This window comes from Lygodium microphyllum, chromosome 29 (genome assembly GCF_053477565.2).
Source record: "Lygodium microphyllum isolate KBCC chromosome 29, Lygodium_microphyllum_v1.1.10, whole genome shotgun sequence".
Classification (NCBI taxonomy): domain Eukaryota; kingdom Viridiplantae; phylum Streptophyta; class Polypodiopsida; order Schizaeales; family Lygodiaceae; genus Lygodium; species Lygodium microphyllum.
The window spans coordinates 50,499,715-50,571,803 of record NC_141163.1 but is presented as its reverse complement, the minus strand read 5'-3'; the positions used below and the strand labels follow the sequence as shown (position 1 = coordinate 50,571,803).

Here is a 72,089-nt window from a genome sequence, read left to right as displayed (position 1 = left end):
AGGAATAGAAGAAGAAAGAGTTGGTTGATTAGTCAAAGGAATAGGGGATTTTGAAGGTGGAACAAGCTCCATCAATGGAGTTGTTGAAGTTGAAGTAGAGCCCAATCTTAGTCGCATCCCCTCTCTTTGAGCAATCATGTTAATTACATCAGCAACATCTATCCATGCAGTCTTGACTCCTGATCCAGAGGTAGCATCTTCTAGGCAATCAGCAAGCTTCTCTTGCAGAATGGGATCTGCAGTCTTAAGGAATAATTCAATCTTCTGACCTTCCATACTTAGTTGTTCTTTAGCATCAAGCTGTCCAATTTTACTTTCAAACTCATGGTATAAAGCTGTTGCAGCTAAATCTTTGTTGGGTTTCTCAACCCAATCAGTGAAACTTTTCTTCCTCATTAGGCCAGAGTCTTCTAAGAAGAATTCTTTGTATAGGGCTTTTTTGAATGCAACCCAATCTGCATCTCACTGAAAAAGACCATGGATTCTTTCTTGAATATCATGCTTGGCTAGTCTGGCAAAATAGTGACTCCATGCATGTTGTGATACACCAAAGAATAGCATTTTCCCAACATACAAGCGAATGAAAACAGAGATATTTTAACCATTAAATTGTTTTAATTCCCGCCCAACTTCCTCTACATCCTTGATAGCTATGGAATCAATCTTTTCTTGGACTTGCCTTTGTTGTTGTTGTTGTTGTCGTAACGTTTGGATTTGTTGTTGTTGAGTCTGCTATAGTATGCACACCAACTGTTGCAGAGTATCTCCTGAAGAATCCCCTATCTTGGAGTTCTCTTACACCGACCTTCACGTCGGGTTCACCAATGTCGCAGCACGTACGGTTGAAGATCACCACAAGGGTTTGTCAAGAAAATTGGACAAGATAGATGGAGATGTGTCTTCAAGAGATAAGTAGATTATAGTGAATGTTTAAAGGTTCAAGAGATATTTCATGGTCAATCACAAGGGTTTGAGAGAGTAGAATGTATGGGGTTTCAAGAGCTTAGACTCCAAAGATGGTAGAGATAAGAGAAGGGTTGAAGGTTTCAAGCTAAGTTCTTGAAGATATTGATAGAGCTTCCAACTGCATGCTCTTAGCAAAGATCACGAGAGTATTATCTCATAAGTTCTAACTCAAATCAAGCTTGTTTTCTTGACTGTAAGAGAAATCACAAATTATAAAATCAAGTATAATATGATGTCATGTATCATAAACAACTCTGCATCCCATCATTCATACATGATGCCATATCATGAATCAACTTTGCATGATTACATTCAATGTGGACTGTTAGGGACAAAAGCTTATGAGTCAATTACAAGGCTTGTAGGGCAAAGAGACTTGCTTCAAGAGAGCTTCAAATTGAGTTTGTGATAAGAATAAGATACCACAGCCAAGAAATAAGAGAAAAAAATCCTCTTAATTCAACTCAAAGAATCTATGAATGATCTACAAACATTGCCCTACCATAGGGGCGCATAATGTTGAGATGGCAAGCTCAACACGTGCGGACATTGATGATGGACCGCCTGGCTAGATGAGTCCACATGTCTACACTTAGCACGTTGGTGGTCATTATGACACTCACATGGCCACTGACTTATCACTTATTATATTTAGGTTGTTACACCTACCTACAGCTAGCAAAGATATAGCATTAGTCGATTAGTGTAGTTGGTTATGCATTGTTTGACTTAGAAGGCTACTTTCCTTTATGTTGTATCTATCTATACTTTGTGTACATTATATAGTGTATGGAAGAAGAAGAAAAATCAGCAAGAAAACTTTTTGGCCTCCATCTCTCTTCTTGTGTTCTTGACTGAGCTTCCTCTTGTGTATACAGTGTGTGTTTGGCACAGCAGCTCAAGCACATCCCCCTATCATGCTATTCTTGACATGGTATCAAAGCCGCGCCACTGAGAGAGGCTGATTTTGAAGGTTGAAGTGAAGGAGAAGAAACAAGGTTCAAGCAAGCAAGCAATGGGTAAGAAGCTCTCCCATTCTTCCACTCTCTCTCTTGGATAGTGCTTGTGGAGGCACCGGAAGCAGGGTCGAGCAAAAATCTCAGATTGCTATGAGATTTAGTGTGCAAGCAGATCAGTGTATATCCTGCACATAGTCCCTTTAGGACTTTCCCGCAATTATTTTGGGCGTTTCAAGCTGTTTTAGGCCCTGTTTTAGAGCCACAAGGTTGCGGACAGCAGTTTCAGGGTGTACATTGTGATTTCGGCTGTATTGATCGAAAGTGGGTGCACATGTTACAAATTGCGAATCTATAATTTTTGAGGTGTTTTCAGGAAGCAAACATAAGGTTTATCTACAAACAGGTTGCAGATTACATGTACTATTGAGCAATAAATGAAAAAGGTTGCTTGGTGTATTGTTGTGCACGTGTTGTGAAAGATTGCAAAAGACTAGATTGCTGTGTTGTTTGTGATAATGGCAGGGAACAGTAGAAATCCCATTATTGAGAAGCTCGATAAGAACAACTACCCTTTATGGAAGTTTCATGTGACGAACTTCCTCATTGGAAAGGGCCTTTATGAGTTTGTTTCAGGTGAAGAAAAGGAGCCAGAGCTTGGTATCCCTTTGACTACAAATGAATTAAAAGCATGGAAAGAATGGAATGCAAAAGACAAAAAGATGATGTACTGGTTATCTGCAGTCATTGATAATACGATGTTGGGACATATCAAGAATGCAGAAACTTCACATGCAGCTTGGACAATATTTGAAAACATGTTTTCAGTAAATACAAAGGTACGAAAGATTCAACTCAAGCAAGAGTTGAATGCCTTGAAGAAAGAGAAAATGTATGTCAATGAGTATGTGTTGAAGGTGAGGAGCATTGCAGATGCTTTAGTAGCGATTGATGCAATACTTGATGATGATGATTTGGTTTCATCCACTTTGAGTGGACTTAACAATGAGAAGGCATGGAAATCATTTATTACTTCAATATATGTACGGAAGCCATTTCTATATTTTGATGAGTTGATCTCTCTCATGATTACTGAAGAGATCAATATGCAGGGTGACTCATCTGAAAAAAATGGTGAACAGGTTATTTACTCAAGTTCAGGAAGGGGACATGGTAGATCCTCTTTGAGAGGCCATGGTATGGGACGTACTGATGATAACCAGCAAAATAGGTTCAATCAGCAATTTGGTGAAATGTAGGTTTCAGAAGGCCGAGAAAACTTTAGAGATAGGGGGAGCTCTAAAGGAAGAGGTGGATGGCAGAATAGAGGTTCTGGAAAATTTTCTATTGTTTGCCATTATTGTGGCAAAATAGGACATATTATAGCCAATTGTTATGCTAAGAAGGATGATATTCGTAGTGGTAAATTACAGCAAGGAAACTATGCATCGTCTTCACGATAGAATGAAGACAAAAATGAGTGTCTGTTTTTTATGCAGCATATGATGAATGCAGTTACAGGAAAGGGGACACATGATGATGTATGGTATGTCGATTCAGGTGCATCTAATCATATGACCAGTCATGTTGAATGGTTTGGAGAGATGCATGACTTACAAAACCCAGGTCATGTGTAGACGGGTGATGATTCATGCCACCCAATTTCACACATTGAAAAGGTTTCCTTGTTCTTGTATGATGGATAGACAAAGAGTCTAACAGATGTATTACATGTGCCATCAATTACAAAGAATCTAGTGTCTGTTGGCCAAATGGTAGAGCAGGGATTGCAGGTTCGATTCAATGCAAAAGGTTGTTTTGTAGAAGACTTTAATGATAAGTGCAGGTTGGTTGCAAAAGGAAGTAGAGTTGGTCGAATGTTCACTTTAGAGTTGGTCAGATACCCTATTAAAAGATTTAGTTTTGAAGGTTATGCAGCTCACCATTATGCTTATATGGTGAAACTAGTTGAGGATGTTGAACCTACTTCTTTTGAGGATGTTGTTGGTCATGCTCATTGGGATGCAACAATGGATGAGGAGATGGCTGCATTAGAAGCCAATAAGACTTGGGATTTGGTACCCTTACCTAAGGGTAAGAAATATATTGGCTATAAGTGGGTTTACAAAGTCAAGCATAATGCAAATGGTTCAGTTAACAGGTATAAGGCTAGGCTAGTTGCAAAAGGCTATGCTCAAACATATGGCATAGATTATGAAGAGACATTCAGTCCAGTTGCTAGGATGGCAACTATTAGGTGTGTGATTGCCTTGGCAGTAGCCAAAGGTTGGAGTTTGCAGCAAATGGATGTTAAGAATGCCTTCTTGCATGGTGAATTACAAGAAGAAGTGTATATGGAGCAGCCAGCAGGTTATGAGGATTTAGAGCATCCCACGTATGTGTGCAGGTTAAAGAAGGCACTCTATGAGCTGAAGCAAGCACTTAGAGCATGGTCTGACAAGATTGGAGAGTATCTTGTCAGTATTGGATTTTGTATTTATGATGTCGATCACTCACTTTATGTGAGAAAGGGAGATGTAGGTTTGGTCATCATAGTCATCTATGTGGATGACTTGATTATTACAGGTGACAGTGACAATGGGATTGCTGAAGTTAAGGGCTTCTTGAAGAAGAAGTTTGAGATAAAAGATTTGGGTGAGTTGAGATACTTTCTTGGTATTGAGATGATCAGATGTGATGATGGTATATGGCTGTCCCAAAGGCAGTATGGCTTGGATATGTTATCCGAATATGGTATGACAACATGTAAGCCTCTTTCAGTACCATTGGAGCAAAATGTGAAGTTGAGTGCTGATGTTGGGGATGAGATAGAAGACCCTCCTATGTTCAGGAGGATAGTAGGGAGTTTGATTTACATGACTATCACAAGGCCAGACTTGAGCTATGCTGTTGGCCTTGTCAGTCAGTTTATGTAGATGCCCAGAAATCCCCATTTGGATGCAATCAGACGTATATTGAGGTATGTGAAGTCCACTTTACATTATGGAATTTTTTATGAGGCAGGTAAGGATGTACATATCTTTGGATACACATATGCAGGGGCTGGTAGCATGTCAGATAGAAGATCTACAAGTGGATTCGTGTTTTCCCTTGGTAGTGCAATAGTTACATGGAGTAGCAAAAAGAAACCTACAGTTGCTTTATCAAGTACAGATACTGAGGATAGAGGTGCTGCTATGGCAGCATGTGAGGTGGTATGGCTGCAAAAGTTATTAGGTGATTTGGACGTGAAGGGAGATGATCCAGTTGTCATTCATTGTGACAACATGAGTAGTATACAACTAGCTAGGAATCCAGTGTTCCATGCTAGGACAAAACAAATTGAGGTGCACTATCACTTTGTGAGAGAGAAGGTACTTGCAAGAGAGATTGACTTGGTATATGTCAGCACACAGGATCAAATAGCTGACATTTTCATAAAGCCATTGGGTGCCGAGAAGCTTCAAAAGTTTCAAAGCTTACTTGGAGTTGCAGAGATAGAATTGAGATTGAGGGGGAGTGTTGAGATGGCAAGCTCAACAAGTGCAAACATTGATGATGGACCGCCTAGCTAGATGAGTCCGCACGTCTACACTTAGCATGTTGGTGGTCATTATGACATTCACATGGCCACTGACTTATTACTTATTATATTTAGGTTGTTACACCTACCTACAGCTAGCAAAGATATAGCACCAGTCGATTAGTGTAGTCGATTATGCATTGTTTGACTTAGAAGGCCACTTTCCCTCATGTTGTATCTATCTATACTTTGTGTACATTATATAGTGTGTGGAAGAAGAAGAAAAATCAGTAAGAAAACGTTTTGGCCTCCATCTCTCTTCTTGTGTTCTTGAGTGAGCTTCCTCTTGTGTATACAGTGTGTGTTTGGCGCAACAGCTCAAACACATCCCCCCATCACACGATTCTTGACACATAATACTTGCATATTTTGACAATATGTCTTCTGTAGAGTAAGCCCAAACATTTAGTATATGCATTGCGAAGGCGACCATTTGCCTTCTGATGAGTATTCTAGACCTCTATGTGCTTGCACAAACTATGGGCATTTTGCACATGATTTAACTTACTGTTATTGAGCACCTAGGTGCCTACCCTATGCATAGCCTTTTAGTAACAACCCATATCATCAACAAAATAGGGCACTATACTATCCTAGGCCCTAGTAGTTACCATTGCTAGCACCCAGTGAGACCAGAAACCAATAGCACAAATGATGGAGATTAATCCCTATGGAATACCTTGATCTCTAGCCGCAATAGTCAATCATCCTCCAAGTGACACTCTCACACATAACATTAAGGAGTTGACTAAGGAAGATGAATTTTTGAATCCTTATGTGAGTTACAACAAGGAGGGTAACATAGTCCTTATGGACTATTGACCTATCCCAGTCATGTTGTTAGGGTGAGGAAGAGGTAGAGAACTAATCTAGTATAAGGATCTTATCAAATGCTAGAATTGTGGGTAGCTAGGAAACATATCCTTGAGCTATCCTTAGAAAGCCAAACCTCCCAAGGATAATCAACATGTCTAGTGATGTTCCGAATCTGAAATAAGTTACATGTACCCTAATTTCCCTAGGAGGAAAGCAAATACAAGTAAAGCCATATTCCCATCCATACCTCACACACTCTCTTTGGAGTAGAGATGATTCATGACAGGGGCATGACCTCGGTGTTGTGCTGCTACCCACACATAGTGTAAAAAAATATAGAGTGTGGCTTTCTTATTGATTTAGAGAGACAATGCCATTTTAGACATTAGTGTTAGTGTCCATAGTTCAAAATATTAGATTTCTGGACAAGTTTAGCCAATTTATGATATTTTAGATATTATCTCTTGTAAAAATCCATAAAATTGTAGACAACTTCTAGATTATGATAACATGTAAAAGATTTGTCATTGTTGAGGAGAAGTACACTTGAAGACTGCTTGAGACATCATTTGTGATTTTGACAACACGATATAGCATAACTGAGCTCATTGATGCCAAGATTAGATTGCGGAGGCCGAGATTAGATTTGATCAGGTAGTGGGGGCCTTCAATGTTGATGGTTGATTGCCATTGTTGAGTATACCTAAAAAAGAAAAAGGAAGTGCACTACCTGGGGGTGTGTCTACCTCACGGTGTAGTATTGCATGGTGTTCATGCTAGTGAAACTGGGAGTTGGGTCGAACCTCAAGGAAGCCTGTGGTGTTGTCCCACAGTTGAGGACCGAGTTTGTATACATGGGAGGTGATGTGGGTGTCACTTAGGGAGACAGATCTAGCCATAGGTAAGCACAAACTCCTTAGGTGTGTCCTGCACTTGATGTGCCCTAAGTGTGAAGTGGGGGGACAGGAAGGGCTAAGGGGTTAGGCACAGAATTGGCTGACCAAGGCCACTAGACATGCCTAACCTAAGGACCCCTAAGTACAGTGTTTGTGGCACTGTGATATACATGGAAAAGCTCATTGTTTCTTTCCTTTTTCTTTGTGGGAGTCTTTGTTTGTTTGCACTTTCTCTTTTTTTTATCTTTTTTCTTCTTCTTTTTTAGATGCATTGGTAGGGGGCACGCTAAACATCATCCTAATGCTCTGTAGTAGTTACATTCAGAGGGGGCCTAAGAGATTTACCCAAGGAATGCATGGCTTGGCATGGTGCCCTTTTCTCTTTTGACTGTACTTGTTATGGCCATAGAGGGGGATTGGTTCCTATACTCATTCTTTCTTTCATTTATCTGATTTAGAATTACACCCTTCTTCATGGACCAGCTCCAGTGGCTCTTGTTGAGGTAGCTGCATTTGTTGTTTTGGCTCCCCAAACCACTAGCAAGAAGAGTTCCTATGAGGTTCATCTAGTTAAGATTATGGAAGCACATTGCTCCTCTACTCCTAATCCAATGTTAGGCTTAGGTGTCATGGCATGAAGTCCACGTTGCAATGATGTGCTAGCTTGTAGGCTAAATCTTTGATCCCATCTTCATTAGAGTAATCTCCCCCTCCCTTTTGCCTTAGTTGTTCTTCCTTCTCTTTTGGTGTTTGCTTGCACTCTTCTTCTAATCTCTTCGATTCCTCCTCCACCCTTTGTAGCTCTCTATTTTCTTTGGAGGTGAATCGAGTTCTTCTTATGGGGATTTTGAGAGTGTGATCTTTCATTTCCACTTGACTTCACAATTTTTTAGCCTTGCTGCTCTCGTCCTCTTGCTCTCTTGCTGTTGAGATGGTTGGTCATTCTCCTTTTTATTAGTAACTCTCTCCATGTTGTCCTATTGTTCCTTGTGGACTTTTTCTCCCTCTTGTTCTTGGATTGGTGACGGCTCACCCCCAACACATCCCTCCTTGGGCGTTTCTTAGTCTTGCTACTTGCTAAACCCAGGGCCTTCTCCACCATCACAGGGCTCCACTCCACCTCTACTTGACGAGCTTCTTCTCCTCTTCTTACTATCACCATGCCACAGTTTCTTTTAGCATCAAAGCTCCTCAAAAATTCTATGTTGCTATAATTGATAGCTTGCCTGATTGTTGACTCGAGGCTTGGATTTTCATTTAGATTTCCTCCTACGCTTCTTTGCTTTTGATACAATCTGGCCATCAGCTAAAAAATGTGGTTTAGCAGGGGGTTTTGGTACCCAAATCCATCATTTACCTACATAATACCCTTGAGCACGTAGCAACACTTTGGATATCCATTGTGGCGTTGTGCTAGCTCTCCATTGATACCTTCGTCTATAAGGCTTGGGCTTCTTTTGTGGTCTTCTACGATATTTGTATGTCCAAAGCCTATCCTTGGCATTGACTCTTGACCTTCTTATTTCAAGAATGGCCTCCCTCACTGGTTCTCTCTGTTCAGCATGCGCTTGTATCAACTTTTTCAACAAGTCCTTGCTCTTGTTACTAGGCTTGCTTGGTATGTTAGAATGTTCATTGTCCTTCCCTCGAGGTTTGATTAGGTCACCCTTGCTAAAGGTTGTGATTATCCTCACATCTGGTAGTGTCAAATATATCCTTTGTGCTACATAATCGGCCTCACACTTCATCGCCCTTTTGAAGGGTCTTCCTAGGAGGGTTTCCTTTCCACAATTAGCACTATTTGGAGGAACATGGAATAGGATAGGCAAGCTTTCAATTTCAATAGTTACAAGGATTTTTCACTTCCCTATAAGTGCTTGTGGGTGTCCCCCGTAAGAATTAAGAGTTGCATTAGTTGGTATGAGCTCTGGCTGGCCTAGTAGGGTCCATACTTCATAGGTCAAGATATTAAAATCTGCTTCTTCGTCAATGAGAGCATCAACACTATGCTCTCTTTTTGCAGTGAGTTTGACCCTAAGATAAGCAGGCGGTAGTATGTCTTCCTCTTTTGGGTCTTGGCTTATAAATTCAAGCCTTCTATACATGCCTTTGAGTCCTCAACTACACAACCAGATGTGGATTCTCCACTGAAGTCTTGGCTCATCTGTGCAGTGCCGTTCAAGGTGCATCTATCGTCAGGATTGTCATGTCTAGTCATCCTCGCAGTTGTAGCTTGATGTTGTTGCATTCCACATTGACTAGATGTAGTCCAAATGCAACTTATACATGTTTTTGTGGGGTGGCCTTTTTGCCCTTGTTGGCTAGATTGGTCCATTGAGGTTCTAGGGTCTCTGTTGCCTTTATTCAGGTATGGGCTTTTGGTTGCTATTTTGCAAGTGAGAGTGTATGCTTGTGCAGAGCCATTACTACACTAGGATCTAATTTGGAGGACCGTTCATAGCCAAGTTTTGAACTACTCACTCTAGATTTTAGCCCAGTGATAGATCTATGATGTGCTTTTGGCTCTCTACGGTCTCTGGGTTGGTTTCAAGGGTTAGATGTGTCAAATTTGTATTCTGTTCACATGTCCGATTTTTGATAGTTTTCTATTTGATTCTCAAGAGTCCAATTATCAAAATTGGACATTCGATTCTAGTTGGTCTAATCGACCGATTGGACCAAGTGGTCCGGTTCAGGTGGTCTGTCCAATTTTCGTATGTCCAATTTTTGTGCATCCAATTTGACAAGTGTCTGATTTTGGTGTCTGATTCTAGATGGTTTGATTTCTGTGTCCGATTTTTGTGTATCTGATTTTTGTGCATCCTCGATTCTGGGAGTCCAATTCTAGGAATTGAACGTCTGATTATGGGATGTCCGATTTTCGCGCTTCGATTTTTGTGCGTCCAATTCTGGCAATCGGACATCCGATTTGATAGGTGCCCAATTTGATAAGTGTCCGATTTGAAGTGTCTGATTCTAGATGGTCCAATTTTTATGTCCGATTCTGGGACGTCCAATTTTCAAAATCGGACAGGATATGTCCGATTAGATAGGAGGGGTTGATCCGAGTTAGAAAATCGGACCGTCCAATTCTGGGAATCGAACCCAAGTTTGATTCTAGGAATCAAACTCTGGTAACAGTGTCCGATTCCTACGGATGAGTTTTCAGCGATGATGAAAATCACTCGTTTCTAATGATTTTGGTTATGAGGGGTTGCAAAAACTTCCAGAATGTAAGAATAGACCCTAATGAAGGATTGGGTATACCTGGAATAGCAAATAAACTCCAAAACACAAATTGACAAACAAATCAAACCCTCTTGCCTTGTTATGACAATAGAAACCCTAATGCATGTTTTTCTTTTTTTTTCCTTTTTTTTCCTACACTAATACCTCCAAATCACAAAGCAAACATCTACACTACTCCAACTTACCTTTCCAAGTCCAAAAAACCAAAAACTTAACTTGCTAAGAAGATTGAATACCTCTTCAAACTCCCTCACTTCCTACATATCTACCTCAAGCACCAATTCAGGGAAAACCCTACTTCTATGCTCGATTCCAAGTGCACAAGCACTCAAGGCTTAAATCCATTGGTCTCGGCAATGGAACCAAAATGTAGAAGCGAGCTCAAGCTCAACCTCCAAGACCCACAGATGGCTTATTGTTCAAGCATTTCAAGCCGAGCACTAATGGCTACCTCTCACATAGCCGATGCACTCTCTCTCTCTACGAGTGTAGTGAGCTTACCTCCATGCTCGATCAAGTTGCCTCCGCACTTCGGTAGCTCCACAATCCAACTGCAAGCTTCAAGCAAGCTTGATCCTCAAGCTCCATGCTTCAAGCTCCATTGCCGCGAGCAAGACAAGAGAAGAGAAGAGAATATAACAATAGAGGAGAAGATGGAGAGATTCTCCACCACAGTCCCTCACCCTCACACACTCACTCTCTCACACTCTCACACTCTCACAATCCCTCTCTCAAGCACAACCTCAAGCAAGCAAGAAGAAGAAGAAGAAGAGAGCTACTTTTGGCCATATACAAGAATGAGCTTCTCATTCACTTTTCAACTTTATATACAAAACCCTAAATCCCTTTTGGGCGGTCATCCCCTTATCACCTTTTTTACATGTCTGGCCCTTTTTCCTATTGTCCTCTGATCTTCCTAGCTTCCTTCCTACCGCCCATCTACCTTTACAATTTGCACCCAACACTCTTAAAATAAATCACGATGCACCTTACGCTCTTTTACAAAAGTATTGACTTGCACTTTTCGTGTGCGCCTTTCTCCTTGATTTAGGACTTTTCTGCACTTATTATGTTTCGTTATTTTTCTTGGTGTGCCTCTGTCTTCCATTTCACTTTTTCCTTGGCCTTGTCTTCCACTTTAGATTTTCCACCTTGTTTGTCTTAGGGTTAACACCCTAGGAACTCCCTCTTGAAGAGCAAAGTCACCGGTAGAGTGTAGGCATCACAAGAAGCGAGAGGACATGGCTGCCCTGCTTCAGAAAACCTATGGATTGAAGTGAAATACCAAAATAGAGCTCCAATACCTCTGAAGGAATGCCCTAATGGTATCTAAATGGGCCGAGTAGGTGCTCAAGAATTCGAGGAGTGATCAGAGCTCGAAGGAGTCGAATATGGCTGCCAAGAGTGAGAACCAATGGTGTAGGGATTCGAATGAATGCTGAAGGAGTCACGGGACCAAGCTCAAATGCTCAAGCAACCATGCTCTGATACCTATTGAAAGGTGAGAAGGATTGAAGCTTGCACGGGAGAGCTATGGCGGGAGAGCGAGAGCAAGAGAGAGAGAGACTCACAATGTGGGAACTCCAATAGTCACAATGTGTGACCAACCTTCCTTTATTCATCTATCACTAACAGAATAAAGAATAAAGTGTTTGTGACGAGCGCCCACCGTGTGCAGTTTGTAGGCGTGGATAGTGTTAGTGTAATAATACACTGGCAGCTAGGCAGAGGCACTTTTACCCCCAACAAGTCCTCGTTGATAAGTTTGCATTAACAACCCTTATTAACAAGTTTTATGTCAATGAATTTCTAACATCTAGTTAATTTCTAGCATTCTTGAGTTTCTCGCCATTGACAAGTTGTTCATGTTGACAAGTTTCTCACTATATGTCGAGAAGTCTACACCATTGATGAGCTTTTCACAATCGATGAGTTCTATTCATTTGCAAGTTTCTCACCACTTTGACAAGTTTGACCAAGTGGTTTCGACATTGATGAATTTTTAGTTACAAGTCTTGGTTTTGTGTCAATTTTGATGAATTTTGTGTTGATGAATTTTGTGTTGATAAGTTTCCCATTGTTGATGGGTTTCCCTTCATCAACAAGTTGATGATGATACTTTGATGTTGATGTTGAAAATTTTAGGGTGTTGACAAGTTTCACCCCTTGTTGACAAGTTTTTTGTGTCGATGACTTTGTTCTCATTGACAAATTTCTAATTTTCCAATAATTTTGTTGATGTTGATTAATTTTCCTCCCATCGAATTTCTAATAGTTGATGAGTTTCTTGTTTATCAATGAGTTTTGTGTTGATGAGTATCCATTGATGAGTTTCTAACAATTGATGAGATTGATTTCATTTGGCACATTTCTAGTGTTGACAAGTTTTCTTCCCTATTGATGACTTTCCCTTCATTGACAAGTTTGGTTTGGTGTTGATGGGTTTCTCACTTATTTGGTGTTGATGGGTTTAGTGTTCATGTGTTTCCCTTTGTGGACAAGTTTGGTTTGGTGTTTATAAGTTTTGAGTTTACAGGTTTCTCACTTATCTACAAGTTTCTACCTATTGATGAGTTTTGTGGTGTTGATAAGTTTCCCCATGTTGATAAGTTTCTAACCCATTAACAAGTTTCTTGTTGTCAACATGTTTCTAACTAACAACAAGTTCCAAGGTTGATAAGTTCCCCCTTGTTGATGAGTTGGCACGTTGACAAGTCAAGTTTTGTGTTGACAATTTCTTCATTGATAGGTTTTGGTGGTAAGTCTTTTGTCCACGTCTTGATGTTGATGAGTTTCTTGGTGTTGGTGAGTTAGCATTGATGAGTTCAATTTGATGAATTTTGTGTTGATGGTTTTTGCATGTTGATAAATTTTATCTTATTAACAAGTTTTGTGCTTGTTGACAAGCTTCCCACCCATTGATTATTTTCTATCTCATTGACAAGTTTCTACCTATTGATAAGTGTCTCACTCGTCGATGAATGGATCACCAATGCCCACAATTTCCTCTTCACACATATGTAATATCCTTACTAGCCAAATTGTGCAAGCCTTAGATTTGGTTATCAAAGAATTCTCTAAAATTTTACATAAAAACTAATCCACTTTCTTCAAAGTCTAGGCAAACTCCTATTGCATTATATAAAACTAGTATGACTTCCTCATTAATTTACCAAGTCAAATCTACTCGTCCATACCTTTGACATTACATCATGCTATGAGGCAATACCACACTAAGGACCTTTTGGCCTAATAGAATCAATCGTTGGCATGGTTGGATTTGCCTAAAAACATGGATATATGGATTTAAAAACTCTTAGAATGGTATGAAAATGGTTTTAAAAGCCAAAGATGTTCAAATCCCATTAGAAAGCTTATTGAACTCAATAGAGATGTCCTAATTTATTGCTTTGTTAAAGTTGGAAAAACAATTTAGCAACAAAACAAGGATATTCCCATGGGATATGCATGTTCTTATTTATGGCGTAATGTTCACACATACATAAACACACACATATATTCACTTGGCATTAATAAATGCATGTGAGTGCTAGCCATTGATCCTTAAATTTGGACAAATTGATGCACATAGTTAGTAAGATAGATTAATAATGGGCATCCTATGATTAATTTTAGTTCTCTAAGATTCATATACTTATTGTTTTTTTGCAATATGTGTAGGAATGGAAGATGTGGGATGTTCTAGTGTTGAAGATAGATGAGCTTTTGTGCTCCAAACAAGTGTCTAAGAATGCAGCAAGATTTTGAAAGTCCACATGCAAGGAACTATTGAAAACCAGTAGCATCGGGTTTTCTGTGTTTCACATCATGATGATAAGTATCTAAATTGTTTAAGGGGCTTGAAATCACTTGAAAATTTATAAGTCTTTAGCAAAGGACTATGGAACCTTGAACACTTATGTGGAGACCATATTTAATATGTGGTATTTTGAACTACAGTGAGTAAAGGTCTTGTGGACTACTACTACAAAAACTGATTGTTTGCATATATCATCTTCATTTATATATGGAAGGCCGTTTGTGGAGAGGACCCTCCTCCAAGTCCCCCATGTATAGGAGTGGTTGCACCCTTCCCTTCAGCCCATTGTGAGAGGATGTGACCACATCTTGGGTGAGGAGGTGACATCTTTGAAATATGTATGCAACACTTCAAGGGTTTGCAATCCTTGATGAGCCACATAGATTGTCTCAAGTGTACTTATCTTAATACTTATTATGTAGCATGGAGTGTTATGGAAATGAGAGTTAATTTTTGTTTGTTTTTGGACTATTATTTGTCAATATCAAATGTTTTGTTTGAAGTTCTTTTTTTAAATTGTTGATTTGAAATGATGATTATGATGGTTAATAGTAGCATCCTAACAATGGACTTCACAAATCTCTTTCCGAACATAGTGTTGAGCACACACATTAGCAAACATGGATGTGCAAAACTGCCACAACTGAATTGTGTGTAGAGCAGTGAAGCATGCCTTGCATGCGCACATGGGTGGTTCTTTGAAGAGAAGCAAATATTCAAAAGCTCTACTTCAAATGTGTAGCATTGAACAAAGTGGTCACACTTTGGGGAAAAGTTAATTTGACTATTATGGGGTATTAGAAGACTCTCCAATCGAGAGATGTTAATATTATGTTCCTCATGGCTTGTGGCATGAGAGATAAAGTTTATGCCTTCTATAATGATGTAGAGAATGCAATTCAAGGAAAGAACATTAAGAAGTCATCTCTACAATGCACAAGTGGATGTTATGCATCATTTCTTAAATTAACAAATCATATGTCAATGTTGTGAATGGATATTGGAGAATTTAAGCTATCCTTGGGACAGTTCATAAGCTTGCTAACATCCTGAATAGAAAGTTGGCTCCATACCATTAGAAAATATGTTATCTCGTGTGTTATTTATTGCAACTTCTATGATGTAATATCATTGTCAGTATTTATGGGATTCATTTGTTTAGTATCATTTTCTCTCTAGCATATGCATACACACACACACTCTCTCTCTCTCTCTCTCTCTCTCTCTCTCTCTCTCTCTCTCTCTCTCTCTCTCTCTCTCTCTCTCTCTCTCTCTCTCTCTCTCTCTCTCTCTCTCTCTCTCTCTCTCTCTCTCTCTCTCTCTCTCTCTCTCTCTCTCTCTCTCTCTCTCTCTCTCTCTCTCTCTCTCTCTCTCTCTCTCTCTCTCTCTCTCTCTCTCTCTCTCTCTCTCTCTCTCATTTGAATATGATTATTTTTGTATTGTGTATCATTTTTGGAAGCACGCATTCTTTGTTCTTCATCGTAGAGGCCAATCTTTTGGGTTTTATTTTTCAAACTATGGCTCGAACATTGAGGAGTGTGCTAAGAAATAACCACTTGGGAGGTCAAGAAGAGATTTAGAAACTGTAATAAAAAGGTGCAAACTCAAAGCTAGAGTTTGAAAATATTTGCAATATATGCATAGGGGAGTTTCGAATCATGGGCTTTTCAAAACATTTCTCCCTTTTGTAGTTCTCAATATAATGATCCATTTCCCATCCTTTTCACAATCTACACATATCTTTGGTTGGTTTAGTCAAGTTCCATGCTATGCATGTGAATTTGCATGCATTGCAAATGGGGCAACAACGGCTACAATTTACATTGAAAAATGTACATGTAGCAAATGATGGAATTGACATTGTGCATAATAATCTATTGTGAAATATAGAAAAGTGCACTCGCATGCTTAGTGGAGTTCCATCAAATCAAATTCTTTAGAGATATACCTCCACTACATTTTGGAAGAAAATGTTTGCATATCATAGAGAGAGAACTGCAATTAGATGGTCCAAAGCCTTTGTTGCTTAGTGCCATAATTCAAGAAGGAAAAGTGATTTGGAAGAAAATGTTTCCATATCATAGAGAGAGGTGCAATTAGATGGTCCAAAGCCTTCGTTGCTTTTGCCAATATAATTCAAGAAGGTATAATAGTGCTCTTTTGTTTGTTTCAATGGGGGCACATGTATATGAGATTTTAGGATCTACTAGAAATAGGTATACTTTTTGAGTGCATGTTTTAGTGTATCATCATATTGGTCCAATGCTTCCCTTCAATGAGCAACAATCAAGACCCCAATTTTCTCAATTGCATGTGTATGATACTAAATATAAACTAGAAAATTGATTGCAATTGATGGCTAGCTTGGTACCTAAATTTTTACAAGAGTTTTAATCAATGATGCACAACTACGATATCTATGCTCAAGCTTTTCCTTTTATTGGGGATCTTCATTAGCAAAGTAATGTAGTGGAGTTGGCAATGATAGTTGTGGAGAGTCTTATTACCTTGATACAATACCGAATGCCCATCGAAGATGAGATCACTTTAGTTATGCATAAGAATGATGATGAGAATAAGCTTTGTGATATCCATGTATTCACCTAAGAAGGTCGATGTGTAAGAATATTCAATTTCCATTGGAAGTACATGTCTTTGTTGTATATCTTTCTTTTTCCAAATGGAGAAGATGGGTGGCATACAACAATTCCATATAGTGGTATTTGGAGATGCAGTTCTATGCATATTGTCTTCAGGTGTGTAATTATTCAAATTTGTGTCTACTAACAGGAGTTAGATTATTGCAACAAGTTATAATGGATATGTATTGTAGCATTGAAAATTGTAGGCTTGCATGATTCCATCAAAATCAATGAACATTGAGTGCAAAACTATATCAAGGATTAGTAAACATGGTGTCTCAAGTGGACAATATTGATATTTGTGTGATGGGACCATGTGTCAATAGCTAGATTGTTTTGCTTTTCTCTTTCACAAGAGATCTGAGATTCATGCATCAATTGTATCAAGTTTCTACGGGAATTATGTGTGCAAAGGAAAAGCCTAATTTTTAATAACATTTATCTGCAATCCCAATTGGCTAGAGATTCAACACATGCTCTTGCAAGGGTAGACAGCTCATGACCGCCATCCTTTGTTGCTCAATTTTTTTATGCCAAGCATGTGAATTTGGTGGATACACTTTTTTGAAAAAATATTTTTGGGAGGATTGTTGGATATGTTAGTGTCATAGAGATACAAAAGATATGTTTACCTCTCTCCCATACTTTGTTGATTCTAGAATAGCCATTTAAACCTTTGACACTAGAGCACTATGATACAATGGCTTGGCAAAGAGGCCAAATAAAGAAAAAGTCTCACATTGCATGATACAATAATTAGAGGTAACATACATGGACCATGTGGACCATTTTTAATTCATGCAATCCATGCATGAGTGATGGTACAAAGGGATATCCAAAGAGGTTTTTTCATGAACCAATGTTAATGATACCAAATATCCTATCTATAGGACACATGACAATGACAAATTTGTGAATATTAGTGGTAATGTCATTGTTAATTGTTGGGTTGTTCCATACAATCCATACCTTTCAAAGAAATACAATGCACATATCAATGTTCAAATATGTTCCAACGTTGCACAATTGTATCTACAAGTATATTTATAAAGGGTATGACAAAGCCATAGTAGGACTTGCATTTGTGAGACCAAAAGGTAACAACATAAACAATCTAAAGGAATAGAATAATGAGATTGTAAAATACATTGATGTTGGCTATGTCTCTATCTCCAATGCCTATTGGTGTATTGTCTATTACCATTTGCACACAAAAAACCCTTCTATTCAAAGGTTACAAGTCCATTTATCAAAAGAAAACATTGTAGTTAATGAAGATGGTGATCATGTTCAATATGTGATTACAAATAATAATGCTCAAAAATCCACTTTTATAGAGTGTTTTTTGCACAACAACAATCTCTAAAAGTGAGGATGTTGTTATACTAGGCAAAAATCCTACTCAATGGGTTTGGAATCCAAGCAAAAGCGTTTGAACGAAAAGGAAAAAGGGTAACACCATTGGCTAGATGTTCTTTGTTGCTCCAACATGATGACTGATACAATTTATGGATGCTCTCAATAGTTTATAGAGGGAGCAATCTTTTGAGAACTTGTAAGCTATTGGATTTGTGTTGTATTTGACATTCAAGGAGGCTTGCATAGCCATGGGCATGTTGGAGAGTGATGGCAAATGGTTTCAATGTTTGTAGGAGGCTTCATACATGCAACTTGGTGTGCAATTAAGGACTTTATTTGTGATAATACTAGTGTTTTGTAAACCACCATCGCTAGGGCAGTTATGAGAGAATTTGAAGTTCCTCTTACGAAAGATATCATTCAAAAGTTCAAAATGTCTAGTTTGTAGGGAGATCAATAAACAAAGGTAAGAAATGAGGCCTTGAAACACATATAGTCACTCTTGAGACAACATGGCCGAACATTCATGGCTTGTCAAAAATTTAGTTGCAAAGCAGAGTACTATAGGAAAATCCTCTAGTTATTGAGGAGTTTGAATATGACCAACTTGAGGAGGCACAAACTATTGAAGGGAAGAGATTACAACTCAATGAGTAACAAAATATTGCATTTCACATTGTTCTTGAAGTTGTTTGTATTAGTGAAGGCTAAGTGTTCTTTTTGGATGGTTCAAGGGGTTAAGCAGGATTTACAAATGGTAGCACTACATGCACATGGTCGTATTACCACTCTTAAGCAGGATATTTCTTTACAAATGTATATTGTTTTAGTGCTATACGCATAGGTTTGTTTGGCTTTGGCAACTACGTCTTCTAGCATTGTTGCATTACTATTGCCAAATCACTGCAATTGGAGGGGTATTCTACATATGACACATCTATGCAGAGTTATGTTGCATCAATATTGAGAAAGGCCTGCCTCATTTTGTGGGGTGAAGCTCCAATAATACATGTTAATGCTTTTGAAGCCCTATATAAGATTTTGAGAGATATCATGTCTTACAATTGACTTTTTGGTGACAAGATCATGTTTCTAGAGGTGATTTCAAACAAATGTTACCTATTGTGATAAAGGGAGACTGTGAGGACATTGTGAATGCATCCCTTTGTTGCTCTAATTTGTGGCAACGTGTCAAATTTTTAAGATTATTGCATAACATGCAAGTGTGTCCTAATTATTACTCTATGGGTGGAATCATCATTATGTGCCTTCAAGATATTGGAGATCCAAAGGTAGAAATCTCTCTTAGTCTCTTTTGGGTCTAATCTACATGGTGATAAAACATTGGGGTATCCATTTCCCCACAAAATTGTTTGGAAAAAAGTAAACAAATAAATATAAAATGAATGTAAAAAATAGCAACAAGTTTTATAACAATTGAGCTCACAACATATTGCAAGAAAGAGGATGTGATTACACTCTTTGTCACACTTCTTTGTACACAATATTCATGGTGAAAACCACATAATTATCATTATCTTACAAAGAGACATTCAGCGCATTGGAGGATTTCACTCAAGAAAAAGAAAGATATAGTTGACAATGCATGAAGACTAGGCTTTTAAGATAGAGCCCCATCGAAGTCAATATTTTCCCTTGAGCATTGGTAATAGTCATCACAAATGACAATTTGACTAGAAACTATCACTGCCTCATAGAAAGAAAGTAAAAGGTTGGGGGAATGATTGTGATTCTTGGAATGAAAACTCTAGCTCCAAGGTTTGTGCGTGTAATTATCTCAACCTCTAAGTCCATATTAAAAGCCTTACATATGAACCTTGTTCCATTATATAGCCCTCTTGCAGGGTTCAAATTTCATAGTAGAGTAATAGGTGCAATGACATTTAATAGAAACAAATGCAAAGGAAATCTAACTCCAATGACAAGAGAGTTCAAGTATTCTACAGAGTAAAAGAATGTACTTTCGTTCGTATATCAAGTATACTATCAGTGCTATAAGATTGCCTCACATCTCCTACCATCAAATGTAATGCCTCAAAATTCACATATTCCGCCTATGCATTGTGAGGAGCAAGAATCACTCTTTCAACACAAAGAAGGTTGCATGATCATGCACATTGAAGAGCGTTGCATGATCATGTGCATTGGCAAAGTCACTATATACACATACAATGAGATATCCAATGGATCCCCCTTGTATAACCATGTTTGCAAGAAATGGAAGTCTATTATCATTATCAGTCAAACCAACACCTCAGACCTCTATATTGTTTTTTAGGGCAAAAACCTTTGGGTAGGGATGAATTGTAAAGAAGTGAAATAAGTCATGTATTTTTAACAAGTATTTGATAATACTTGATGCTACACTAACAAGTATATAAGAATTAAGAGACCATTTTGGCACATTCAACAATAATACAATTGAGTCTCTTCATCTTAGTTTCTTGCTACTTTCATGGCTTCTCTCTCTCTCTCTCTCTCTCTCTCTCTCTCTCTCTCTCTCTCTCTCTCTCTCTCTCTCTCTCTCTCTCTCTCTCTCTCTCTCTCTCTCTCTCTCTCTCTCTCTCTCTCTCTCTCTCTCTCTCTCTCTCTCTCTCTCTCTCTCTCTCTCTCTCTCTCTCTCTCTCTCTCTCTTATTTTTCTCTTTATAGTCTATTTTCTCTCTTTTCCATGCATGTTCTTACATACTATCTTATATCTCATGAAATATGTGCTAGTAAACTTCCTTAGCACTTAGTATCCAATAGGTCATAAAGGTCTTAAAGTAAAGTACTTAGGTTTTAGGGTTTTAAACTAGAGGGAAATATTGCTTGTGTGAGGTACATATGATAAACAAGCGACCCTAGAAATCCAAGGTAGTATCAAAGCCACAAAAGACCACTAAACTAGGAGCAAACAATTGAGGCATCTTCTGTCTCATAAACCCATGTACTAAGTGCAAGTGGAATTAAGGTTACTAGAAAATATATACAATTACTTTTTTTTAACTCCATGTATAGGGCAATGCACTGAACACTAGGAGGTTAATATAAGATTGCCATCTTGTGTCTATATTACTAAAGGTTCATGGTCAGGCAATTAGATACTAGTAGCCTAGATTCAGATAAGTTTTGATTTTCAATATGGTATTTTGAAAGAAAAAATTGCTCATGGATGTTAGTACCTAGATAAGATTATTATTTACAAGGCTTGTATTAAAACCTAAAAGCACTTGTACATGCTGAATCAAGGGTCTTTTGAGGACATAAAATGTATCCAACAACATCCAAGTGCTCTTAACTTTAATCACATATATTTCCAACTAGTGCTAAAGGGAGTGCTTACCATCCTATTTCCATGTAATAACTATTTCATTTTTACAATGTGCAAATCTGTCTTAATCAAATTCTAGAGGCCTCAATCGCACTCTAGATATGGTTAGATTTCTTTCATGCACTTACTCTAGTATCCTAGTAGTGAGATGGGTTTAAAGATTAGCAAGACACTAAGCATGGTATGACAACACTTCACCCTGCTTCAATGTAATATCTATTTCACTTTTACAATGTGCAAATCTACCTTAATCGAATTCTAGAGGACTTAATTGCACTTTAAATATAGTTAGATTTATTTCATGCACTTAGATTTTTTTCATGCACTTAGTCTAGTATACTAGTAGTGAGATAGGTGGAAAGACTAGCAAGATGCTAAGCATGGTATGACAACACTTCATAGTGCACAAACTATTTTCCACTATATGCTAATATGGCTGTCAATTATTAGACTAATAGTTAAAGAGGGTAGAAGGTCATCAAACAATAATTATATAGTCTATGTCTTAGTAGTTAATACCTTTGTGTGGGCATAATCATACATTGGATGAGGGCAACAAAAACCTCTTCTAAGGCCATAATTACCTTAACCCAAACTTACAACATGATCAGCTTTGATGTGGATATGAAACAAATCACCACCAATCCAAGAAATACTAAGTATGATGGTTTCCATATAGTGGAGTTAGAGGACTTCAAAACAATTGACCATCACAACATCTTACCTCCATAACAAAGTTGTAGGACTAGATTTTAAAAAGCATAACACTTTATTCATGAAAATACAATCATTAAGAAGCTAATTAAGACTTCAAATTTATGAAAATACACCCATTAAGAATCTAAACAAGAAGTTGGAAGACAATACGTCTACACGATTAGTCCACCTACTTCAGTCTAGAAGGGAATAGTCTACTAATGATGCAATGATAAGAAAACAAATATAATAAGCTTTGATCATATTATTTCAGAATATGCATAGAACTTGATCGTGGTGAGAGGGTGCTAAGTGTGAGTAGTTGTGAGTCCACTAGGCCACTATTAGATAAATGCATATAGTGTTACATATGATGTTCAACTTTTGTCAAGTTACAATGTCGATATATCATGTATCCAAGGGTATGTGTGATCAAATTCGAGTGTATACAAGGGTATTATATACAATGCATGCTTGCAATGTACGAAGAGAACTTATCAAACAACTACTATCCTACATTAATACTAAGCATTAACAAGCTCCAAATTTTGCTTTGATTGAGGCATATCAATTAATCAAACTCCATGTATCGTTTTAGCTTGAGCAAGATTAGCTTGAGACTGACTAGTCATCAAACAACTCGTATCAACATTCAAGCAATGAATACTAAACATGCACCAAGAGTAGTAAACAAAGCCAAGCATAACTATTGAAGAGCACTAGTTTCAACCAAAGGAATATTAGATGAGATGCAACTACCCACTATTTGAAGAATAATTAGCTAGTATGGGTCCAACCATACATGGGTGAGATTTTGTGTCGATGGAAAAGGTTATCTATTGTCATTAGCATGGATCTAAGCATCCCAACAAGTAACAAAGCCCTAAATTAATACAACCCTAATTGCCTCGAGAGGTTTGCAAAGTTGGCAAGGATGATGATGTCCATGATTATGAAGGAGAAAATAAAAGGATAAAAAACATATTGTTCTAAGGCTTACCAAAGTGTACATTTGTTGCCATGCATCTAAGGATCAATAAAGGTAAGAGAAACACACACACGCGCGTGCGTTAAACGTAGATGGCTAGTGAGATGTAGTATATGGATGGTAGCTACACGAGGAATGGGAACATATAACTTTTATTATTTCATAATAGTCAAAATTGTTAAGGTTTAAGATCATCATGCGAAGGGCACATAGGATTGGGTATCAAGTGCAGTAGACCCTTGAATTATACTTTATATGCCCTAAGTGGGGCTGATATTATATTTAGCCTATTTATCACACTTAGATGTCATGGCACAACTTGATTAAAGTCAATTGCCATGTGACAAGCAAAAAAAGTTTGAAACATGTGATATTCAAATAGCCTAAAATTTTATTGTCATGTTGAAAAGTGCCAAATTTAGTGAAACAGTTCTCCTCACTTGTGAATATCTGATGTGGTTTATTACATAACACTTCTGAATATGCGAATTTTAATTGAATATAATGTACTTCCTACCCTCTACAACTCCATTCTGAGAGGGAGATTTGGTATATGTCATGGACATAAGTGACACAAAACGAGACGAGGAACAAGGATGGAGAACGAGGAGGAACTTCCATCACTTGTGACCATATAGTCACATTGAATGGGACGTGGGGTGTAAAGAAGCTACTATCCCCACAATCCTCAAATCCAAAAATGACCATCACTTGTACCTACAATTATTGTGAGCTAGTGTCCTGTGCCATGCTCCTCTAAAAACTCAAAAATTCCTCAAAGATCCATGGTCACTCAATACCCCAATACAAGCTTCCATCTAATTTTGCACTAACTACATCTATGTATAGACATGAGTAAGCATCAAAATTTGTCTTTTAAGATGTATATCCACATAGATCTCACAAAGTTATCCATTAGTTAAAAAAGTATTGTGTTCCCATTTTAGGGAAGTAGTGGATGTCGGCCCACTAAAGCCAAGCCATTCATTTTTAAGTGAGGTTGACCATTGGAAGACTTAACATCAAAGTTATAATCATCTAAGGTGAAGGTATATAGTGAAAACCTCATCAATGCACCAAGAAATTAAGATTGTTCAAGAGGCAAAGGTGTGCATAGAACTCGTTTCTCACACATCCAAGTTGTGGCCACATGCCTACCCCATTAAGCTTCTACATGTCCATGATTTGAGACAATATCCTAGCTTTTTAGCTCCAATACAACATGCTGGTCTTCGAGTATGGAGACAAATGGAAAAGTAGCATATAAACTTGTGGGATTGTATGTAATAAGACAATATACACCCATATTCTTTATCATTATGTATATAAACCCATACCTTGGGCATTGAAAACAAGCAAGCTCTTAGAATACATCTTAGTACTCTTAATTAAGAGTCTCACAGACTGCTGTTCCTCTCTCTCTCTCTCTCTCTCTCTCTCTCGAAAATACTTACATCATACATACATGTACATGCATGCATACATTCATATGTGTCTCATCGCTATGAACAAAACAGGATCATCACAAAATAACCGGTAATAAATAGCATTTTATTGTTTCGTGCACCGCCACTATTTACACACCTAACATCTCTATAATACAAAAGAGCAGTGAGCCAAGAGTCCCATGAGTGTTGTAAGAGTTAAGAATGAGAGGGGGGACAAGATGAATAGGAACTCCTTTACTACGCAGCTACAACCTTGTGCTGGTTGGGTTGTCAGCACCCAATCAAACGGACACTTGGGGTGAATGCTTCTTAGCCAAAATATGTCTCTTTGAGGGCCTACAGTTGATGCCCAGAGGCATGTCACCCGGGCCTTACATAACATGCAAAATCCTTTCCCAGTTCGCTGTGCAATACTACTCAACTTCTTCCAACTTCAATCTCTAGCAAGACATTAATTAGATCACTGTAAACTAGTCGTTCAAGTGCCCTCTTTCTGCATTTAATACATATCAACTTGTTATCAACAGAAGTGATAATAAGCTTGCAAGCTCTACAGATTGACAGCAGCTGATAATTGGTGGATAATGATGAAGAAAGAAAACAATGGTTGTGCTTGGATGCTCTATGGATTGGTAGAAATTGCAGGTAAGTCAATACTGATGGAGGGGAAAGTACCATGGTTGAGTGGCAGAAAGCTATCTTAGATGTGCTGAGAACATCACATGAAAGTTAGGCAATTAAAGTTTCAACAAGATCCCAAAGATGCAGGCAGGATACTCTATAGATTGGTAAAAGTTGAGGATAAGTCAATGGCGGAGGGGAAAATGCCACAGTTGAGTGGCAGATAGCTATCTTAAATGGGCCGAGATAGTCACATGAAAGTTCAGCACACATGGTTTTCTACAAGACCTAAGAAAATGCACACAAAGATGGTGGAATCTACAAAGACCTGTATGGTTGTCAATGAGGATCTTTCAACTCCAGAATATAATTTTGCAGCTACATGGCCTACTTTAATTCCTCGGATACGCCATTGGCTCCCTCATATTGTGACCTGAAACAAAGAAGGCTGGTGTGGTGCTCCCAACTCAAAGTAGCATATCAACGTTTGATAAGCCACCATCATCAATGTCCAGTTACTCAGGGACTTGAAAGCTCTTTTGTATTAACCAATCTGAATATTTTGCCTGGTTTACCCAGCATGTAGCACATCGGTGGCCCCTTTTAACCAACAGACACGTAGATGCAATAGCAATAACTGGCAATCTTCTGAACTAGCCTGATCTTGGAAAGCGGGAAGGTACTTGTGGTAGTATTCGTAGCTTATTGGAAAGTAGAAGACTTTCCAAAACATTCACCACAGCACAATAAGAACAGGGGGATAAGCACTTTGAAATCTCAAATCAGTTACAAAAATGAACAATAATAAAGAACAAAACAGCCAAACGGTCCTTCTGTTTGCAGTGTCCGTTTGGATCCTGAAGTTATGCTGAATCGTTAAGTGAAGATACAGTTTGTGTCGAAGAATGAGGAACAGAGTATGGAGAGGATCAATATACTTGCCTTTTTGAAATATGTAACTAGGTACTACAGGTCACACAGATCTTTTAAAAAAGGGGAGGCAGAGCAAGTTACAAACCTAAAGATAAATAGATGCCTATTCAGCTACTTTCTCTTCTGACTCAGAAAGCTCCTTGCTACCCTCTACAGCTTCTGAATTAGCAGAACCATCTTCTTCTGATGGTTGAGCAGGTGGAGCAGCTGAAGCTGGTGGGCCAGCAGATACTTTTACCATAGCAGGACGTAGAAGCTTATCCCCGAGTATGAAACCTCTCCTGAACTCTTCTATCACTACACCTTCATCGAATTGGGTACTTTCTTCTCGCATGATTGCATCATGTACCTGCACCACAAGCAAAATGCTCAGCAAGATTGACAAAGTCAAAAGATGTGCACTTAATTGCTGTAAAGAAGCAGATCCCTGATGAAACAATCCAAATATGAGCTTACATTAGGATCAAATGCCTTGCCAACAGTTTCCACAGCAGATACACCCAACCCTTTCATAATCTCAACAAATTGCTTGTAGATGCCCTGGTAGCTACTGTCAATTCTCTGTTCTCCATCTGTTTCTATCTTTATTTGTGTTTTGGCTCTTTCAAAATTGTCAACCATGGGTAACAGACTGGTTACGACATCTCCTTTCACGTTAGTACCCACAGATATTCTGTCTCTTTCTGATCTTTTCCTGTAATTGTCAAAATCTGCATTCAAACGAAGAATCCGGTCCTTTGTTGTCGATACCTCCTGAGTCAAAGATGATACCTGCTTTGCAAGTGCATTCTTCTCTTTCTCTATTGAAAGAACCTTAGATTCTACATCAGACAAAGCAGCCTGATCGTTCTTTGACAGTGCTTCCTTGTACTTCTTGAGAAGTTCACTGGCAACTGATGCTGGGGCTTCCTCACCAACAAAGCCCATATTTTCTTCATCTGAAGAACTTTCATAGTCAGAGTCACCTTCATTAATGTCTTGTTGATCCTTCACTTCCTAGAATTTCAAAAAGGGAACATTAATATGCATGGAAAACAAAAGCGGATGGCTAACCAGATGTAGAAACATTTGTATGCAGCATCAAACATGGGGTTAGTATTATAATTTAGAGGGTACAACATTATTTAAAATCCAGCGCCCCAAACATGCAACTATAAAACTGCCATCTGAATGAAGAGCTACAAAATTGGCATCTGAATAGAGATGTAACACCCCAATATTTCAGCTTTAACAATCACAAAACTACAAGGTGCAAAAATATTAATGGCAAAAGAAAGCTTGGTAACAATTCTAGATACTAGTATCCATGCCAAAAATGAAGCCAATTATACCAATTGTGATTAACAATACCTCAAATTTCAATAGGTCAATCATCATTTGCCCAGCTGAAGGCTCAAAATCTCACAGTATTCCTTAAAAAAGCCATAAAAGAGTTCAGTCGTTTTATATGCTGGTACTGGAACTAAAAGATGGGAAAACCAAAACTCTGTTAAGAGTGTTGAGTCTCTCACCAACGCACTAGACAAGCAGAAGGGACATAATTGTCAGGATTAAGTTGTTGGAGAAATAGAGAAAAGGGGAAAAAGGTTTCTAGTGTTTGCCAAGGAAAGAAGGTGGTTGACTTTTGAAAAAGCATAGTTGGTTATTGTTCTCTTTCTTCTTCTTCTTTTGGGTTTCTTTTCTCTTTTTGTTAGGAAGCTGGAGGGGTTTTGTATGTGGGCAGGTCTGGGATACAGATTTCATGATTTTCAGATTTTAAAGATTGGGCCTATTGGGCCTAGCTTGATTAGAAAGTCCTGAATGTGCTCCTAATAACCTCCCAAAGTAAGACAATACACAGCAGGACAGCTTTCTAGCCATCACCAACATGATAAATCACTGGGACATTACGGTCTTAAATGATCTAGGAATATACCTTATGAGGAATGTAAGGCCCGTGCATTCTCGTCTGCTAGCACCAGTGCTTAACAAGTCAGCCATGGGGATGTTCTCAAGTAATGGCTCTGGCATCTAAAACTAAGAGCAACATTACTAAGGTTGTGTCTGGCAACTAGTTTTCTGCCAAACACTGATTATGTATAAACCAATTGGACAGATTTGCTGTCAGCAAATCAACGAATAGGTCTAAGCAAGCACTCAACCCAATCAAGAACCTTAAAAGATATGAGCATCCTCAAGAGTGACTTCTTAAAAGAAAATCATTCCTGCATATGTTTCCTATCTTGTGAAGGATCAAATAGATACAGAACATGAAGTGGAAACAAAATAAACCAAGGACACACAGATAGGAAAAGAGGTCAAGACCTGCTGTCATCTGTGGACACAGAAACAGACAAACAAGAATTTAACCTAAGGAGGTTTATAATATGCATCCGCATCTGCTCTTTCAGTTCGATTCAAAAGGGACCAAATCTTGCAACCAAAGAATTACAGCTTGCATTTTGGGTGAAGTGTAGTTTCTTCTGTCCCATGTCACTGCATAATTTAACGTCCATTCTCAGATTGCAGTAATTCAACCAGGCATTGTCCATTTATTGCCTACTAAACATCCAACCACTGAAGTACTTTCGAAATCCAATCAGCAAATAGCAGGGGCTGAGCCAAAGAGAAGATTATGTAATCCCCAAATACCATTCTCTTGAAAACCAACAAACTCTATGGCACAGCGCAAGTCTATGTTAACATAGGGAGCTCCATTGCTGTTCTCTGAAGTACAGCACAAGTCTATGTTAACATAGAGAGCTCCATTGCTGTGATTTTAAGTACAGCACACCTCATAGAACTCCATTGCTACACATCAAATTGCCCTTAGGCTCCCACACATCTAAACAACTGCCCTATCACCTGCCCTTAATCATCTCCATATCTAATTCAAAGATCCACAATTATGGCACCATTGCAGACCGTTGGAAACACGGAAAATCCACATTGAGAACCCCTTATGAAACACATTTTTCTAGGTTTCCCTTTGCCAACCATTGCGGCCACAGCCAATCCAACTGAACATATTTTGTGAATGAACAAGCAACGAGTTGTTTCATAAAGCGAGCACACTGCCTGATATGATATACCGAACCTGTGCTCAAGCCCAGCACCTCCCCTTGCCCACGCATGTAAGTTAACAAACTTTTCTATCTCCATTCTTATTCAAAGACCCACAGCTTAACAACTGCTCTATCTACATATATAATACCAAAACCACCAACTATGGCACCGCTGTAGATCACTATTAAAAGACCTACCTTGGCCTCTGCTTGGGCTGCGCACTGTGCAACATACAGATGGTGCTGGCGAGGATGCGCAGGGTATGATGTCAGCCAGATTCTGCTGCCGTAAAGGAAAGGGGTGCGCCGAGCAGGTAAGCAGGCGAGCCTGACAGAACCTACAGATTGAGGGGAGTGGGAAGGGCAGGCGGACGACGTCGACGAGGAGGGAGAGGCCCCTGAGGAAGAAAGGCGCAAATTGGATGCAAAGAGTGTGCCGGGAACCGCTGCAGAGACGGAGGAAGCAGAGGCCATGACACAGGGAGAGGGGCACAGAGACGGGTCCTCCGCTTGGTCTTTGTTGTTACTTAGGTGTTGTTTGGCGTTCCTTTGTGGTAGTGATATAGAACGAAGAGAGAAGAGAACAGGCACAGAAAGAGAGCTTGCTCTAACACTCTAGACAAACAGCAAATCCTATGGATGGTGGTGTGGATCCATCTAGAAACTCTCTCTTCTTTTTAGGGATCTTGCACACACTCTCTCTTTTCTCCCCCTCTCCCCTTCTTACATCTTGTCCTTATGGGCAGCTTGAGTCCATTGGTGTCCACTTAAGTCGAAACGCCTTGCCGTCCCCCTCCAACTCCCAACTCAAAAGCCCTCTCTTTTTAGTGATCTTGCACACCCGCTTTCTGCCCCCTCCTTTACACCTTGTCCTTATGGACGCTTCGCATCCAATAGTATCCCCCCCCTCTGAGTCATACATCCTACCATCCCACTACCTCCTCGCTCAATAACCATCTCTTTCTAATGAACTTACACACCCCCACACACACACTCTCTCTCTCTCTCTCTCTCTCTCTCTCTCTCTCACTCATGGGCACCTTGAGTCTAGTGGGTTCCACACACATGCACTCGGAGTCCCACTGGCAATCTTCCCCTTCCCCCCCCCCCCTGCAAAAGCATGACCATCACTTTTTAGGGACCTCTCTCTCTCTCTCTCTCATGGGCACCTCGAGTCTAGTGGGTTCCACACACATGCACTTGGAGTCCCACTGGCAATCTTCCCCTCCCCCCCCCCCCCAAAAAAAGCATGACCATCACTTTTTAGGGACCTCTCTCTCTCTCTCTCTCTCTCTCTCTCTCTCTCTCTCTCTCTCTCTCTCTCTCTCTCTCTCTCTCTCTCTCTCTCTCTCTCTCTCTCTCTCTCTCTCTCTCTCTCTCTCTCTCTCTCTCTCATGCACCTCAAGTCCATATAGAGCCACCATACATGCATGTGGAGTCCTGACCACCAACTCAAACAACTAACAATTGATACCTAGAGGAAATCATTGCACCATGCATCAAAAATTTGAAAAATATCCTTGTACATGCATTCTCTCCAACCTTAAGCTTCTATTTACTCTAGAATTGAGTGCAAAACAATTATGTTCATATTGCACCTTTTCTCACAATGTAATAATCATCTAATGATGGACACTTGTGCAATGAGAGCACTTGATGCAAGCATGTGGACGGTTTTCTCTTCCTTCCCAATCTAAAGCATCATTCTAAAAGGGTCCATAAGCATCCAAAAACCAGTGTGCCTCACCAAAGCTCAACATCATGATGTGATTAGACACAAAACTCTTATTCTTTCAAAAGCTTCCACTCTCTTTAACACAAGCTACATCATCAAGCTTTTAACCAACAATGCTCTCTCCACTCCATCCCCTAAAGGCAAGAAAGAAAATGAAAATTCAAGAATAGGTCTAGTTGGCTCATCGTATTGTATCTCTCTCATTGTACTCTAATTCACCAAGAGGAGCTCCAAGGGTCTCATAATTCAAGCCGATGCTTTGTTGATATTCTTCAAGTTGCCTCTTCGATCTGGTCTACCCTCCATACATTCAAAGATTGGGCCACCAATGCCATGAGAAAGCAGTCACTATGAAAGCTTGAGAAAGCTTGCTAGAAACCACCAACCCCTTGTTGATCCCCTAACCAACCATGACATTATACTTAGTTGCAAGGCAAACTCCTTCTAATCCTCTACATGGTATCATATAGGTCACTCTCTACCACTACTTCTAATGAGTTAGGAGATGTTGGCTCCAATAGACCTACCTATGGTTTGTTGGGGATAAAAGCACCTCCGCCTAGCCGCCCATGTACTACTACACTGACAATACCCACGCATGCACACTACAGCCGACGAGCACCCGTCACCATCACTTTATTATTTATTCTTTTAGTGACAGATGAATAAAGGGAAGGCCGGTCACACATTGTGACTGTTGGAGTTCCCATATTATGAGTCTCTCTCTCTCTTGCTCTTGCTCTCCGGCCATAGCTCTCTCATGCAAGCTTTGATCTTTCTCACCTTTCAACTGGTATCAAAGCATGGTTGCTTGAGCATTCGAGCTTGGTCCATGACTCCTTCAGCATTCATTCGAATCCCTACACCATTGGTTCTCACTCATGGCAGCCATATCCAACTCCTTTGAGCTTCGCTCCCCCGACTTCCCAAGCACCTACCCGGCCACCCATTTGGGCACCCTCAGGGCATTCCTTCAGAGGTATTGAAGCATTCTTTTGAGTGTTTATTTCAGTTTGCAGGGTACAACAGGAAAGGGCAGCCATAGCTCCAACCATTGGAGCTCCCCCATTTCATATCTTGGCTCTTGCCTGATTAGGTTTGACAAGGCTTTGTGTAGGCCTTCTTTAGGGCCTACTTGAGCCCCCCTTCCACCCCATTAATGCCACATGGACCAACAGCATATCCAACAACATTAGCCCTATTTGGGCCAGCTTAAAGACATGCAAAATTCATTTTTAACTTCAACCCTCCCTTGGCACTCATTGGCAGCTTGAAAACACTTCATTTGGCACTTGGAAACACCCACTTGATGCTCGACATTGGTAGTTATCATTGGCATTGATTTGTGAACTGATTTACCTCAATCCAGGATTGTTTTCCACAGTCCACAAGCAGCCACAAACAATGTTACATCATCACTTTATGTTTATGCTTGGTTGGCATTGGCATTTGATGCTTGCTTGGTCCCAAATGGTCCCCGAATGTTTAGGGAATGTATGCATATTGATTAGCCATCATTTGGAGTTGATTTAGTGGCCTGAAATACTCAATTTTATAGGGTAAATCATTTTTGTACACTCCAAGGCTGAAGCTTATTTAGTTACTTTATACTTTGCCTATTGGTCACGGGTGCTTCCCGGGTGTTTCATATGACTATTGGGATGCAAATGAAGGTTGGCAAATGCTTGCAGTGGTTCAAAATGTATTTGAGCCTTGTTTGAGCTCCGTATTGGTTAGCATTTACTTGACATTGGTCTACACTAGCATACTTTGTGACAAAGGTTATATCTATGGTCTATATATGACCCATTGGTACATGCTTGATGCTTATGTTACCTACACATGCTAGTTACATTGTTTGGACTTGAATGCTATTGGAGCTTCATTTTGGCTTGACGTTGGATATTCTGGAGTTTATTTTGGTCTTGCTTTGACTTGTCAGAGATTGATTGGGATTGTCTTCATGACATTGGATATTATCATTGGATACTTGACTGCTCATCTGCTATGGATGTCTTACTGATGTATGATCTTGGATACTCCATCACTGGTGCTCTTACATGCTTTGTTTTAGCTTATTTGCTTGACACTTATGGCTTTTGTGCTAGTGGGAGCGTCTTTGTATGCTTATCTGATATTGAGGAGTGCGGGTTATGCATATTGAGCTTTTGGATATTTTAGACCAGGATCTCCTCATGGATAATGTATGGTTGATATACCTTGGTCCGTGTAGATGTACTTGGGTTGATTGGCTTTGTATTCACAGAGCAGACACTAACTTGTGTCAAGTCTTGGCAATGGTATATACATTTTGCCCTATTGATTGGGGGGTGTACCGACTTTACTGATGGACTTTGTTTGACATGCTTGGGTGTTGGCTCATGTCAATTTGTCACATGCTTGTTTATGCCTGCTTGATGCTAGTTTTGCATTGACAATTAGTGATGACTTTGAATATTGGGTTTTGCCTACTGTCAGCTCTCATTGTACAATGATGTCATAAATTACAGCAAGCATATATCTCCGTACTATCATGTAATTTTTCATGTTGAATCATCCTGATTTGATGTCCTTTTGATGGTACTTGGTGGGCAACATCATTAAATATTCATTTCTCACCATTTTGCCTTGTTTTTTGTCATTTTCTATCGTTTACAGCAAGCAATTTTTGAACTGTTTGCATTGTTTCAGCTTGCACTATGGCTTCTTCTTTCACTGATAGTGCTATCTTCAACATCATTAAGCTTGATGGTATGAATTATGCCTATTGGAAGAGCCAAGTTTGGTAGATATTGGTGCAGAAATCGCAAATAAAGCCACTAAGGTTGAGTGGAGAGCAGCTTGAAACTATGACTAATGAAGAATGAATGGAGCTTGATGAGTTATGTAAGTCCACCCTCATCTTGTCTCTCACTGAACAAGTGCATTACAATGTGGTTGAGGAAGCATAAAGTGCGTGGCAACTTTGGTATAAGATCAAGAACCTCTATGACAAGCAAAGTCCTGCAAGTCAAATTATTGACTGAAACAGCTTATGGATCTCCACATGAAAGAGAATGTGACCATGTCAACTCATTTGAGCCAGTTTCATGCTATTCTTAAGAACTTGGTTTCACAGGGCATTGATTTCAAAGAGGATATCAGTCCACTATTCTTGCTTGGAACTCTTAATGAGTCTTGGGATGTATTCCGCATTGCCTTATGTGCTTCTGCCACTACTCTGAAGCTATCCGATGTTGAGATCTCTCTTTTGCACAAAGAGATAAACTATAAGAATTTGGATGCCTCTCGTGTGTCTTATGCTTTGACAATTAGAGGCACAAATGATGGAAATGCAAATAATGACCGTGGTAATGGCCGTGGACGGGATTCGCAGAAATCTCGGTCCAAGTCGCATGGCAAGTCGCGTAGTAAGTCTCGTGGGAAAAATGCAAATCTGCCTTGTCATCATTGTGGGAAGAAAGGCCACATAAGGCCACAGTGTCATGAATTGCGCAATGAAAGGTGCAAAGACAAGGGGAAAGAGAAAGTGCAAGAAAAGTCTTCCAATCGCAGCATGGTACCTACTAAGTCAAGTGTTAAAATTGAAGAGATCAATGTTATGCAGCCCGAGGATAGTGATGGGGATTATATCCTTGCAGCAGGTTCATCTAGTGCTTCGTAGATGATAGAGATACACTTTATGTATGCACAATGTTGGCTCTTGGACTCAGGTGCGTCCTTTCATGTAACACTTTGTTGAGAGTGGTTCCATTCATACCATTCTCTTTCGAGTTCTGTGCGCTTGGGTAATGACAGGTCTCTTGAGATTGTCGGCATTGGTGATGCTAGGCTGCAGCTTCCTTCCGGTAGTAGTTTTGTTATGCACGATGTACGTCATGCACCTACATTGAACCGCAGTCTCATGTCCAGTGGACAACTTAATGATGCAAGATATCATGTATCTTTTGGAGACTCTGCATGGAAGTTTACTTGTGGAAGGCTTATGCTTGCGAGAGGTGCCAAGGCTAGTAGCCTCCACCACTTAGTTGTTTATGGATCTACAGTTGATCATGTTTTGTTTGTGGGGTCTTTACCTCATGTATCTCTTTGGCATGCTCGTTTGGGGCATATGTCTATTAAAGGAATGAAAATGCTTTCTGGTTTGCAGTACTTACCGCCCCTTGACTATTCTCATTTTGATTATTATGATCATTGTCTTTATGGCAGGCAGATTAGGTCTACGCATAAGAAGTCTGGTATGTCACGCATGAGTGAGCCCTTGGCTTTGGTACATTCTGATGTCTGTGGCCCCATACCTTGTCAGTCTATGGGTGGTTCAAAGTATTTTTTTACCTTCATAGATGATTTTTCATGTAAGGTATGGGCTCATCCCATAAAGCAAAAGTTCGATGTCTTTGCAGTTTTTCAGAGGTGCCTTGCTTTGGTAGAAAATCAGTTTGGGCATAGGCTAAAATGCCTTAGGACAGATAATGGGGGTGAATATGTATCACATGCTTTTGAGTAGTTATGTGATGAGAGGGGTATTAAGCATCGATTGACCGCCCCTTACACCCCTCCCCAAAATGGTATGGCTGAGTAGATGAATAGGACCATCTAGGAAAGGGTTCACAATATGCTTAGCCATGCAGGCCTACCCCTGCACTTTTGGGATGAGCTAGTTATGACTGACGTGCATATCATTAATAGATCGCCCTATGGTGGCATTAATTTTCAGGTTGTAGAGGAAGTATGGATAGGAAAGCCTCTCTCTTATGCGCAAATACATGTCTTTGGATGTGAGGCATTATGCCATATGCCCAAGGACAAGCATAACAAGCTGGATCCTAAGAGTGTTACATAAAAATTCCTTCATTATGGAGATGCAGGAAAGATGGGTTACCATCTATGGGATCCGCAAGCACAAAAATTCATCTGCAACCATGATGTAATCTTCCATGAAGACAAGATGCATAGGTAGCCAGAGAGAGTCGTGGAGATACACATGGTTATATTTCAGGAGGAGCCACGTACTCCCATACACCTAGCTGGATAGCCTGCAGCCAACAATAGATGCTCATGGCTAGGGTGGACAGGTTGTTAGGCAGGTATGTAGTAGAGCCTGCAGTGTGGCGTTCTACTAGAGATAGACACTCACCCGATAGATTTGAGCCCTCCATGCACTATGTCTTGGTTAGAGATGCAAGAGGGCCTATCACCTATGATGAGGCTATGTGCAGGGGTGACAGTCCTCCTTGGAGAGGGCTATGCAATCTGAGATAGAATCCTTGCATAAGAATGAAACTTGGGATTTGGTTTCTTTGCCTAGTGCAAGAAGGCTCTGCCATGCAAATGGGTGTACAAATTGAAGAGTACCCCTAAACACCCCAAGCGATCTTATAAGGCAAGACTTGTTGCTAAGGGTTTTAAACAAGAGCATGGAGTTGAATTTGATGAAGTTTTTTCTCCTCTAGTTAAGATAACCACCATCCACTTGGTTTTGGCCTACATGGAGTAGCCTAAGGGCTTTGCAGGGCCTAGAAAGAAGCACCTAGTGTGTAGGTTGAAGAAAAGTCTTTATGGCTTGAAGCAAGCACCTAGGGAATGGTACCATAAGTTCGATGCTTTTAGGTAGTCACAAGGCTACAACCACAGTACTATGGATCCATGCTTGTACACGAAGAAAGCCCGTGATGAATCTTTGCTTTTTTTGGTACTCTATGTGGATGCTAGATGCTCTTACGGCTCAGCTCAAGAAGAGCTTTGAGATGAAGGATCTGGGATAGGCCTCTCACATACTTGGTATGTGCATTAGACGCAACATGCATCAGGGACTCCTCTACTTGTCACAGATGGAGTACATTCATAAAGTCCTTGAGCACTTCCGCATGTAGGACATGAAGCCTATTGGTTGTCCATTGCTTTCTTATGTGAAGGTATCATAGGCTGATTGTTCGCAGACAGATGAGCAGATGGCCAAGATTCCCTATGCATCCACAATGGGCAGTCTTATGTATGGGATGATAGTCACTCGTCTAGATATTGCCTTTGCAGTTGGTGTTATGGCACACTATATGGCTACACCTAGCAAGAAGCATTGGGATGTCGTGAAGGGTATCATGAGGTACCTGAAGGGCATTGCAGACATGTACATATGCTATGGAAGCTAGGATATAGGAGTCATGGGGTACACTAACTTTGATTATATAGGACATGCAAATAGTAGGAAGTCCACTTTTGGGTATGTGTTCACCTATATTGGAGTTGTTGTCTCTTGGATGTCTAGGGTGCATAAGTGTATGACTCTTTCCACCATTGAGGTTGAGTATGTTGTAGCCACTAAGGCTTGCAAGGGGGCCATATGGTTAGGCCATTTGGTTTATGATCTTGGTATTGATGCTATCCCTACACTGCATTAGAATTCAACGAGTGCTATTCAGTTAGCCAAGAATCTAGTCTTCCATGTGAAGTCGAAACACATTGAGGTGAGGTATCACTTCATACATGGGGTTGTTGAGGACAAGTCTGTTGACCTTGTCAAGACGAATTACCAAAATCTTGCAAATCTTCTCACCAAAAGCCTCTCTACGAAGCGCTTTGCCTTCCTCAAGAGATTGATGGGCGTGGGATGAGATGACATCTTTCCTCATCATGTTGTACATGTGTACATGCTGTACTATCTTTTCTTTTTCCTTTTCACTCCTCAATTGGGAAAATTCGCCTTTAAGTGGGAGGTTGTTGGGGGTAAAGGCACCTCCGCCTAGTCGCCTGTGTATTACTACACTAACAGTACTTACACCTGCACACTGTAGGTGGTAGGCACCCGTCACCGTCACTTTATTCTTTATTCTTTTAGTGACAGATGAATAAAGGGAAGGCTAGTTACACATTGTGACTGTTGGAGTTCTCACATTATGAGTCTCTCTCTCTCTTGCTCTTGCTCTCCCGCCATAGCTCTCTCATGCAAGCTTCAATCCTTCTCACCTTTCAACTGGTAGCAAAGCATGGTTGCTTGAGCATTTGAGCTTGGTCCATGACTCCTATAGCATTCATTCAAATCCCTACACCACATTTACTCACTATACACTATACCCACATAACTCTACATTGCAAATGGCAGGTGTCCATTACTATCAATTTATTCTTTATTCTTTCAACGGCTATTGAATAGGGGAAGGCCAGTCACACATTGTGACTATTGGAGTTCTCACACATGCTCTCTCTCTCTCTCTCTCCCTCTCTCCCTCTCTCTCTCTCCCTCTCTCTCTCTCCACCATAGCTCTTACTTTCACTTATGTGATTCCACTCGAGCTCTACCTTTCAATTAGTATCAAAGATTGGACTCAAAGAGCTTCACTGATCATTTACTTCAGCCTGTGAAGAAGCTTCAGCTCAAGGTTTCATAGTAGCCATTGTTTTTTCCTCCTAAGGTATGCATTGTCTTCCCTTCTCCTAGCTTGTTTTAGCTTGCTATGAGCTTGTCAATGTTGATAAACACGAAACCTTGAGCAAGGTTTGGCTATGGAGGGTGGAAGTTAATGACAAGATGCATGATGACTGAGACTAGACATTGGTTGTTACTAAAATGAATTAGGTTTCAAGATAGATTAGCTTGGACTCATAAACACAATCTTGAGTAAAGAGAGACAAGTTTGAAAGTACAAAGTACAATGGCATTCATCATTTAACTCAATGTCAAGTACATGCTTTTATATGTGTAGGATGGTTTTCCTTTTCTCCATTGTGCCTATGGGATAAAACATCTCTTTCTAGATTCACTTGCATGTTGCTTGCCTAGTTATTCCATACAAAGAGGCACACATGGGTGTGATTGTACAAATCTCAATATCCCTCCTCAATCATAACCATAAAAAGCACTGAGTATACAAAGGTTGTCACATGAGTAGAACCCTAAGTGTAGACATGGGAAAACCGACCATATAAAGCTAGAGGTTGTCACAAGGCCTCACTAAGTATGCAAAGGCTCTAGTGCACAGATTATGTGAGGCTTACAAAGCTTATGATTGGAGCATCAATGCAAGTACATACAAGGCTTTAAAAAGTCAATTTGAATAGTGGGAATAGAAGGGCTGATAAGGCTTGTCCTTCTGATCCTTTTGAGTGTCTTCTTCTCCTTCTTCTTCTTCTTCACGGTCTTCTTGTTCTTTGGCAATTGCTAGCTAGGCCTTTTGTGATCTTTTCCTAGCATAACAAACTTTTCAATGTGTCCCATTCTTTAGTAGAAATCGCAGACAATGTCTTTCTTCCCTTTGTACTTTTTATTGACATAGAGAACCTATTCTTCCTTTGAAGTGCTTACTTCCTCTTTACCTTTTGAGCTTCTTCTCTTCCTCAAGGGCTAATGCTTTGATATCTACTAGCTTTGGATTTGGAATATTAATTAGTGTGGTGAAGATATTTCCAAATTCTAGAGGAAGACTCTTCAATAGAACTCTAATGCATACATCTTCATTCATTTTTAAATTAATGTCTGCAAGTTGAATTAGCAAACTTTCCATCTTATTAAGATGGGTTACAATGGATGCATTAGCCTTCATATCCAACCTAAAAAACTCTATCAACAATCCATATTTTGAGGATTTAGATTGGGCACCAAACAATGTGTGCAACTATTCCCAAGTACAATGAGATGTATCACATGTGTCTACATGGTGGATAAAGTTGTCATCAAGCTCAAGCTTGATGATGGCTTGGGCTTTGTTATCATTCTTTGCCCATATTTCTGCAAGAGCGGCACCTTTGGGTTTCTTCTCTTGGCCATTGGTTATTGACCAAAGGTCCTTTTCATCACAATCAACTTAATCCTTGTTTGCCAAGTGTCGAAGCCCATTCCTTTAAAGCGGCATGATCGTGAATCTTTTCCCATATTGGATGTGGAGCAACAGTAAATAAACACAAAAAATCTCAAATCTGACTAGCAATTGAGTTGCTTGGATGTGTCAAGAGATGCAAGTGCTAAGAAATACTAATGAGTATCAAAAAATGCTATGCTTGTTGAGCTTAATTTTGAACTTGATGGTTGAATCTTCCCCTTCTTGTTGATTTGATATGGAAATCTTGTTGGAACTTCAGTGGTACAATGGATCAGAGTGGTAGACACTTGATTGAGCTGAGAGTGGTGAGAAAATGTAGAGGTTTATGAGCTTCAATGAAAGTGGCTATGGCTGCCAATTAGGGTTTCAAGACAGGTGATTGATTTTTTGCTTGTAGTAGCACATAGAAGCGATTACTCAATGAGATCTCTGGTGGGGAGTGAGCATATAGAGTGAGATTTAAAAGCCCTATGGTTGTAGGATTGATTGCGGTCGATGTTGATAGCAGGAGCTGTACGACAGCAACATGGCGCAATCTAGATAGCGACAAGGAAAAGATGCAATGTTGGAGATAGATGACCACAATGTTAAGGTTTGATGTGACAGGAAGAAGCATTAGGAGTCTAGGGAGAGATCTCCATAGTAAATCTTGGGAAGATATTTCCTAGTTGAAGAGATCCAGGAGCTCCAACAGAGGTAGGTACTGTTGGCTATGGCAGACAAAGGAGATAAAATGAAACTGGAGTGAGAGATGAAGTCATTTGATGAAGTTGAGTTGACTAGAAGTTGTAGGGAGTTGGAGGAACACTATGAATCAACTTTATGAGTCATTTCTAACAATTGATAGTTATAGCCTTTATGAAAGCATGCTATGGAAGTCATTGATACAATATCAAATGTAGGTGTTCTATAGCTAGAAATGAAGGTGTGACAAGAGCTACAATTTAGCACTCACAAAGTTGATTCTCTATAGTTTTCAATTCTCTATTTTATACAAAACATAACAATTTTGGTTTGGATAGCAAGCATTTGATCGGTTTATGCTCTACTAATGCTTATGGGGAGTGTTTGCAATGCTTGGATGTTGCGTTGGTGCTTTAGAAAGGCTTTTGCACTAATTAGAGATTGATTAGCTTATTAATTGAAGTGCTTATTTTTGTAATAATAGTTTACGCAGAAAACATACAATAGTGAGCTTCATGCTTTGAATGCCTATTGTGACTACATGGTATTTTAGGTATGCTACACGTCTATGGTGATGTCTAGCATTGGTGTATGAGCCTGAATATGATTATAATATGCTTTGCACTTGGATTTGAGCTATTTTTAATGTACTTGGCCTTTGGTAAGTTGCTTTGAGCTTCCATGCTTACTCACTCATGGGTATTGAAGCTTCATTGGACACTTATACTCTCAAATGTATTTGTGATGCACTCAGGCTTCCCAAATACTTTGATGTATATGTCTTGACCTTTGCTTGCTCACTTTGCATTTTGGATTTGCTTCTAGTGGGAGACACTTGTTCTTGCTTGAAAAATATTGGTTCTTTGAGACAATGGAACTCTTGGTTCATGTACATGCTCTCTTGTAAACTATTGGACGCAATTACCTGTGCTTGTGGGCTAATTCGATTTCATATACTTTGGAAACTAGAACTTACCTCTATCATTAGTTTGTTAGTGATATATACATGCATATTGGTTATGTACTAAGTGCCATTGCTCTTTGCTCAATCAATTGTGCATTTGATCAATCTCTATAGTTGATCTTGAGATCTTCTACATGCATGATGTATATGCTTGGGAGCTTACTTTCTTGGCTATTTTTCCACAATTGGATTGACATATATTGTTGTTTTTATTTCATCATAACTAAAATTATAGTTTTTAATCATTCTTTTGAAGAGCATATAGTTTGTTTTGGCACTCTTTTGATTGCAGTTTATGGACAGCTATACCCTCATTTATTCCTGCCCTTTTGGATCAGTCTTGGGACTATGTTGTTGAATTTATAGCAGCATGTACTCTTGTGATGTTCAACATTTGCAATCATTGTGGCAGATTCATTAGCCAATAGTACTATTTTTGATATTGAAAAGCTTAATTGTAATAACTTCCAATAGTGGAAGACATAGATATAGAAGTCTTGGTGTAGAAGAGGCAAGTTAAGCCATTGAAGTTAGAGGGAGTAAAGCCTAAGATTTATGATGTAGAGGATTGGGTAAAACTTAATGAGCTATGTAAGCCCATTATCATTCTATCATTATCAAAGCTTGTATATTTTAATATCATTGACACTAACAGTGGTGCTTATGCATCATGGGAAAAGATTTGTGAGCTTTATGACAAGCAAAGTCTTGCATCTCATTTATATTGGCTGAAGAAGCATGTGGATCTTCACATGGAGGGTATAGGTATATCTACTTATTTTAATGAGTTTCATTCCATTTTTTAGCCAACTTGTATCGCATGGCATTTAGTTTGAAGATTATATCAAGTTTTTGTTATTACTTGTTACATTGCCTTAATCATGGGATACTTTTTGTACTACTATGAGTGCTTATTCCCCCAAGGGTGGTTTTAAATGTAATGATGTAATGAGTGCTCTACTAATGGAAGAGGTAAATAAGAGGAACATTGATGCAACCCATACTTCTCATGGATTGATTGTTAGAGGCAAAAATGGTGATAATGGCAATAGTAACAGTGGTAGAGACTCACAGCCTAGCAGGGGCAAGGGTCAATCTCATGGGCAATCTCATAGTAACTCTCGTGGATGTAAGTCCTCTTTGACATATCCCCAACAACGGATTCACCTATAAAAAATCATCTATATAATGCGCATTCAAAGGATATTATTAAATAACCTTTCTTTACATATTATAAGGCCTGAGAATGACCCATTTTACTTTACTAAACTTACGATTTTTTTTCAAATTGTAATTAAAAAACTCATTTCATAAAAATAATCCTTTGAATTTTACTAAATATAATATCCTTTCTTTTGAACTCATGTGGTATCTTACATGTTCTATAAGGTGGACCCCTCGGGGGACATACATTGTTGTGGGCAGCAGGGTTATATTGGGCTGCAGTGCGATAAAATGTGCAATGATAGGTACAATGAGAAAGGTAAGGGGAGAGCATAGTATAATACAAAGTCTAATGATTGTAGCATTATCCTTAGTAAGTCTAGCATGAAGATTGACTTTTGTTGATTCTACATGGAAGATTACTCATGGTTTCCTTTTTTTTGCTCCAAGTGCCAAGGTTGGCACCCTCTATCTTTGTTTGTATCTAGGTTTGTTGACCATGTATTGGCCATTATCCATTACCACATATATCTTTATGGCATCATTGCCTTGGGCACATATCTTTGAAAGGAATGAAAGTACTAATTCCTTTGCATTATCTTTTGTCTCTTGATTACTCGCATTTTGATTCATATGATCATCATCGTTATGGCATATAGACATGTAATGCTCATAAAAAGTTTGGCTCTACATGCATGGTGAGGCTTTAGCTCTTGTGTATTTTAATGTATATGGTTCCACGCCTTATCAATCATTAGGTGGCATGGAATACTTTGTGATATTTATTGATAATTATTCACATAAGGTTTGGCCTTATCCTATTAAGCAAAAATAAGATGTTATAGCTACATTTCAATACTTTGTTGCTCTTATTAAGAACCAATCTGGGAATAGGCTGAAATGCACCTAAGGTCTAACAATGGGGTGAATATGTCTCTAAGGCATTTGAGTAATTTTGCGATGAGTGGGGTATTAAGTATTAGTTGGCTACCCCATGCACACCCACCATAGAATAGTGCAACACCTAAATAGGACTATTCAAGAAAGAGTATGCAATATGCTTATTCAAGCATGAAAAGATGTGGGGAGAGAGAGGGAGCTTAAGCTCTCTCAAGACACAAAACACATAGAGAGAATGCACATAAGATAGAAAGCTGAAACCCTAGTCTTTCTTCTTCTTCTTCATTATTTGAGTCTACTAAGAATAAGAGAGAGTACACCATACATAATATACAATCCATCCATAGTGCGAAACATGCTAAGTTAAAAGATGACTAGATAGATATCCTATAACTCGAGTAGGTGGACTAAGTAATGTCTAGTTGTAAAGTATCCCTGGAATGATATGTCAATGTAGGTACCAATTACACAAATGATATGAATACAAAAACAATTGTCTAGGTATGTGATTGTAAGCTCATGTTAAGCTTGACATTTCAACACTCCCCCTCAAGCTCAACTCCATGATCTATACCCCAAGTAAGCTTCAAAAACACTAAAGATTTTCTACTTCTAGGGCCTTGGTGTGAAAATATTTGCAACTTGCTCCTCTGTGCTCACATATATGAGATTAATGTCACCTACTAAGACTTGCTCTCTAATGAAATGGTAATGAACCTCAATGTTTTCCGTGAGTGCATGAAATAATAGGTTCATAGCTAATTGTAAACTACTCATGTTGTCACAATAAATGGCAACTCTCCTATATGTCAATATCCCCAAATCATCTTTTCTTTTGCATTATCTTTTCTTTTGCATCATCTACAATAACTTGTTTTTCAGTAGCATACCAATTGCTCATCTCATCAAACACAATATCTCTCCTCACATTAACTTTCATGTAATTGGATTATAACACATATAAACCTTTTGCTCAAGTGAATACAACAAATATATACATTTTAGCTTTCAGATCCAGCTTCTTTCTTAGCTCATTAGGAACATGTATATATGCAATACATTTAAATACCTTAATATATGATAAATATAGTTTCTTACTAGTAAACTTCTCTTCTGGTGTCACATCATGCATTGCAGTAGTAGGAGTCATGTTCATAATATACATGTCTATAGAAAAAGCTCCATTCCAATAATAATGAGGCATGCTCTTTTTAGCCATCAAGACTCGCAATTTTTGCAATGTGCATGTTTCTTTTAGCAACACCATTCTATTGTTGCAGAGTGTACCTGCATGTAAGCTACCTCTAAATTCCATGTTGTTTCAAAATTTTACTAAATTCATTGGAGAGGTGCTCTCTCCCTCCATATAACCTGATGCACTTAATCTACACATCTGTTTGTTTCTCAACCAAATTTTTTAAAATTGGGAACACCACACTTCTCTCCTTTATGAAGTACACCCATAACTTCTTTATATGTTCATAAATAAAGGTTACATAATACTTATATCTAGTCATTGGCACAGTATTTGTAGGACACCATATATCTAAATGTACAACATTAAATAACTGAGTATTGCATATTTATCATGAGGAAATGTATACACACCAAATGGGACACTCCCAACATGAGCAATAGGATTCATTTTATTATATGTTTCAAAAAAACCTAGTATTTTAGAAATTTTCATTTCTCTAAACCATTTTCCATGAGATGTCATATGGTTAGAGGCATCTGAGTCCAGATACCATACATCATTAGTCATTATTGTTGATATATCTGCGTTTACTGCATTCATCATATGCTACATAGCAAACAACTTCTCATTATCAATGTGATTATTGGTAGATGCATAAATCTTATACTGTCTTCTCCCATTTGAAAAGAGTGAGACTGGAGTAGAAGCCTGTGAATGGAAGCAAAATCTATGGTGGAAGAAGCAAGAGCAAGAGACACAAGATGTGGGAACTCCAATAGTCACAATGTGTGACTAGTCTTCCCTTATTCAAATGCAATTGAAAGAATAAAGAATAAAGTGATAGTGATGGGCACCTTCCACCTATATTGTATAGGTGTGCATGTGTTATTAGTGTAACTAATACACGAGTGACTAGGCATAGGTGCCTTTGCCCCCAATAACCTCCCACTTAAAGGTGAATGTAACCCTAGTGAGGAGAGAATAATAAAAAGTGACCAAGTTTAAATGTACATAAGTACAATAGGATGAGGAAAGACGTAATCTCATCTAATGTCCATCAACTTCCTAAGGAAGGAAAAATGTTTTGCTAAGAGACTTTTGGTAAGTAGGTTTATAGAATTTTGGACAGTTGAGATCTTGACAAGCTCAATGGACTTGTCCTCAACAATCTCTCGGATAAAATAGTAATACATGTCAATATGCTTTGTCTTCACATAGAAGATCGGATTCTTGGCCAATTGAATAGCACTCATAGGAACCAAATGGAATATAGGGACCATATTAGTAATACCAAGGTCTACCATAAGACAACCTAACTAGCGAGCCTCTTTGCAAGCCTTAGTGGTTACAACATACTTGGCCTCGGTAGTAGTAGAGAGGGCCATGCATTTCTACACCTTGGACACCCAAGAAATATCATCTCTAGCAAAGGTGAAGACATAGCCAGATGTAGACGAGCATATCCTCCATAATCAGAGTCAGTTTACCCCATGACTCCTATATCTTGGCCACCATAACATACACACATAGTTACTGTGCCCTTCAAGTACAATATGATACCCTTCACAACATGCCAATGCTATCTACGAGGTATATCCATATAGCATGCCACAACTCCCATTGCAAATGCTATGTTAGGATGAGTGGCTATCATGGCATATATCAAATTGCCCATTGTGGATGGGTAAGGGATATTGGCTATCTTGGCTCTCTCCTAATCTAATAGTGGACAATCAGCCTGACTAACCTTCACATGAGAAAGGAGGATAACCAATACGCTTACCATCCCACATATGAAATTGCTCAAGGACTTTCTAGATATAATCCTTTTGTGTGATGCACATGTTGTGTGATGCACATCACAAGAATATATAATGCTTGTCCCATGCCCTTCATCTCAAAACTCTTCTTCAGCTAAGTTTTCAAGGCATCGAGCTCAGTATGAGCTCTCCCATCAATAAGCATATCATCCACATAGAGTACCGAAATCGTACGGCTACCATCATGAGCCTTCTTCGTATATGAACATGGATCTATAGCATTACGGCTATATCCTTGTGAATGCATAAAAGCATCAAGCATGTGGTACAATTCCCTAAGTGCCTACTCAAAGCCATAAAGGCTCTTTCTCAACTTGCACTTTAGGTGTTCCCTGTCTTTTTTCTCAAAGCCCTTAGGCTATTACATATAAATCTCATCATGCAAGTCTCCATGTAGAAAAGCCGTCTTCACAACCATCTGATAAGGGTCCAGATTTGGCTAAGCAACCAAATGCTAGTACCAAATATAGCGTTGTCATTTTGACCACAAGAGAAAAGACTTCATCAAAGTTAATACCATGTTTTTGCTTGAAACCCTTAGCTAATAATTTAGCCTTATAAGGGGGCTTGGGTAGTAGGGCTTGGGGTATCCAAGGATACTTTTCAACTGGTATATCCACTTGCATGGCAATGCTTTCTTGCCGTTAGGAAGAACCAAATCCCACATATGGTTTGTTTGTAAGGAGTCAAACTTTGACTGCCTAGCCTTGTTCCACGAGTGATTATCATCTCTATGCATGGCCTCATAATAAGAGAGGGCTCACTTACATCTGTCACCATAACATAATCCATGGAGGGCGTAAAGCACTGAGCTTGAGTAGAGCATCTTAAAACAACAAGCTAATCCTACACAATAGGCAGATCCTAAGCCATTGGAGCATTAACTACTATAGGCTATCTAGTTGTTGCACAGGAGTAGGAATCTCCTCTTGAAAGATCACCCCATGTACCTCAACCACTTCCTCAGGTTGCTTACGTATCGTTTCCTCATGGAAAACTCCATCACGGTTGTGGATAATGTGGCGAGCCTGTGGATCCCATAGGTGATAGCTCATCTCACATGCATCTCCATAACCAAGAAAGATGCGTTTCATGGACTTAGCATCCAAACTTATTGTGCTTGTCCTTAGGAACATGGAAAAATGCCTCACAACCAAAGATGCACAAATGAGCATATGATGGAGGTTTTCTAGTCCATACCTCCTCTACAACCTAGCTATCAATAGAAGTGCAAGGAGACTTGTTAATCAAGTGTATGGAAGTAGTAATTGCGTACCTGGTTAAGCATACTACAGACTCACTTATAAATCTTTATGTTCATACGTTTGGCAATACCATTCTAGGAAGGGGTGTATGGGGCAGTCAATTGATGCTTAATATCCTGGTCACCACAAAACTGCTCAAAAGCTTTCAAGACATACTAATCCCCATCGTATGTCCTTAGGCATTTTAGCCTATATCCAAACTAGTTCTCACTAAGAGTAAGCCAACATTGAAAGTTAGACAGTGCAACCTTGCAATTCTATATCTACTATCTATAACACAATGGAGAGGATGTGTATGGCAAGTGGGAAGAAGCATTATTAGAGAAGAATTCATGGGTTTATATGCAACCTTCAACAATAGAGTCTCATCGAGCTTGTCACAATGGTATAATACAAAATAATTGTTGGAAGGGCAAAGTGCTTAGGTTTTGGGAGGCTCAAGATGGTGGTATTATTGCATCAGTTCAACATGTGTATGGTGTGAATGACTTAAATCTACCTTGTGCAACTACTTGATAATTCTTTCCCTCGAATTGTAAGTCACTATTTTTATGTTCTTAACTTTTTGTATGTTATTAAGGTTTTACTTATTCTCTCCTATCAAACATTTTTCCTTTGAATCTTGTTGAGGATTAGCCTTTGAGAAGCTTATTTGGGACATACAAAGCTCTACATATGGATGTGAGACAACGATGTTTGAAAAGTCATTGTAATAGTTTTTGTATTGCAAGATTTTCTTTTACTAGTCTATGTATATAGTGCATATGCCAAGAAATTCATATGATTCTCTTGAAATACTTGCTTGTCCATCTCTCAATTCTTTAGAATGCCCCATTCTGGATGAGTGGACACTTCAAACATTAAAATTTAAGATTATACATGACATTTATTCCTCATTGAAATTTAAGAAAGCTTCAAGATCAATGGGTTTTTCATGGTTTGTGCCAATTCATGCTTTTGCTAATATCTTCAAAACCACTAATATGCATCATTGTATCTCCATGCTCATTTATAAGGACATAAGTGAGGACTTTCTTAATTTTAAATTATACTCAATATTGGTTGATAGATTCAGGGGCTTCTTTTCATGTGACCCCTCATAGAGAGTGGCTTCACTCCTGTCATAGTATTACTGGATCTATCCATTTGCGTAATGACCCAAAATTAGAGATAGTTGGTATTGGTGATGTCTAGTTTTGTTCATGCAGCATGTTCACTCTTCATGACATATGTCATGTACTGGCTCTCACAAAGAGCCTTATCTCCGCTGGCACCTTAGATGATGTAGGTTATGTTGTCTCTTTTGGTGATTTCTTATGGAATATTACCTGTGAAAATCTTGTTATTACACATGGTGCTAAGTCTAGTACCCTTTATCCCTTTCTTGAATTTGGGTTAATTGACCATCTTTTGGCTATGGCTGCAATTCTACATGTATCTCTTTGGTATCATCACGTTGGGTACATGTCTTTGAAAGGAATGAAAATGCTTACTAGTTTGCAATATCTTCCATCCCTAGACTATAAGTGTTTTGAGTCTTGTGATCATTGATTATATGGTAGTAGACATGTAGTACACATAAGAAATTTGGGATGAAGTGTATGGGTGAGCCTTTGGCTCTTTTTCATTCAAATATATGTGGTCCCATGCCCTGTCAATCGCTAGCAGTTAGCTGTGAAGCATCCAAGGAAGAGGCTACCAATATGAGATCATCAGACACATCAGGCTATACCACATTAATCTCTTCAATCTTGATGCTAGACTTGCTAAGCACAATGTTGTGATCATCATTCTTATCTTGCACTTTATCCTTTCCCTTTTCCTTGTGCTTGTCTTCATTTTTATGGCATTGTGTCCGAATATGACCTATTTTCCCACAATAATGACAAGTAAGATCAAACTTATGACCACATGACTTACTACAAGACTCTCCAGTGTCTTAGATTGAGACCTTTGAGAGTCTCTACCATGGCCATTTTCATCATAGCAGCTTCTCATCGTCAATGATGTGACGTATAAGAAGCATCTATATTCTTTCTATTCACCTCTTTTGTCAAGAGGGCACTCTCAACATGCTACAATAACAGCTCATCCTTTGAAATAGTAGCACATAGAGCCGTACAGAAAGTGTCCCATGACTTAGGTGAGTACCAAGTAGAAATAAAGGATGCGAAGGATCCTTGAACTCAATCTCTTGTGAAGCTAGATGACTGATAATAGAGTGAAACTCATTCAAATGTGTAGACGTAGAAGTCCCTTCCTTCATCATGTGAAGGCCCATCAACTATTTTAGCCAATATATTTGAGATGCGTGACGTTGCTTGTCATAAAGATTCTTAATCTATGTCCAAAGCTCGCAATATGATTGTCAATCATCATAACATTATAGTGAACCTCCTTAGAGAGTGATAAAATGATTGTGGACTTGCATAGCTCATCCAGTTCATCCCAATCCTTGGCCGCAATCAATTTATCCCATTTAGTAGTCTAACCTGCAAATTTTTGCATTTTTGAGTGGTCTAACTTGCAAATTTTGCATTAAAACTTTCCATATTTGGGTCTTCTAATAGTTGTAATTGGTCATATTAAGTTTTTTAATATTGAAGATAGCACCATCATGAGAACCACTAGCCATAATGAGATCAAGCAAGTGTATAGAGGGGCAAAATAGGTTGCTGTAATTTCCTACAAATCAACCACAAAACCACAGCCAAATCAAGTGGGAGACAAGAGATACTGCCAAAGTAATGTGCTACCCACAAACTGTAAACAAAAAGATTTTCAAGAGAGGGTGATTGCTCTCATAAATAATGTAGTAAATTGCAATTACATAATGCTGAAAATAGAGCACAATAGTAAGAAATCAAAGCTAAGTATGAGCTATCACTGATAAAATGCAAACTACGGCTGCTAGGGAAGAATTGCAACTAGTAGTGAGTGAATATGCAACTAGCATCAAGAACTGACAAGGTCAATGGGTCAGACTGAGATACATCCCATAGGCATAACCATCATGCATATAGTAGGTCTCAAAGATAATAGAAGAAACTAGCCAAAGGCATAACTAAATGAGCAATGGCAATAGAACTTGAATACATAGCCACATAGAATGAATACATCACTAAAAACAATGTGATAGAGATAGTTGATTGGCCCAAAACAAAAGTTAGATTAGCCCACTAGGCATCAAACTATATATATATATGGCATGAAGAGAGCATGTACATATTACAATGTACCCCATTGTCTCACGTAACAAGCTCAAGCTCAACTTCATAAACTAAATGCTTTGGTAGCACATCCAAGTGTCAAATGTGACTCAATACATAAAGCTGAACAATTTCACTAAAACAAAAGTTGAATGCCAAATGAGCAAGAAAAGCTCAATCCATTGAGTATATGACATTCGAGGTATCAATAGATCTAGTGTTACATCTAGATGGCATAAACCTAGAATATGCATAAACCATCACAAATAAGTGGATGTATGCTGTATCACAGCATGAAAATGATACCTGAGAAAATGTAAGCTCAATTGAAGCCCAAAAACATTCCAAGACATGTACCAAGCATTCCCAAGTGTCAAGCTATGTGATTTATTGACTTTTATTTTTGATCTTCTCAACTTCCTGTAATTAGGATTGGAGAGTTTAGACCTTTAGATAGAGGGAGTCTCGAATAAAATAATCCATAATTTTGTAACCCGACACCTTCCAAGATTGATAAATTTTGCAAACATCCTACATATAAATTGCCATACGCATGGTGTCATGATCCCTAAGTCAAAAACTGACTAAGCACATTTAAAACTTAGATGACCAAGAGAGAAAGAAAGAAAAAACTTAAAGCTTTAATAAGAAAGAAAATCTTATGGGGAAGAAGGAAGTCGACGAATTGCCCCCTCTTTTTTTTCGTGAAAAAATGATGCAAATTTCTCTCTCTCTTCCCAATTGGGAGAAGCTGAAAGTAGGAAAAGGCCTGAATTCTCCTCCTCAATCTCAACAGAAGACTCCAATAATCTCACCATTTTCTTAGTTTGACAAGAGGCCAAGATAGGAGCAAGATCATTCGAGAGTCGGGCGAATCAATCGTGGCATCTTTGGCAGCCTCTCTGGACCTAAAGATCAGATCGCCAACATCAAATTGCATCTTGAAAGCTTCCAAATTGCTGGATTGCCAAGATACCCTCCACAAAGAGCTCCTCTTCTTGGCCACAACCCATAAACCCCCTCTTCCTCAATTTAACTATAAATACGGGGTATGAGTAGCCGTTGGAGGAGCATCCTAAACTAAGAGAAGAGACTCTTCTCAAACCAAGAGTAAAGAGCAAGAGGGAGTGGGGTAAGAGGAGCTCAAGGATGAAAATTCTTGTCACGAATATAAGGAGAATACTTCTTCGGCTCTTGGAATCGAATCCCCCATACCTTCTACCTTCACTTCCTTGTAGAATTGAGATTCTACTCAATTTTTCTCTCAATTCCTAGTGATCGCCATCCCCATCAATCCAATTGTGACAACCCCAAGCTCTATTGCCAAAACATCCTCTACAATCTTGTGATTAAAGATCATGGCCCTAAAGAAGAAAATTATGAAGGTTGCGGAGGTGGGAGCTGCCAATATATAACGCTGCAGGTGCGACCACTACAAACAGAATGGTGAGTATTGGGATTACAAATGAAGCTATGAATACCATCAACCAAGCACTCTTCATAATCCCTAGGTACCATATTTTGATATTAAAGGCAATTAGTAGATCATCATCCTATGGGTTGGTGACAAAAAGCTGCATTCGTAGAATATAACTTTTTTTAAATCTCATGCATAAAATTTCTTAGAGAAATTCTTAACCGCAAATTTTGAGGGATAATTTGGGTTTGTACGAGTTGTACCAAGGATAAGTGCAAGGAAGATACTACACTTCTTAAAAATACTTAAATTTTTTTATTTGTATTGAACTAACAAAACCTCTGATTGATAAACATGGATACTAATTCTCCATATAAAAAAAGGTCTTGAGGTGAAATTGTTAAAAGAATACTTTTTGTAATAAAACTAACCAAGATTTTTTTTTTTGAAATTATCGCGGGCAAGGACCCACAAAACTCCATTGAGAAAAGAAAAAGATTATCATGGGAGTTATTCTCAAAAATAGAATTCTTGTTTAGATTCAATCTGAACTAGATCCCAAGAGGAGGATAATCTGAGAAGATTATTGGAAGATATTGCCACTTACGCTAAGTTTTGCCTTGATATTACTATTTTAGGAAAGAAAATATTTGTCTTGGAAATAAATTTGTTAAAATTTTACATATACCACATTCAAAATAAGATGTTTGTGATTGTAAGTTAGGTACTAATCTTTCCTAAAATCATCAAGCTAAAAGATGGATGATCTAGTACATATCACTGACCGAGGCAGTATTCCGATGAGCATAGAATGCCAATTGAGGTAGTATTCTTTGATGGTGCTAGAACTCCCCAAGGCCAGCATGGATAAAACCTACTCCAAGGGTTTTTTTTTTTCGTTAGTGAGTATAGACCAATCATGGCGTGAAATGTCTTATCATAGGGAACTCTAGTTGGCAGGAGGAGGGTAGGATACCAGAGGGGCTCTGGTCACAAACTCCTTAGACTCCTACAAAAATTGTCAATTACCCTTCAAATTCTAGATACTATCTTGGAAGTTCCAATACTAGTTGGGAACAGAACTTGGAGAGAATAATATCTTCAGGTTGATATCACATCTAGCTAGAACAGAAAACATTGTAAAAAGATATTTTCTTAAAGGAACTATTGATAAGGAATTGCTTTACTCTATCTTTATATCATGAAATAAAGTCATGTAATGAATTTGTATCATAAGTGAAGGGGAGCTACAAGCTCTACCCCGAGACCTACGGACCACTTACTGCTCAAGTGTTTCGAACTGAGCGGCCATGGCTACCTCTCACATAGCCGATGTGCAATGCCTACCTTATGGGTGTAGTGAGCTTACCTTGATGCTCGATCGAGTACCCTCCTCTTTCTTGCACACCGGTAGCTCCACAATCCTTGAGGCAAGCTCAAGCAACCTCAATCCCTCTCCCATGAGCTTCATCCTCCATAGCCACGCGCGAGACAAGAGAAGAGAAGAGAGGAGGGGAAGATGAACCTCACTCCCTCACTCCCTCACACTCTCTCAATCCCTCTCTCAAGCACAAGCAAGAAGGCAAGAAACAAGAGAAGAAGAAGAAGAAGCTTTGGCCACATACAAGAATGGGCTTCTCATTCGCTTTTCAACTTTATATACAAAACCCTAAATCCCTTTTGGGCGGTCATCCCCTTTTCCCCTTTTTTACATGGCCGGCCGTAGCCTAGGCCCTTTTTCCCATTGTCCTTCTATCTTCCTAGCTTCCTTTCCACCGCCCGTCTACATTTACAAATTGCACGGGTGAGAGCGCGGCACTCCTTGAATTAAACCATGATGTGCTTGCACTCTTTTGCAAAAGTTTTGACTTGCGCTTTTCCTTGTGCGCATTTCTCCCTTATTTAGGACACTTTCATTGGAGTCTTCAACACCTGCAATTGAAAACCTCTCGTGTGGTCTCTCCCTAAGGGGTAGTGCTAGTCTTCTTATCGTGCACAAGACATATTTGATTAGTTTGGGAGATAGGTCGAACTCTAAGCAAGCTGAGAGTATTGTCTTGCACTTGAGGACCCAAACTGTGTATATACTTCGGTGCAGATGTTATGTAAGAGCTCGTGCATACTTAGATATTATGTAGTTAGAAGACCATGGGCTCGTTTCTCGTAACAATGTGTGGATGAAGCAAAGTTGTCCATGTTGAGAAGAAATACATGTGAAGGTATATGAGACATCCTTTGCATTGTGACTGCACGACGTAGCATAATTGAATACAGGGACACCGCACTTTCGGTATAGCTGGAAGCTATTGGACTTGCTTGATGAGGACGATGTACTTTTCATGGCCAATCGTGCGGTGCTTACTACCACTGATTGCAATGGTAGTAAGGCAGAGTGCAAGAGAGAATTGTGCAAGTGGGTCAGGGTGACAGGTCTAACCATAGGCGAGACAAGCTCCCTAGGTATGTCCTACCCTTGATGTGCCCTGAACAATTGTGGGTGATGCTAAAGGGCTAGGGGACTAGGGACGGAGCCAGTCGACCAAGGTCACTGGACGTACCTAATTTGAGGACCCCTAGGTGCTGTGCTATGATCGTGGGTGCTTCTTATCTTTTCGTTCGTTTCTTTTCTTCTTCCTTTTTTTTCCCTTTTTATTCTTTTTCTTTTTCTTGTGCTTTTTTCTTTCTTTCTTTCTTTCGTTCTCTTCTCTTTTCTCCTCTCTTTTTTTTTTGGGACTTGCCTGAATACAACCATTACAATATGTTGAGGCTATCATCCTTTCAATGGGTTGGAAAATGTCAAGCTTCGAAGGCTCAGGAAATGGATATTACAGTGATGATTGTGCCCTAGCCTCATTGTTAGAGAAGCAGTTGTTGAGATGGGGAGATACACTTGAGATATTGCAAACCTCCTTGCGACACACACGATGTTGGTACAATTGAGGTAATGACTACCGTGAGCCAACTATAGAGCTTGACCTAGAAAGAGAGTGTAGCCCATGAATATGCTTTGGGCTATGCGATATGGGCGGTCGACAAGGGTGGTTTTTGCTTTCGACAGCGTGGCTTTGTCGTGGCTCTTTGTGGGGTCGATGGTCTTGTGGTGATCGGGCATTGAACACTTTCACACAAAGACCTATATCATCCTATATCCACTTGTCACTTCATGAGAGTACATGCATGGTATATGTTACAACTATAATAAATCAGTGCAACGCAAGGAGACATCACTTATCTGAATTCTATGGTGTTGACTTAGATATTTATCACTTGCGCTTGATTAGCTTTTTCTTTTGCTAAAGACGTGAAATATATTAAACACAGATATGAAAAGTTCATACAATTCGGGAACATGTCAACACTAAACCATTTAAAGGCAAAAAATCCTGGCCAGGTGGCATTTGATAAGCCTTTATTCAACATGGGGCTACTCCATTTGTACGAGGCGGGGTGAGTCTAGGTGGTCGGGTGACTGGGGCTCTGCTGGTGCGGGGCTCCCGTGAGGCTGGGCAGGGAACATGTCGACCGGGACATGAATGGTGTAGTCTCGGGCCGCTACCGTTTCCAGAATGTCTTTAAAAAATTCATTAAATTCTGCCCTATCCCTGGCTGCCTTGTCACTTCGTGAGCACCTGATGCCCAAGTGTGCGTTGGGGGTCTGTGCAACTAGCGTTGCCACATTTTGTGTGCCTCCCTGAGCGTCCGCTCCCCTGGCTTGCAGATTCTTCGGCCTTTGTCCGGGGCGGTATTGCTTGGGGCCGCGTTTCTTGGTGTACCTTTTAAGAGTGGGCACGTAGTGCACCGGCGGAGGGGCATGTGCTGCATGTTCCCGTCAGCTCTACAGAGAGCGTCCTTGCAAGCTACTTGCCCTTGGTTCTCCATGTTTTCCTCATGGGGGGCCTGTAAGGTGCGAATCAAGGATTAGGATTTGTCACATGATAAGACCATTCATATATAGGGATTATAGTGCAGGTTATCAAGCGCATAGGACGAGAAGGGGAGGGGTGGGGCATGCAATGTTGTTGTAGAGGGATGGCCCCCGTGATGTATATTTAGCCTCCTACCATTAGCAGATCTTGGCTCATGCCGAGTTACGTCGGCTGGTGGTCATGAATTTAGGCATGGCTCAACCTTGGAAGGATAGATCGGGAAGGGAAGAAGGTGTATAGAAAGAGGTTGCACCCTGTCTACACAATCAGAGTTGTTGGTCAAGACTTCCTATGGCGGTAATGTGGGTTGCATGCCCTTCACTTGGAGGTGGGGATGGTCACACGGCTTTTAAATGCGTGATGAGAGGAGGACTTGAGGAGCTTAGCCTGTCAGACCCAACTCTTCTCCCTGCGCTTGACTATCATTACTTGTCTGTGTTGATATTGTTTATACACGGTGACACAAAAATCAGTGTTTATTTATATACATATTTATGAATCCATGTCACTTCATGAGGATAAGAACCAATTGTAGAACTCGGGGTTGTACTGGAGCGTGGCACACGCATCCAGCACTCGTGGTTGGCAGCTTACTTAGTACTGATAGATATTTTGCCACATCAAGCAACATGGACCCTTGTCCGAGTCTACTGGCAACATGTAACTCCTAACTTATCAAACAGAGAGTTTTCTTGGCTAGGTTCAGCCAAGTCCGTACCCCGAATGGCAGTCAACGAAGGGAAGTTGGTGCCACATAGGTTGGGTCTCTTTGAGATTGCCATTTGGCCAATCGCTCCTCAGAGACTGTCATGATCTGAGCCCCTAGTTCGGCCATTGCAATGCGGCATTCGCACCAACGCTGCTCAAATTGACTCTGGCCTGCTGACAGTCGCTTTAGTTGCTCTATGTCTACAAGATTCGGTCGGTAGAGCACTTCATTGAATGTGATGGTTAAGGCAGTTCGTCAGCTTCCTCGTAAGAGATGAGTCGCATGCGTTCATGTAAGAGCTTGTTATAGTGCTCGTCAAGATGTTCTTGCTCTTCCCAAGATAAGGGGAATGGTAAGTATTCTTCGAGCTGCTCCTTAGGGAATGCGCCCATGTCCGCAAGGACGTAGACACGTGCGAACACTTTGAGCTTAGCATCCAACTCAGTTAAGCATTCTGTGACACTTCTATGTTCAACGAGGGCTTGCTCGGTTGCTATCTCATGCAAAGTTCTAAGAGTTTCCTTAGGCTTTAGCATAGCTGGGGGCTCAGGCCTAGATGAGCAAGATTGGTCAATGCTAGGATTGCTTATGCTCTCAGGGATTGTGTGTTTTTCCTGAGGTTTTGCTGCTATTTTGTCATGGTTTTTCTCGGATGTGACTGGTATAGATTTGTCACCCTATTGTGACGACGTTGTATCCACTCTTGATTAGTCGATGTGAGTTCTATTGTCAGTGGATTGAGTGTGGAAAGCAACTGTTGATGGCAACGGCTGCTTTGATTTTTCAAAGTACACGGATGTGACTGAGGTTTCACTGCTATTAGGAGAGACATCAATGGGTTCATTGGTGGATGGACTTGATGCTTTATTCCCCAGCTCTCCATCGCTCTTGGTCTCAATGCTCTTGGGGTCCACAACCACCTGTGATTGCTGTTGTCTTTGTTGTTTTGTCCTCTTTTTCCTGGTCAGTGAATGTGCATCTCTCAACGACTCAGGACCCTGGACTAGGTCAACCGTTGATGTGCTTGGTTGGGCCTCAGCATTCTCTTTCTCTAATGTGTCCTCATGGGACCTAGTTGTGGCATGCGGAACAGCCTTGCCAGGTTGCGTGGGTACAACTGTCTCCCTTTTTGGAGAATCTAGCTCTTCCCTTCTGTTTAACTCCTCTATCCTAGGCTTTGGGCACTTTGGAACTGCTAGAGTTGTCATTGAAGTTGGTTGCGACACCTCCTCCACAGGTAAACCACTAAGGACACGTTTCGCAAGGGGTGTTGTCACGGCCAAAGATTGTGACTGCTGTGGTCCCTGATTGGAAGTAGTGGTGGCTAGTTCAGTGGACTGGCTACCATTGGTAGACTATAGTGTCAAGTCCTTAGGCAGATCAGAAGTAGTCGCGCCTTTTGTTGCCCTTAGAGCATTCACTTGAGTATCAGTTGAGCTAGCCATGGTGGATTGCACAGGCATATCCTTAGGTTGAGAGCTAAGGGGGGTGTCGTGTCCCACCTCTTGGACATTTGGAAGCTCTGATGTAGGTAGAGATCGGGATCGAGTAGCCATACTTGACGAGTGTTGTGCTTTCCGTGTCTGTTTAGGGAAAGAGGGTGTAGGAGTCTTGGGACTCCTAAGTGGCTTTGACACTAGTTGGGAGATTTGCTCATGGCTGTTAGATGATTTTGCTATTTGCTTTATTGAGTATTTAACCTTGCCATGAGCAATGTTGTGCCTATGATGCCTGCTATCCTCTTGGGGAATCAAAGGCTCCTTGGGCACTAGTGGCTTTTGCGTATCCTCAACGATTACATCTGATGTCTGCTTGCCAAGCACACTAGGCTGAGGATCTACCCTCCAATTGGTCCCGTTGGGTTTCTTGATTTTGACCATGAGGGGCTCGGTCACTCCACTATTTTTGACTTGGGACGGTTTTTCGTTTAGATCTCCTCCTATGCTTCTTTGCTCTTGATACGTCCTGGCCTTCAGTCAACAAAGGAGGTTTAACAGGGGGTTTTGGTACCCAAATCCATCGGTTGCTTGCATAATACCCTTGAGCACATAGCAATGCTTTGGATATCCATCGCGGCGTTGTGTTGACCCTCCATCGATGCCTTCATCTATAAGAATTGGGCTTCTTTTGGTGTCTTCTACGATATTTGTAAGTCCAAAGCCCATCCTTGGCATTGTCTCTTGACCTTCTTGTTTTAGGCATGGCCTCACTCACTGGTTCTTGTTGTTCGACTTGTGCTTGTATTAACTCTTCCAACAAGTCCTTGCTCTCGTCAGCAAGCTTGACTGTTATGTTGGCACCTTGCTTGCCTTTCCCTCGAGGTTTGATGAGGTCACCCTTGCTAAAGGTTGTGACTATCCTCACACCCGGTAGTGTCAGGTGTATCCTTTGTGCTACATAGTTGGCCTCACACTTGGTCGCCCTTTTGAAGGGTCTTCCTAGGAGGGTTTCTTTCCCACAGCTAGCACTATTTGGAGGAACATGAAATAGGATAGGCAAGCTTTCCGTTTCAATTGTTGCAAGGATTTTGCACTTCCCTATGAGTGCTTGTGGGTGTTTCCCATAAGGGCTAAGAGTTGCACTAGTCGATGTGAGCTCTGGTTGGCCTAGTAGGGTCCATGATTCATAGGTCAAGATGTTAAAATCTGCTCTTTCATCAATCAAAGCATCGATAGTATGCTCTCTTTTCGCGATGAGTTTGACCCTAAGATAAGCAGGTGGTACTATGTCTTCATCTTCTAGGTCTTGGCTTGTAAATTTAAGCCTTCTGACAGATACCCTTGAGTCCCCACTTGCATGACCAGACGTGGATTCTCCACCAATGTCTTGGGTTGTTTGTGCAGCATTGTTCAAGGTACATCTCTCGTCAAGAGTGTCATGTCTATCATCTTGGCATTTGTAGCTTGCTGATGTTGCATTTCACTTTGACTAGACATGGTCTGAACACAATGTCTTTGTGTCCTCGTGGTGTGGCCTTTTTGCCCTTGATGGCTAGATTGGCCCATTGATGTTCCAGGGTCTCTGTTTCTCTCTGTTCGAGTATGGGCTTTTGGTTGCTCTTTTGCAAGTGAGAATCCATGCTCGTGTAGAGCCATTACTACACTAGGGTCCAATTTGGAGGACCTGTCGCGACGCGGGTTTTCCCTCCAACCTACTTGGGGGAGGTGTGGAGGGGGCAGAGCCCCCTTTGCGGGGGTCCAGGGGGGGGGCAGTCTCCCCCAGCCTGCAGGGTTGTTACGGTAAAAGCGATGCACAATTTGGAGGACCGTTTACAGCCAAATTTTGAACTATGTGCTCTGAATTTTAGCCTGATGATGGATCTGTGATGTGCCTTTAGCTCTAGTAGCCTTTGGGGTCAATCTCAGGGTTTAGATGTGTCAAAATTTATGTTCTAGATACCTGTCCGATTATTAGAATCGGACGTTCGATTCTGGGTTGGTCCGATCGGCCCAGTGGTCCGATTTTGGTCATGTCCGATTTTAGGAATCGGATCGGACAGGGTGGTATGATTGCTTCGATCGAGACGAGCGTCCGATCGGACAGGATGGTCCGAGTGCCACGTGGCAAGTCCGATCGGACTGTCCGATTCTGGGAATCGGACAGGGCTGGTTCGACTCCCTCAGTCGGACGGTCCGATTCTTGGAATCGGATGGTCCGACTCCAGGACTTGGGTGGTTCGATTCTGGGAATCGAACCACTGAGACCTGGTCCGACTGCGTTTGGCAGCAGGCGCGATTTCGATGCGTTTCAATCCCACTTGACGCCTGCTACACACAATCACAAGAGACTTTTCAGATATGATTAGGGCACTACTAAGAAGCACCAGACTCACTTGGAGTAGCACAAATCGATGATACCCAAAATCGTGAGAGCGCTCCCTCTTCCTGGCAACCAGAAGCTCTCTCTCTCTCTCTCTCTCAAAGCTAACCAGTGAAATGAGGTTTGCCCTGGCCTCCCAAGCCTCTTAAGGTCCTTTCCTAGCACTGCAAAACCTTAAAGCCAGTTCCCTTTTCCTTGTTTTACCCAGAAATTTGAATCTGGTCCCTTGTTTCCCTGTTTCCAGCAGCAGCCAAAACCTTCTGTTTTCTCTTTTCTTAACCTAATCTAACCTTAATCTAGTGCAGCCAAAATGCAAAACAGAGATGCAGAATGGTAGTCCTACACTAATGCTTCCAACTAACCAAAACACTTACTTGTTTCATGGATTAAAACCTCCTAAATCTCCTAGCTATCTCGAGCACCGGTTCGGGCTGTAAACCCTACTTCTATGCTCGATTTGATGCGCGCGGCGCTCAAGGCTTGATTTCGTCCATCCCGGCAACGGAACCAAAATGAAGGGGAGCTACAAGCTCTACCCCGAGACCTACGTACCACTTATTGCTCAAGTGTTTCGAATTGAGCGGCCATGGCTACCTCTCACATAGCCGACGTGCAATGCCTACCTTACGGGTGTAGTGAGCTTCCCTTGATGCTCGATCGAGTACCCTCCTTTTTCTTGCACACCGGTAGCTCCACGATCCTTGAGGAAAGCTCAAGTAACCTCAATCCCTCTCCCATGAGCTTTATCCTCCATAGCCACACGCGAGACAAGAGAATAGAAGAGAGGAGGGGAAGATGAAGAGAGAAGATGGAGAGCTTCTACTCCAAGATCCCTCACTCTCACACAATCACTCCCTCACTCCCTCACACTCCCTTGGCCTTTGTCTTTGTCTTCTGCTTTAGCTTTTCCGGATTTTCCACCTTCATTCGTTTGAGGGTTAACAATAAGATAATCAAAGAAGCTATTTTTATATGTTAAAACTAAAGTGGTAGGTAATTAGGTAATTAAAAATACTCTATTGAGGGAAGTGTGAGGATGGATCCTGACAGATCTAGACCTACGGTTGGGTGGACTCGGTAAGTTGAGAGCTTTTCTCAAAATGAAAGATTTATATTTATAAATAGATAAATATATGACCACTAGAGATTAGGGAACTCGAATTGCAGCATCATTTTAGGAGCCAAAATGGGATTTTTGCCCCAAGAGTAGAAGGGTTGAAGTGCTACACTTCCCTTCGTTTCCCATTCTCTTTGAACCAAGTGTAATAATGTACGTTTGTTTCAGTTTGGGTGATTCTATATGAAGTAAAAACTCAAATTGTTGACACTAATCAACAAATAGTAGTTGATTTGACCCATAATAGAAACCAAAAACTTAGGTCGACGATCCTTGTGGGGATGGCCGAAACTTCCACTGTGTGGGTAGACTCGAGCAAGCCTAGATAGTAAACTTCAAGGTATTTCATCAAATCCCGGATGGTGTTTTCTAGGACATCTCTTGATGGGCTACTAAGAACATGCTGACAAGGAAGCGGCTCAAGTGAGCATGTTACAATTGGTATCAGAGCCTACGTTGATATAGGATACGATGCAAATATATAAAACTAATTATAACTACAACATAAGATATCTTTTTCTTAAGTTGTGAATTCTTCTCTTGTTAATATATGTCTATAACATGCTTGCTTGAGCTTTAGTTAGCGGTATGTTCTTAGTAGTTCATCAAGAGATGTCCCAGAAAGCATCGTCTGAGATTTTTATGAAAACTCTCGAAGTTTGCTAACTAGGCTCGCTTGAGTCTACCCTGTAGTGGAAGTTTTGGCTGTTCCCATGAGGATCGACTTGAGTCTTTCTGATCAAATCTATTACCATTGGTTGATTGGTATTAGCGGTTCAAGATTCCATCCCCTTTAGGAATTTGCTAACTCAAACGGACTTATGTTGTATTGGGTTCAAAGGGAATGGGAGAAGTATGACACTTTAATTCCTTCTGCCCAAGGTTCTAAAGTGATGCAAGTCAGGCTCTCTAATCTCTAATGGTCCATCCAAAATGCGATTTTTATTCCTTCTTAGGAAAGCTCTCGGCTTACAGAGACCACCCGACCATAGGTCTAAATCTGTTAGGGTCCATTCTCCTGCTTCCCTCGAGAGAGTATTTTTTAATTACCTAATTACCTACTACTTTAGGTTCCACATATAGAAACAACTTCTTTGAATTATCTCCTGATACGAATTTGTTATACGCCTTTAATTCATGAAACAAAAGCATAGTAAAGCAATTCCTTCTTAATAGTTCCTTTTAGAAAAATGTCTTTTTACAATGTTTTCCATTTGAAGGTATTATTCTCTCCAAGTTCCATTGCCCAACTAGTATTGGAACTTCTAGGATACAGTTTGGAAATCAAATGGTAGTTGGCAGTTCGTAAGAGCCTAAGGAGTTTATGACCATAGCTCCTTGGTATCCTCACCTCCTCCTGCAGACTAGAATTCCCTACGATAAGACCTTTCACGTCATGATTGGTCTATACATACTAACACGAAACAAAAGGACAAAACCCCTTAGAGTAGGTTTTATTCACGTTGGCCTTGGGGAGGTCTAGCACCATTAAAAACAATGCCTCAGTCGGTGATTTGTACTTGTAATGGGAGCTCACACTCAAATGCCAAGACCCACAGACTGCTTATTGTTCAAGCGTTTCAAGCCAAGCAAGCACTAATGGCTACCTCTCACATAGCCAACACGTATCTCTCTCTACGAGTGTACTGAGCTTATCTCCATGCCTGATCGAGTTGCCTCCTCTTCTGAGCACTCCAGTAGCTCCATGATCCAAGTATAAGCTTCAATCCTCAAGCTCCATGCTCCAAGCTCCATTGCTGCAAGCAAGAGAAGAGAAGAGAAGAGAAGAAGATGGAGAGATTCTCCACCACAGCCCTTCACCCTCACACACTCACTCCCTCACACTCTCACACTCCCTCTCTCAAGCACAAGCTCAAGTAAGCAAGAAGAAGAAGAAGAAGAAGAAGAAGAAGAAGAAGAAGAAGAAGAAGAAGAGAAGGAGGAGGGCTACTTTTGGCCACACACAAGAATGAGCTTCTCATTCACTTTTCAACTTTATATACAAAACCCTAAATCTCTTTTGGACGGTCATCCCCTTATCCCCTTTTTTACATGGCTGGGTCCTTTTTCCCATTGTCCTCCTATCTTCCTAGTGTTGATGAAGAGCTGATGATACTTTCGTTGGAGTATTCAATACCTACAATTGAAAACCTCTCATATGTGGTCTCTCCCTGGGAGTAGTACTAGTATTCTTATCATGCATAAGACATAGTTTGATTAGTTTGGGAGATAGGTTGGAGCCGGGAGTAATGTCCTGCACTTGAGGACCCAAACTGTCTATAGATTGTGGTGTAGACATTATGTGAGTGCAGTTGCATACTTAGATATCACATAGTTAGAAGACTACTGGTTTGGTTCCTCGTAGCAATGTGTGGATGAAGAAAGGGTTCAATGGGGTGGAGAAAATTGTTGATGTTGAGGAGAAGTACACTTGAAGGCTTCTTAAGACATCATTTGTGATTTTGTCAAGATGATGTAGCATAATTGAGCTCATTGATGCCTTAGCTTTTGGTAGCTGGTGGCCACTTGTATTGTTCAAGGAGTACGTTGTACTTTCCATGGTCTTTCGTACGTTGCTCACCACTATTGATTGTGATGGTACTAAGGTGGAGTGCAAAAAAGAATCGTCTGATTGGTTCAGGGTGATAGGTCTAACCATAGGCGAGAAGCTCCCTGGGTATGTCATGCCCTTAAAATGCCCTAAACAATTGTGGGGGATGTGCAAAGGACTAGGGGACTAGGAACGGAGCCAATCGACCAAGGTCACTGGACGTATCTAATTTGAGGACCCCTAGGTGCTATGTTATGATCGTGGGTAATTTTTTTTTCTTTTCTTGTTTTCTTTTTTTTCCCTTTTTGGATAAAATGAATACAACCATTGTAATACTTTGAGGCTATCAGCCTTTCATTTGGATCGAGCAATGTCGAGATCCAAAGATTGTGAGAAATGGATATTACAAGGATGATTGTGTTACTAGCCTCGATGCTAAAGGAACAGTTGTTGAGATGAAGAGATACACTTGAGATTTTTCAAACCTCAATATAAGGATACAGGCACATAGCGATGGTGGTTTCCGACGCAAATTAGCGACGTTGCTATTTGCATTGCAAATGCGATGCAAATAGAGATGCAAATAGCGACGGTACTCAAGTGGAAAAACGTGGACCGAAACCCGAGCATGTCATTTTGTGCGAATGAAAGAAAGAGAGAGCGAACTCCATCTTGCATTTGAGAGGGAGAGGGAGAGAAAGAGAGAAAGAGAGAGAAGGAAAGCTTCTCATCGCTGCTGCCACCATTTGCGAAGAAGAGGAGGAAGTGTACGGAGGGTGAAGAGGAGTTGCCCTTGCGAAGAGGAGCCGCCGAATCCATCCTCGGGCCTTTGCGGTGAGTGCATTATTCCCTCTTGCTTTGTTTTTGTTTTTTCTTCTTTTCTTTTGCTTGTTTTTGTTAAAAATCATGTGTATTGAGAGAGAAAGAGAGGAAATGAGAGAGGGAGAGGAAGAGAGAAAAGGAAAGAAGGAACGAGAGCGAGAGGGAGAAAACATTAAACATAATAGAGAAAGAGAGGGAGAGGGAGAGAGGGAGAGAGAGAGAGGGAGGGAGAGGTTGTTGTTATTGTTATTGTTGTTTTATTTATTCTTTTCTTTTTTTCTTGTTTCTTGTTGTAGTGGTAGTCATAGTCATAGTCGTGGTCGTGGTCGTGGTCGTGGTCGTGGTCGTGGTCGTGGTCGTGGTAGTGGTAGTGGTAGTGGTAGTGGTAGTGGTAGTGGTAGTGGTAGTGGTAGTGGTAGTGGTAGTTGTTTAATTTCTTATTTTCTTGTTTGTTGTTATTGTAGTAGTAGCAGTAGCAGTAGCAGTAGCAGTAGCAGTAGCAGTAGCAGTAGCAGTGGTAGTGGTAGTGATAGTAGTAGTAGTTGTTGTTTAATTTCTTCTATTCTTGTTTGTTGTTGTTGTGGTAGTTGTTGTAGTCATGGTTGTAGTAGTAGTAGTTTTTTTCTTTTCTTGTTTATTGTTGTTTAGTATTCTTGTTTGTAGTAGTAGTAGTTTTTTTTTTTTTTTTTCTTTTCTTGTTTGTAGTAGTAGTAGTTGTTGTTCTTGTTGTTTTTTTTTCTTTTCTTGTTTATTGTAGTAGTATTAGTAGTAGCAATAGCAGTAGCAGTAGGAGTAGCAGTAGTTTTCTTGTTTGTTGTTGTTGTTATTGTAGTAGTAGTAGTAGTAGTAGTTTTTTTTTTTTCATTTCTTATTTATTATTGTTTAGTTTTCGTAGTAGTAGTAGTAGTAGTAGTAGTAGTAGTAGTAGTAGTAGTAGTAGTAGTAGTAGTAGTAGTAGTAGTAGTAGTAGTAGTAGTAGTAGTAGTAGTAGTAGTAGTAGTAGTAGTAGTAGTAGTAGTAGTAGTAGTAGTAGTAGTAGTAGTAGTAGTAGTAGTAGTAGTAGTAGTAGTAGTAGTAGTAGTAGTAGTAGTAGTAGTAGTAGTAGTAGTAGTAGTAGTTGTTTTTTCTTCTTTTCTTGTTTATTGTAGTGGTAGTGGTAGAGAGAGAGATGTTTTGTTAAAGGAAATGAGAGAGGGAGAGGAAGAGAAAAAGAAATAAGGAACGAGAGAGAGGGAATAAACATACAACATAATAAAGAAAGAGAAAAAGAGAGAGAGATGGAAGAAGAGAAGAGAATGAATGGATAAAAAACAAAGAGAGGGTAAGATCTTGTTCTTTAACATCTTCTTTTCTTATTAGTAGTAGTAGTGGTGGTGGTGGTGGTGGCGGTGAGGTCCGGTACAATACCACGAGATGGGAAACACTCCGATATACGTTAATTTGTGGGTGGGTGGAGACTTTACATACGTTAATTTTGTTGAGTTACAAGAGAAGAAATCCATTCTCAAATAATTTAAGAAAGAAAAAAAGAATGATAACAAGAACAAATTGTTTGTCGTAACGTAGACCAAATGGAAAATAATGAAGGTCGTGATGTTCAAGATCGCGAGATGCATCTTAATCAACGTATCCCATGTCCTTGCTCTTAATGTAAGCTAATAATTAGATGAAAACGTCGATTGTCTATAGAATACGTACGACACTTCCACGAGTTTCAATCAAAGATCATTGATCAGGCGATCTTAGATTTTGAGCAAACGGTAAGAAAAGTGTATATCTATCATGCATTGTATTCGCAAGCTAATTGAATACCATATACAAAAACATTGGGCGTGGCTGGCAAATTTTCTATCCAGGGAGGTGACATCTCGTCCCAAAAAGGAGGAGTGCACCCTTTGCGGCTAGTTAGAAGAGTTCGTGGGCTACGATGGATGGAGACTAATTTCTCCATGTTTTCCAAACATCAAACAACCAGAATATCCCAAAATACTTACTTGTTATGAAGATAAAATACACCCAACTTCCTACCTATCTCAAGCTCCGTTTCGGGGATGAATATCCTACTTCGATGCTCGATATGAGGCGCGCAAGTACTCAAGCTTGAATCCGTTGGTTCCGGCAATGGAACCAAAATGTGGGAGCTTTCGCTCAATTGCCAAGACCCATGGACAACTTATTGTTCAAGCATTCCAAGCAAGCTCTAATGGCTATCTCTCACCTAGCCGACGGGCCGTCGATCCTATGAGTGTAGTGAGCTTACCTTGATGCTTGATCAAGTACCCTCCTTTCCCTTGCACTCCGGTAGCTCCACGATTCTTGATGCTGGCTCAAGCATCCTCAAGCCTCCTCCATCTCCAAGCTCCATCCTCCATAGCCGCGTGCGCAAGAGAAGAGAAGAGAAGAGAAGAGTAGAAGAGAAGAGGAGATGGTGAAGAGCTTCTCCCTCTTGATCCCTCACTCTCACACACACTCACTCCCTCACACTCTCGCACTCCCTCTCTCAAGAGCACACACAAGCAAGAAGGAGAGAAGAAGAGAGGAAGAAGAAGACTCTTTTTGCCACACACCAAAGAATGAGCTTCTCATTCACTTTTCAACTTTATATACAAAGCCCTAAATCCTTTTTGGGTGGTCATCCCCTTTTCCCTCTTTTACATGGCCGATCGTAGCCTAGGCCCTTTTTCCCATTTCCCACCATTCTAATTTATCCTATTCCCAACTAATGCGTACACTTTGCACAGGAGCGAGCCTGGCACTCTTTTACAAAGATTCGGGGGCGCTCCCACATTTTAATGGTGCACCCTTTTTCTCTTTTGTTGTCTCGGGCCAACACCGAGGCTTTTTGAGGGTCGTGCCCAAACATTTAAAATTTTCAGGGACTGGTTACCGGTCAAGGCACCTTTTTCTGCTTTTATCCTGTGCCTTTTTTGCTATTTCTATTTTTTCCATTTTTCGCTCCTCTGTGCTGCGGGAAACATGGTAACAGGAGATGCATGTCTTTGGTGGAAAGAGTGGTGCAAGGATCAAAGAACGTTTGAAATCACTATCACTTGGGATAAGCTTAAAGACAATGTGTGTGGGAGATACCTTCCACCCACATATCAAGCCTAGAAGATGAATGAATTTTTCAACTTAAAGCAGTTAAGCCTAATCCTAGAAGCTTACTACTCCAAATTCGTAACACTTCTAAAATATGCACCTATGATAGATATGTCACACCAAGTATCCACATTTTGCAATGGTCTAAAATTTTCCCTGAATATGTGCCTTGAGTCAATGATACCATCAGATTTATAGGATGCATTGACTCAAGCAGCCCGAATAGTTTAGGAGATGGAACAAAGGCCAAGAAATGCAAAAATTTGAAACAAAAACCATTACAATAAGGTAAAGTTCCAAGGATATGTAGAAAGAGCCCAAGGGCGGATACAACAAAGAAAATTGTTAAAGTGGGAGAAAGAGAGACACCTTGTATAACTCTCTTAGGTCATGGTTCCGAAATCAATGTTATGGCATGCAGCTTGTATGAGAATTGAGGTTGGCTGATTGCTGTAGATTCGGGATGGCGCGTGCGGGCAACAAACAATTCATTAGGGGATCTTTATGCGACTTGTCTGAATTTACTCGTGACTATTGGAGATGTTAGGGATGAATATCATTCTTTTGTGCAGGATTCATGTAGTTATTCGATGATTTTGGGGTAGCGCTATATTTCGAAATCAAGATTGGAAATAGAAGCCTTGGATGATGGTTCTTCATACGCTCGGGTGTTCGGAGTAAAGACAATACAAAGGTGGTACACTTTCTCACAATTTGTGTGAATCATTCCCACAATCGGGATAAGTTGTGGGATAATCCCATGCCACCTAATGCACGAGAGTTTAAGGATTTTTAGATAGCATTACTGTAAGTGGAGGCTATGGAAGTGCCTCTAGGAAGATAATTATGCCTCCAAGAAAGGGGGAAACTGTGTTTGTGTCTGGATTGCAAGAATGGACAACATGTAGTCTTGGCAGTTTTAAGAATATTTCAGCTATGTGTAGGGCTAAAAAGAAATATGTAGGATGGGCTGAAAAAAGAGCTAAAGGCACATGGTTTGATGGCTGCAAATGAAGGTATTTCAGGACTATTTTCAGGTTAGTTGATGTTGATATAGTGGCTGAAATTTTTACAGCAATTAATACTGAAAAAAGGGCAGAAAAAGAGGTTATTTATGTTGACACTTTAGAGATGTATGAAGTCATTCAAGAGTTTGCTAAGCATGAATGTTATGGGCTGCAATACGGGCTGCAAAATAGGGTTGAAGCAAGGGTGGATACAAAATACACAATAGTTGCAAAGAAGGTTAAGCCTGTGGCTTTGCCTTTACCACTTGAAAGTGATGGGTTGGCTAAAATAGTGACTTAAGAGCCTAGTTTATAGGATCCACATGGAGTAGGACATAAATTTATAGCTGAAACTTTACAAAAGTTGAAAATTGGTGACACACACTTTCGTTTACCTGCAGAAAGAGCTTATTTTTTGTAGATGTTGGCAAGGCATGGGAAAGCCTTTGCATTTCAGCTAGATGAAATTGGATGTGTTGATCCCACACCTATGGTGATCTTTACAGTACCTCATGTGCCATGGAATTTAAAGTCTATTCTAGTACCTTGGGCATAATGCCTAAGCTGATAGAGCTTTTGAACGAGAAGATCAGGATGCAAATTTTGGAGCCCTCTTTAGCTCCATATTCGAATCGGTGGTTTACTGTTCCAAATAAGAATGGTTCTTTGAGGTTTATACAGGATTTACAACCATATAATAAGGTCACCATAAGGAAGGTTGGATCAGGCCCGATAGTGGATGAATTTGCAGAAGCCCTCACTAGTAAAGATTGATGCCATAAGTAGGATGCGGGAGACATGTTTGAATGTATCCAAGGTGAGAAGATTTTTGGGCGCATGTGTCTTTTGCTTGATATGGATTCCGCATTTTGCTCATGTGGTAGAAAGTTTATATCAACTCTTGAGAAAAGGGCAAAAGTTTTGGTGGGGTAAACAACATACGAAGGCAGTTCAAAAGTTAAAGAGCTTATTGATTTCAGTCCCAACACTAAAGAGAGAAAATTATGAGAATGGGTAGCCTATTATTCTCATCATTGATACAAACCCAATTGGCATTGGTTGGGCAGTGGGTCAGGGTGATGCTGATGGGAATATGTATGCCATTTGGTTTGGAGCAAAGGTCCTCAATGGATGGCAACGATGGCATTCTCAAGTCAAAAGAGAGCTTTGGGGTGTAGTGACAACCCTTAAGTGTAATAGGGAGTATTTTATGGGAGCTCATGTAGTGGTAGAGACTGATTGTCTACCTCTATTGGGCATGATAGTAAATTGCTCAACTCTTGATATTGCCATGTTATGGTGGATTGCATATATAAAGTCACTTAACCCTAAATTTCAGAATATTGTAGGTAGAGAAAACCCTGTGACTCACATGCTTTGCACAAACAAGGTTTGAAGATAAAGAGGAGCTGATGGAGGATGAGGAGGAAGATGTGATAGGTGCTAAAATATGACAACATGGAATGAGTATGCAGCTGTTACTACAGGTACAACTGTTGTAATAGGGATTTCAGTAATAAGAAAAGAGCTTATAAACATGGAGAAGAGATGGGCACTAGAGAGAAAGCATCATTAGTGTTATGATTAAGTGAGAACACAATTTTTGGAAGAGTTGTATGAGGATGATTGGCTAAAAATAGGCCAATATCTTAGCATCATGACAAAGAAGGATGAGTGGTCTGAAGTTGAATTCAAAAAGATTAAAAGAAAATCTTATGGGGATTTCTTGAAAGATAGATATTTATGGAAGCATGCAAAGAAAAAGAGAGGAGCTCCTATACATGCATTGGGAGATAGGGCTTCTCAACAACAGGTGATGTAGGAGTTTCATGAAAGCTTATGGGCCGAACAAAGAGGAGTCTGGGGCATATTTGCCAAGATCAAAGAGAAGTATTGGTGGTCGAACATGTATAAAGATGTGGAGGATTATGTGGAATCATGTAGTGTCTGCTCCCATAGAGATGGGTTGCAACTGACCTATCCATTGTCTATGCATTACAAATGGGTAGTTGATTTGGTTACCATGCCTACAAGTTTATGGAATATGAGATATCTTGTTCTTGCATGAGAAGACTTGACAAATCAAGTGGAAGGTTGAGCTCTTAGTACAAAGACTACTCAAGCAGTATACGGGTTCTTATTGGAAGAAGTCTTTTGCAAGTATGGTTGTGTTAATAAAGTGGTTGCAAAGAAGGCCTGAAGACATTGAGATAGCCATGAAAAAGATGAAGATGGCAAGGATCAAGAATAAGAAGAGGTTTGACAAGCGACACAGACTTCAACCACGAGCTATACAAGAAGGAGATTGGGTGCTGGTTTATGATAGCAGCTTGGAAAATCACCATAGTGCTAGTCAGAAGATGGCAAAGCAAAGGTTTGGTCCATATGTGGTAAGGTTTGTTTTGATAATGTTACCTATGCATTAAATGAGATGGATGGGACAACTTTAAGGATTCCAGTGGTGGCTGCAAAATGTATCAAGCTCTTTAAACATAGGGAGTCTTCAGCATACGAGTTGAA

At 40.0% G+C, this 72,089-nt stretch overlaps 1 protein-coding gene across 1 annotated transcript; it reads right to left on the bottom strand.

Annotated features, from left to right (window-relative positions):
• Positions 1 to 26,136: 26,136 nt before the first annotated feature.
• Positions 26,137 to 30,017, bottom strand: LOC148010609 (uncharacterized). The gene is made up of 3 exons (XM_087671685.1): positions 29,549 to 30,017; positions 26,763 to 27,302; positions 26,137 to 26,655 (listed from the first exon to the last, which is right to left on the bottom strand). Exons 1-3 carry the CDS (start codon positions 29,822 to 29,824, stop codon positions 26,410 to 26,412), a joined length of 1,062 nt encoding a protein of 353 aa, XP_087527811.1. The 5' UTR covers positions 29,825 to 30,017; the 3' UTR covers positions 26,137 to 26,409.
• Between the last annotated feature and the right edge of the window lie 42,072 nt (positions 30,018 to 72,089).

Coding starts and splice junctions, on each gene's coding strand:
- LOC148010609 (XM_087671685.1), bottom strand. CDS start 29,824: ATGGCCTCTGCTTCCTCCGTCTCTGCAGCGGTTCCCGGCACACTCTTT. Junction 27,303..29,548: donor CAGCCCAAGCAGAGGCCAAG/GTAGGTCTTTTA, acceptor TTGAAATTCTAG/GAAGTGAAGGATCAACAAGA. Junction 26,656..26,762: donor GCAAGGCATTTGATCCTAAT/GTAAGCTCATAT, acceptor CTTGTGGTGCAG/GTACATGATGCAATCATGCG.